General features: G+C 40.9%; 1 protein-coding gene and 1 long non-coding RNA gene across 2 annotated transcripts; both read left to right on the top strand.

The window, feature by feature from the left end:
• The first annotated feature begins 46,342 nt into the window (after positions 1-46,342).
• Positions 46,343-47,825, top strand: LOC124155137. The gene is made up of 2 exons (XR_006864154.1): positions 46,343-46,525; positions 47,439-47,825. It is a non-coding gene; the product is annotated as an uncharacterized LOC124155137 (long non-coding RNA).
• A 7,784-nt stretch (positions 47,826-55,609) lies between these two features.
• Positions 55,610-60,169, top strand: LOC124156596. Its single transcript, XM_046531237.1, has 2 exons — positions 55,610-56,101; positions 58,840-60,169. The coding sequence occupies exons 1-2, from the start codon at positions 56,076-56,078 to the stop codon at positions 59,426-59,428; spliced, it is 615 nt and encodes a 204-aa protein (XP_046387193.1). The 5' UTR covers positions 55,610-56,075; the 3' UTR covers positions 59,429-60,169.
• Positions 60,170-67,037: the final 6,868 nt, after the last annotated feature.

Raw genomic sequence — 67,037 nt, forward strand, 5'->3', positions numbered from 1 at the left:
ATCTCATGCACCGTCTCCTTGTATTTCCCTCAACGGGAAGGTGGTCACCGACGTTCAGCATAAGCTTTGCTATTTTTGATGGTCTGCCTCTGCATCGCTTCCGTTTTACTTTGCTTTGTTCCTTACCCATTGCCATCATTTTTTCTGCCAAAGGCACGATGAACTGCAATAGCCTTACATCCTTTTTGGTTGTGTCCATATACAAAATCCATGAATTTACCACTGCTAACATAAGTACCTTATAAAATACTTTTTTCCACCACTTATTAGATCGCCTATCGAAGTCATACACGCCCACCTTCTGGTCTGAAAGATCTACTCCTCCCATGTATTTATTATAGAAGCAAATTAATTCTGGACAGTCTACCTTTACTTTTCTTCCATCCTTTTGCTTTCGGTTTGCTGTATTCACTGTTGCATCATGGCAATTACTGAGAACAGTTACTTCTTTGCTATCCTGCCACCGGGCTGCCATTGTTCGTTGGTGATTTGCAAGAAATTCGAATTCCCCTCTTTTCAATTTCCCTTGAAATTTCGGCATATTTTTTCTTGTACTAATAGCAGTACCTACTGCTGGATATTGAATACTATTTAGTAGATGCACGCTCGTGAAAAACCTATCAAAAACAAGAGTAACATCTGGATTTCTGATTGTTTTTGTTAGAGATAAGACAACTCTTTCCCCCAGAGTGGAACTCTCCGGTAGGTCTTGTCCCAATTCCTTGCCAGAGTATACATTCAAATCATATGCATATCCAGTCATTGCATCACAGCGCTCCCAAATTTTTATTCCTCGTTTTATAGGCTTGAGGGGAAGATATTGCTTTAGAGCTGACCTGCCCTTGAATTTCGTCATAGATTCGTCAATGCTCTGGTAGGGGCTTTCATCTCTAGCCTTGGAAAATGTATGTTTTAGGCGAGATATTACCTCATCAATATAGTATGTCTTTGAGGAGCTGGCAGGTTGCTCAGGATCTGTGAAGTAGAGCTTTGATATAAGCAGTTGAAACCTGTTTCGTGAAATGGCTCCTTTGATTGCCTCATTTCCCAAGGAAGGATTATGCGACCAATAGTCCGAAATGCTTGGAACTTTATTGTAGCTCATCACGAGCATGCATCCAAGAACTAACAATATCTCCCCTGGATCAGTTTCACAGAGATTGACCAAATTTTTCTTCTTGCGTAATATATCCAAACGTTTGTTAGTACACTGGCTGATAAAAATGATCAAACTTCGAGGAAACACTTTTAGAAAGTATGCCATTTCGTCAGATGACATATGCAAGTTGCATAATGAGGCTGTTCTACGATGTAATGTCACAGTGTGTCTAGGAATAAATAATACCTTCGGTGGAGACCAGCATATTTCACTAGAAACCTTTTTTTTAGATGAAGCCGGATAAGGAACCTCATCGCCACTCACCCCGTGCAGGAGATTGACACCATGAGCTTCTAACGAACTGTCCTCAGCATCCTGACTCACTCCAGAGCAGTCACTATCACTCTCTGTACTACTTTCATGTTCGGGCTGATATTCCCCATCTGATGAGTCGTCCGAAAAATATTCTTCTTCAGATTCATCCAGTATTTGGCAAAGCTCTGCTTCAGAATATTTCCTTTTATTGCTCATTTTTCACGTCTAAAAATAAAAAAATTCTGTTGATTATAAAATTGGATATTGTGAAATTATTACAATATATTCTTCTTTACTTACTCTTGCGGGTTGAGATGAACTGCATACACTGAACTTTTGACATAGGTCAAAAGGGCAACAAAGGAAAAACACTGGATAGCATTCAATGATCTGAAAGAGAGTTAAAATTTGTGTAAAAAAACATTCATGATGATAAAAACAATATAAATCATATAAGGTTTTCATTTACCATGAAATGAACATGGGCTGAAATCACAGGAGAAGAATACGTTTTGTGATGTCCACACGATCCTTTAGCTGGTAAAACCTGGTGCAGAGAAAATACATGAATCAAAACAGAAAATTTATCCATAGGTTAGGTACTACATCAGCAAATATTAGCGAAAGCTTACTTACCAAATGGATAGAGGAGTCGGGAAGGAAGATATAGTTGCACACTGGTACTCGATTAGAAGATACAGATGCACACTGACATGTAGAGTTCCCATAATGACATGTTGTACAGTAAAATATATTCATAAATGCCACTCTAATTTCAGTGGATGCGAAATTGATAATTCTTCACGTAAAATGAATGCTGTCAAATGATTATGATATGTGCATACTATAAAAATGAGAAGTTTAACTTTACAAAATAAAGAATATTCAGTACGAGCGTAAGTTCACTGGAGAGCTAACGGGTGACGACCAAAAGGTATTTCACTAAAGAAAGGTAGATGCTGCTACCTGTTGCCGGAAATTCAACCTAAATAACAATTGGTACCAAAACAACCATTGGGACAAAAACATATGGGTTTTTCCAAAGCTTTTGCCCCATTGGTATCTCAATACTCCTTTGTGGGACATATATGTCCCGTTGGTAGTCAAAGGGTTAATTTTACTTTGCCGCATACTGGTGCGGTCGAAATTAGACTACGGCTCATTCGTGTATGCGTCCGCTCGAGAGACGTATTTGAATGCACTTAATTCAGTGCACAACGCAGGTCTGCGACTATGCACTGGGGCGTTTAGGACCAGCCCGATCCCTAGTATCTATACCGACGCAGGTGAGCCGCCTCTATGCTACCGTAGGACCTGGTTGCTTTGTAGCTACGTTACAAAACTTTTAGCAATTCCGAGTCATCCATGTTATAGTTTACTTTTTAAACCCGTTTTTATAAATGTTTTTAACCGAAGGACTAAAGCAACCAGACCAGTAAGCGTCCGTTTTAACGATTTTATTCGCGGGTGCGATTTCACACTACCCGAAGTGTACCCTGTTTCATTCTCGGAACACCCCCCTTGGATCACTCCCACTCCGGTGGTGAAAATTCTTTTACGATCTCGACCGAAGTCTTCCACAACTCCCTCGGAGTACCAGCGTTTGTTTGCCATGTTCCGATGGAATCACCCCAACCTTACCCCCGTTTACACAGACGGTTCGAAAGATAACTCTGCTTGTGCACGTGCAGTGTTCTCCCCTATCCACGGGAACATCAGAGCGAAGCTACACCCGTTGTGCAGTGTGTACACGGCAGAGCTTTATGCCATAAGGACAGCTCTAGAAGCTCTAGGTGACTACGGCGGCTCGTTTGTCATATGCACTGACTCCCTGAGCTCGCTACAAGCCATCTCTGGCTTCTCACCCGTGCACCCGATCGTGCAAGATATACACTCTCTCCTGCTGACCCTTTCGAGAAAGGGTTTGAATATCCGTTTTCTGTGTGTACCGGGACATGAGGGGATAGCTGGGAATGAGATAGCAGACGCTATGGCCAAGGAAGCTCTGAGTGACGAAGAGTTTGCCTTAACGCTGGTTCCCTACGAGGACTTAAGGGCATCTCTAAGACATGCGGTATTGGAACAATGGAGGAAGTCGTGGAGGATTCTTAACCCCTCAACGCCGTCATGCGTACCCAGTACGCGCCCTTTAAATTTCGTATGCCGCCGTCATGCGTACCCAGTACGCTTCCTGACCTACTGTATATAATATTTTTTCTCCGCCAGATATTGCATGTTAAATTAAAACTAATTACTCTATCATTTGAAGAAATGTTTTTCCTCTCCAAAAAATATTTATAACGGCTTTATGCCTTCAAGATGTTTTTAAAATGCTTCGATAAAATTCCGTTTTAAACCAGCGCGTGGACGACTGCGGTCCAAAAACTCAACGCCTTCCTTCAACTGTTCTATCATGAAAAAATCCGCCTATTCTGCTTGAGAGACGTCAAGAAGGGTCAGCTACTTTAGCTTGAGATATGGTATCTTCTAAGCTGAATGCCTTCTCTCCGTCTTCTCCTTGTTTGTCGTCACTTCGAGCCCCAAGTGTGTTTGGCCCGCCTCGTTAGTCCTTAGCGTCCTAGGCGAAGGGGCCATGTGCTTCGCTCTGCATTTATTTTTTTATATTTTTTTCTGGACAGTAATCAACGAAGATAAGATTCCATCTAAACAGTCAGCATGTACCAGGGCCCCTTCGAGATATTTTCCCGTCTCGAGTCAGCTTCTAAACCACGAGCTTCAGTCCACTAGAGTCATTCATGCTGTGTGGAGTTCTTTCAGGCAGTGTGTTGAAATTCTCATCGGGTGTACTTCCTGTGAGTGTTTTTTTTAATAATTGGGGATCCTACGAAATTGGAATAGTATTGAAAGGCAAAATAGAGACTCGGTTGTCTGTTTGTGTGTTAGGTTATAGTACATTCATTGGTGGGGTAAATTTCAAGGACCTGTTATTGCATTCGTAACTAATGGAAAGAAAACGTCATTTCAAGAGGTGTATGAAGTTATTTAGGAGACTATTGAATGCGGCCGTCCTAAATTCATATGTTGATCATAAGAAAAACACGTATAAAAATTTGACTTATCATTTCGCGTGCCATTGGTCGAGGTAATATTTTTGAAATGTCCAACGTCATACGAACTGTTTGGACATGGCCGTCACTCATTACACAATTTAGTACCAATACTCACAGAAATACATTTCCTAAAGACAATTCCTGCAGCTGGGAAGAAATCAAAGTCTCAAAGGAGGTGTGCAGTTTGTGCCTAATATGGGAAATGAAGAGACTGCGTGTACTGGTGTGAAAAATGTGCAGTGGGATTATGTTTGGATTGCTTCAAATCAAGTCAAACAAAGCAGATTTTCTAAGGTAAAATCATTTGAATATTAAAATATTGGCGTTTGAAACATTATCACGTGATTACCTAAATGAAACGATACGGTAATAATGGAACAAAGTCAGAGAAGTGGGTGGAGTGGTAAATTTTCAAGTAGGCGAAACCGGTAATCCTATCGAAAGTATCCAATCTGTTATGACATTTTCAACCCCAAATAACTAAATTACATCATGTCATTGCATTTTTTTAATGGATGGAATGTTAGAGATCTCGTAGCTTATTCCAAACCAAATTAAAATCTTTCGAAATTGAAAATTTATTCTTTAGTTCATAAAAGGAGATACATAAAACAATAAATATTTTTTCAAATCGCTGGAAAAATTATTATATATTAGCGCATTATATTACGCAAGTTTACTAAAATTTTCAATTAAACTGATGGTATATTATGAAAGATATAAATTATTGAATGATACTATGCCAAAAAGGCGAAGTCATTTAAATCTCATCCGGCCGCTGAGATGGGATTTAATTAAATGACCGCCGCGCTTGAGGGGTTAATAATAAGAAGCTCCGTGACATCAAGGATATAGTAGCAGCGTGGACCTCCTCAGCTCGTAGTAATCGGAGAGAGGAGGTAGTACTCACACGATTGAGGATAGGGCACAGTCCCCTGACCCATGCGTATGTCTTTCCTGAAGAGAAGGAACCTCCCCAATAAGATGATTGTAGGTGCCCGTTAAGTATTAGACACATCATGTTATATTGTGTTAAGTACCGCGAAGCACGGAGACGGAATAATCTAGGGGGAGACCTAGAAGCCCTTATAGGAGACCATCCTACCAACTTAAATAGCGCATTTCGGTTCCTCAGAGAAATAAACAAAATAAAGTCTAATTGTGCACACACTTTGTACGAAGACATCATATGCAGTGGATCACTTTCTACACAAGTTTTGTAATCAAATCACTCGGTAGTGGTGCAAAATGACGTAGCCGTCGACGCACCCTAAATCCAAACACTACTACTACTACTACTTTTTCACTAACTTTTTCAAATCGGTGACAAAGAAGTCAAATAGCCCACCATCTTGCTGCTTGCGCGTGTTAAACACAAATCGTTTAACTACCTTGTTCGTTGTAGAACTCGCGTATTTTTCGAATTCATATAGCACTCTATCGTAATCTGACTTATCTTCTTCTTCCAGATTAAACGTATTAAATAGCTCAACTCCGTCCTCACCAATTACCTTTAAAAAAATGGCAGTCTTTACTTCCTTCGGCTTCGTTTTAAGTCCAGAAACTAACAAATATATCTCTTGTTCTGCTTGAACTTTCGGAAATTAACCTTTATATTACCCGTTAAGACTAACAGATGAGGAGGCCTCCCCGAAACGTTCTTATAAACTCAGCTCTTAATACGTCGTCTGACTACGATGTGACGAGTACTATCGAGCACTGCCGACTGCGCTATTTCGTGTTCTCACTAACTTTTTTCACCAAAGAATACATGAATACAAGGAGAGTAGGGAGCACTCAAAACAATTGATAAACGCTAAGCATAATATCATGACACATTATTTATTTGAAACCATGCTGTTCAGTGGCTAGTACTTCAAGATGGGAGATAAAAGAATGAAGAACTATCGCCTCCATTATTTTACCGAGAACAACAAAGTGAATCAACGGTGACGCAAACATCCTAAACAAATTCATTTCCCGATACGACTAACGGCTGAGCCACACATTTACAACACGAAAACTGCCTGAAATTGATAATGGTTCCATGTATTGAAGCGGCAGTTTGTTTATAAAATTAGATTCAGTTCTTTTGTAATGTATGCCATAAGGAATGGCTTGGAAGTGACGTAATACAGGTCGGGTGAATGCAAATCGAGAATCAAACCTGACTCTTAATGGTTAAGTACATTATTAACACCGTCGTTTTCAGTTTTCAGTTACATATAGATATACTTACGGACGAAGGAAGCCGAGATATACACCGTACGGTACCGTACCGAAGAGGGTGATCTCTTCCTTTGGGAAGTAGCGCCCCCATGGACCCGAGCCCACCGGGGAGACAATCCCGTCGTACGCTCGGATAGTGTCCAGGCAGTGTCCGACTCTGCTGTTCTGAGTAGCCGTAACATCTGGCATCCAGATTCACCCACGTATTTACCGTGTATGGAGACCTGTACGTGAGGGAGAAGGGGATACTGGTGGTTGAGTTCTCCGGCACCCAGGCGGGAGTCGGAAACCCGGTATGGGCCGGAGTTCAATATCCCACTTCGGCCCTGGCTTCACCGCAAAACGGGTGGCTTCGACCTAGCCAGTCAGGTCAATCGGCTAGCCTCACGGCTGGTGGCGGGAATGGGCACCAACCCTGGAATGGCACTAATTGTTCATCAACAGTGAAATTATTAGATGGTTCATAATTGTTATTGCAGTTCTCTTCGAAAATATTCCATACTTCTCTAATAGGTGCTAATGTATCAGTTACTTTGCTGTGTTCTAGTTACTCTGTCATCGCCCAGCTGGAAAATTTTCCTACCGGTTTCGGTAGGCTATAGGCTTTTTGAAACATCCTACCGGGTTCGGTTGGCAACCAAACCCCATCTGTAACCAACCGGGTTCGGTAGGCAACCGAACATCATCTGTAACCAACCGGGTTCGGTAGGCAACCGAACATCATCTGTAACCAACCGGGTTCATTAGGCAACCGAACATCCTCTGTAACCATCCGGGTTCAGTAGGCAACTGAACATCATCTGTAGACAACCAATCACCTTCAGTAGCTAACCAGGTTTTGTAACCTACTATGAATTTTTAACGGAGTGAAATAGTTAATCCTCTGAGACACGAAACGTTATTAACTGTATCAAAACATTAACTACCATTTCATCTAATGTGCAAAATAAATCACTCACTAACGTTCCACAAAAGAAACAATTGTTCCAACCCACGGTTTCGACTAGTATACAGACATTATCAAGGTTGCTCATCGCAACCCTGCGTCGGAAAAATAAGTGTTTTTGGAACATTACTAAGTGCACATTTCACACATTAGATATGCAGTTCCACCAAGTGCAGCCCGAACACGTGACATATATCTATATGAAATGATATCACTACAGCTGACAAACTGTCAACGGTGTATTCTAAACATGTCCTTTAAAATAGCAAACAATATGAATAAAAAACAATAAATTGCTGACATTAATATGCACTAGCATATAAATTGGAAATACATTAAGCATATTTAAGGATCACCGCCATGTTCCTGAAACAAATGACAAATATGATTCTCAAACGATGAAATTAAAAACATAATTTATAATTTATGATAGATTGTATTTCATATAAAATTTGAAATAATCACAAATTGGATGTATCATAAACAGTTTCCTGATCAGCATTTTCTTTCACGTATGTTCTGTTTATATACATTACTTTATCAGGAATGTACGATTTATATTTCTTTAGGCGCAATGAAATTTCAAATAATCAAATCCTCACCATCGGTTTCCGACTCCTCATCCAAAAATCGAATCTTAGCGACTGGTATACTGGATTTCTTTATTGCTGCTCGCAGTTCTAAGAGCGTATCTGGAAAGTACGAGATTTAAATACATATGGGTAATTGCAATTACATCAACATTAATACTGAGAATTTTTACTAGAACATACCGTCCAACAAGAAAATTTGGGACTTGAAACTGGAAATCCTCCTCCATGTCTTCACTTCCTCGCTCCTTGATTCGATCCTTCTCACTTGCACTCCATAACGCAGAGTGTATTTCGTTTTTTGAGAAGTCTTTGGCAAATCTGGGTGAGAAGTTCTGGATGTGCGACACGTGCACAATCACCCGAACACCATCATCCAAATACCTCAAATAGGCGTACATTGCCGCTCTCGAGTGCACCTTTATCATAATACAAACCTTCTTCGAGGAATAAGTAGTACGTAATAAATAAATTATGAGCAAAATTCGGACTGGATGGCTCACAACAACGAAGCCTTCAACTGTAAACACCACGAGGATACCAATGCACGACCAAACCATTAATCCCTATCAACCGCAAGCACAGGAGGAAGTAAGTTTTGCGCGCTAATGCCATTGTGTCGGTATATCGGTCACATCAAACTGATATCGGGTGTTTTTGGATAAATTCCAGCGATTGATGGAAGAGATATTCAATGCTTGAGAGGTTATCCAAAATAATTATTGCTGGTGATTTCAATTGCCACCTACTTGATTCAAATGAAAAAATTGACTTCCTCAGTAACATAGCAGCTTTTAACATTGATGTAACTAATTTTATGCCAACATAAGTCATTCCATTCAAACTTTGAAAATATTCTTACAAATATAAACCGCAATGATGCTAGCACAAGGGTTCTTGATGAGGAAATATCAGATCAGTTGCCTATCGTACATTTTTCAACCAGCAGTCAGCCATCTGAAAGTATGCAAATAAAATCTTCTTCGCCAAGCTTCGATGGAATGCACTGTAGACCAACACAAAGCATATAATACGAAGGGAATTTTTTTTAACTGGGGTAGAAACGGTGAATGCTTGAATGGAAACAGCATCTTTTAGAAACAAAAACATTCATTAGCACTTTTACAAATTTCTTACAATACTAAATTTTCTTCTCTTGCTGAATGATCTAGAAGAATGATCTCAATTGAAAAGTTTTAAGGCAAGGTAGAGTCTCATCCTCACAAAAAGTTTTACTAAAAACTCTGTTACATTTCTCACAAGGTGGATGAAATGGAACAGTTTTCATGCTTTCTTCTTCTTTGGCCCAACCCAGCTCAGTTGAGATGAAGTTACCTGTAAAATAAATAAACTAAATAGTAAAGAGTAATCCATAAATGAGTTGGACATAATTACACTTTCATACAAATAAGCCTACAATATTAATTTCATACAAAAAAACTACCTCTGAAGATACTTCTTCCTCCTACTGAGAGGTGGCGTCGAGAAGTGTAAAAGCTCATTTGGATCTGGCATTGAGGTGGATGAATGGATTAGCAGTGAATAGGAGCAGAAGCCTAGAGGGAACACCCTTTCTGAGGAACAATTACTTGCCAGATTTGACGAGAAGTTAGAACACCTGAGAGAAGAGAAGATGAAGAAAGCCACCTCGGTTGACAAGTATTCAAGATGTTCACTTCGTGAAAAAATCAGAGTATAGGTAAAGTGCCTCCAGGCTTTCAGGAGCCTGACTCGGATGATGAGCGGCAAATATGTTTCTATAAGCCACCCTCTGCTTCTTCAGATGAAATGTAGTCAAACTCCAAGAAGGAAAGACTAAGACCTGATGCTGCTCCTCTGACATTCTGGTCAACAGCCACGTGATCGCAAACAAAAGTAACAAGAGACTCCAGGATGACTCATTCTGCATCCAGATCTCCGCCATCTTTTGAAGATGATTCCTCAAATCCTGGCAACGAGGAAAAGTTTCAATGAGCAGTGTTGAACAGTGTAAGTCTTCTCTTTCTCGTGAGGTAGTGAGTGCAATTGACAATCGCCTATCGCATCTTGATCTAACAAAGCCCAATTAGTTGCCAACGAAATTAGTGATTTGGCTCAAGATAACTCTAATTTTAACCCCAAAAAGTAATATGATACATTTTTCAACCAGCAGTCAGCCATCTGAAAGTATGCTAATAAAATCTTCTTCACCTAGCTTCGATGGAATGCACTGTAGACCAACACAATACAAATAATACGAAGGGAAATTTTTTAAACTGGGGTAGGAACAGTGAATACTTGAATGGAAACAGCATCACTTAGAAACAAAAACATTTATTACCACTTTTACAAATTTATTACAGTACTAAATTTTATTTTCTTGCTGAATGATCCAGAAGAGAGATCTCTATTGAAAATTTTAAGGCATGGTAGTCTCATCATCACAAAAAGTTTTACTAAAAACTCTGTCACATTTCTCACAAGGTGGATGAAATGGAACATTTTTCATCATACTTTCCACCATCATATACCCTATGTGCTTCCTCAAAGCTAGCTGCTGTAATAGTTTTTACAAATAATTTCTCCATGTTCTTAACAAATTTTACAAATCCATCAGTAGTCCACCATAAATGGTTCTGCTGTTGGATGTATAGGCCTTATTTTGACAAAATAATGATGCCATGTCGACATTCTGTCCATTACTATTGCAATAACTTATGCACTTACTGCAGGAATGCCTGCCTATGCAGCGCTTAGCAAGATAGCCGCTGACATACTTTAATGCATTAGTGAATGGCAAGTCCACTTTGTGCATTTCATTTTGAATAAGGAGAGATGTGGCGGGATGAGAGAGGAACGATGTTCATACAACTGAAACCCGAAGGACCAGAGAAATACAATGCACCTTTAAATATTCAAAAAATATATATTCATAACTTTAACAATATCATGACAATAGTGAATAATGATGACGGAAATTTCACTTATCAGTCAGTAAGCCTCCTTGTCTGCAGTTCCGCCGACTCTTGATCACACTTGGGGGTCAGGGGAGGGACTTTGGCAGCCCGCGCGGCTGAGTCACCACGCATTCTCACTATGGGTTACGCACACAACTCATCAGAAATCACCCAGCGCATAACGTTATTTTCAAACCACGATTCCTAAACATATATCATAGACGCCCGAAAGCCAGCAAACCGCAAGAGAAACAAACGCAACCTCCCGATACACCACTCAATATGGATACTAAGGCTGGCAACATTTTCCCCAAAAATGGCCATAGATCTAGGCAAAACTTCCCCACTTTCAACACTAAGCGGTCTCACTAGCTTCATTCCTTTATCTTGGAGCAATGTGTCTAAATCCTTTAAGTCCCTATCAGCCATCACGTGTACATTTTTAGGTAAACCATCAAAAAAATTACTCTTAAGAGTAATTTGTGAATCAGAAAACCTCCCAAGGAAACCCTGAGATGGTGACGGACACGAATTAAATATTTAGAGGTATTACACTTTTTATATTCTGAATAAGTCTCAAATTGATCAAAGGCATTTGATGGCTTTTTGATTTGAATTTCAAAAGTGTCTATAATGACATATGTTCCCCGGAACCGTGACCAGAATGCCACTGGCAAATTTTCAAAAACAGTTTTGTCGGGGTAGCCACCTAATTAGTTGCTTCAGCGCCGACGACAAACATTTAATATGCTGGTTGAATAATTTTGCAGCTTATGACTCTGATATGCCGAATTGGTGACCCAGAGTTTTAAAAGACAAATTACCTTTCACCTTTCTAAGGATAAGGGACACATCTCTCTTTTCAAGGCGCTTTCCACTAAAACTCAGCCTTTTTTCCAAAAGACTCAAAATAAACAAAAAACTACTTGGTATGCGCAAGTAGTGCATATTGTCATGCAAGTCATGATATCTAGTGGCCATCGAGGAATTGTTTTTTACATTATACAGCTCAGTATCTACATCCTGATCAGAAGATTCAGGTTCGTAGTCAGAATCACTTTTGGAGGCAGACTGCGGCACTGAGCTCATTGAGCAGTCCGATGAGTACACCTCATCCACAAATAATTTCTTTTCAGTGAATTTCACTTGTGAGATTCACGCATCCACCATCTCTGATGCTGTCTTTTCACTCATCATGTCCTCATGGATGCCTTTACTTCTATAATGAGATTCTTTTGGCTTAGGTCCTCTAAGCTTCATAGTCCACTGCAAAGGGTCACATTCTTCACCAATATTATCATCGACAGGAATTTCAGCTGTGAATAAAAAATATCAATATCGCAGTACCCAAGTTTCACGGAACTCCTAATTACAATTACATGAAACTACGCAACGTTTAATTGACACCCAGGAATGGGAACATGCAAAGCATATTAAGCCTCTCACCGGTGAAGCAGATTGGCTGTTGTGGAAAAGGAAAATTTGTGATTTACTGGATTACTACTAAGGTGGTCTAGAAGTCTTTGCAATGTTGTTGCATTGGAAAGTTGTGATTTCATTTCTGCCCTTCTTCTATTTCATTACAAGTCAGTTCACTATACCTTCTGATCACTTGCTCAAGTGGTTTATTGGGAGATCTGATTAGTCGTTTTCGCTCCAAATAGCCAAACCAATTTAATGGAGTTGGAATACCTATCCGATACGGATATTTTAAAAATTGAGAGCAAAGGGAAGAAGAGTCACGTCAAGCGCCTCAAGCGCCCTTCGTGACTCAACTGCTCCTTTTAGTTTTAATCCTCTTTTATATTTTAATCATGGCTTTTATCGTGCAGTGGAACTGCAACGGTTTTTATAAGCATAAGGAGAAACTTGAAATTTTAATAAGAGATTTTAACCCTTCCTGTATATGTTTGCAGGAAACGCGTTTTAAAGATACAGACAAGGGATATTTAAAACATTTTAACGCTTTTAGACTGGACGATACTAGTGGCCAACGAGCCCATGGTGGAGTTTCGGTTTTTGTCCGGAAGGCTCTTTACACCTCCCGAATAAATCTTAACACACCGTTCCAAGCGGTAGCGGTGACGGTGCACGCTCCCGAGGCGATAACGGTGTGCAACGTTTACCTGCCGGAGGGTGCACCCGTCACCCGTTTTAATCTAGAATCCCTTGTTCACCAGCTACCTCAGCCTTTTATTTTACTCGGAGATTTTAATGCTCACGATCGTCTATGGGGAAGCACCCCCGGACAGTGCAACCGCAGGGGACGTATTTTATCAAGTTTTATTAGTGATTTTAACCTATTTTTACTCAATAACGGCGAGAAAACCCGTTTTAACTCTTTTAGCGGCGATTTCTCCTCCATCGACTTGTGTATTTTATCGATTAGTTTGGTCAACAAAATTTCATTTCGCGTTCACGACGACCTTAGTGGAAGCGACCATTTCCCTATTTTACTCTCCAAGGACCGAAATTTTAACCCTGATTTTATCAGACCGGGCAGCTGCGTTATCCAGAAAGCCGGCTGGTATAGTTTTAAAGAAAATTTTAAGTATATATGTGATAAAAACCGCGATAGCGTCTCCAATGTCAAATGTTTAACGGCAGCTATCATCAACGCGGCGGACATAACTGTTCCACGGTCTCGGGACATTACGTCGAGGCCTGCCGTTCCATGGTGGAACGATGAATGCGCCAAGGATATCCGTCTTCGTAAGAAAGCGTTGAGAATTTTCAACAAGTATCCCACGGCTAATAACCTGTCCGCTTTCCGACGCCTAAGAGCGAAAGCCCGCCAAGTTGTGAAAGAGGCAAAGAAGATCTCTTGGATGAAATACGTCTCTAGTATTAATATTAGGACACCACTAGATCAGGTATGGCGTAAAGTGAAGCAAATTTCGGGTAGCCGTCAGCAATGTGGGGTCTCCTACTTGAAAGTCAACGGAACCACCATAACTTCACTCCCTGTCATCGGCGACATCTTCGGCCAGCTACTCACCAAAACAAGCAGCGACGAAAGCTACGACCCATCTTTTCGCTCTTTCAAGCGGCGCCTAGAAGCCATCCCTATTTGTTTTAAGGAGACGTGCATGACGGCAGATTACAACGTTCCGTTTTCTATGTGGGAGTTGCGTTCTGCCATCCATGAATCACATGATACCTCTCCAGGACCAGACGAAATCCACAATGGCTTTCTTCGTAACCTCCCGGAATCCGCGTCGCTGGAAGTCCTGCGAACCTATAATCAACTATGGGTGGCAGGCACTTTTCCTTCATCCTGGCGGGAGAGTGTCATCATCCCGATACCCAAGCATGGGAAAGATAGGACTGACCCAAATTCTTACCGTCCGATCTCACTCACTCACCAGCTGCTTATGCAAGCTCATGGAGAGAATGGTTAATCGGAGGCTCATTTGGTGGTTGGAACGCCGAAACCTTCTCTGCAATATTCAAAGTGGATTTAGAAGGGGACGCTCCACCTTGGACCACTTGGTGAGGATCGAAAATTATGTCCAAGAAGCCTTCATCCTCCGCCAACACGTGGTTGGGGTTTTCTTCGACATAGAGAAGGCCTACGATCGGGTTTGGCTCAGAAAAATCTTACGCACTTTGCATGATTGTGGTTTTAGGGGTAACTTACCAACTTTTATTCAAAATTTTTTAACAAACTGTATTTTTAAAGTAAGGACGGGGCAGTTCCTAACGCGTCCCTACCCTCTTGACAACGGAGTCCCCCAGGGGTCCGTCTTGAGCGTGACGCTTTTCGCTATTGCGATCAACGACGTAGCTAAATACATCCAGACGCCGATAATGGCCACTCTATTCGTTGATGACCTGGCGATATTCTGCAGGTCATCTAGAGTGGCCAACATATCGAGATTGATCCAACTCGCGTTAAACAAATTAGACCAATGGACCCATAGTAGCGGTTTTAAATTTTCAACTGAGAAAACCAAATGCGTTCACTTCCACCGTGTCAGAGGCGTCCACCTTCCTCCTACACTTCGTCTTAGCGGAAGAAATCTCCCATTTGTGGAGTCAATCCGTTTTCTGGGGCTAACATTGGATCAAAGACTCAACTGGCGAGATCACATCAATAATCTGAAGGCAATTTGTTCTAAGTCTATAAATATTTTAAAGTTTTTGAATCACATATCGTGGGGAGCAGACCGTACCACCCTACTCCTACTATATCGCACATTGGTGCGGTCTAGAATAGACTACGGCTCCTTTGTTTATGCATCTGCCCGCTCATCGTATCTACGAGCGTTAAATTCTTTGCACAACGCCGCGCTACGACTCTGCACTGGGGCCTTTCGAACCAGCCCAGTTCCAAGCATCCACTCTGACGCAGGAGAACCTCCCTTGTACTACCGTAGGACTTGGCTGCTTTGCAGTTACGTATCCAAAATTTTATCTATGACGAGTCACCCATGCTACGACAAACTTTTTAAACCTCGGCTTTTAAATGTTTTTAATCGAAGGTCTAGGGCAACGAGACCTGTAAGTATTCGTTTTAATGATTTTATTCTCGGATGTGATTTTAAACTACCAGACGTATACCCTGTTGCGTACTCAACTTACGCACCTTGGTTGACTCCCACTCCTACAGTTAATATGTCTTTACTATCTCGGCCAAAATCCTCCACTACTCCCTTGGAATACCAACGTGAGTATTTTAAGTTTCGGTGGAACCACTCCAATTTAATCCCCATTTACACGGACGGATCGAAATGTAACTCTGCCTGTGCATGTGCAGCGTTCTCTCCTCTACATGGAGCCATTAAGGCGAAGCTGCATCCGCTGTGCAGCATTTATACGGCGGAACTCTTCGCAATTAAAATGGCTGTGGAAGCCTTGAGTGACGAAAATGGCTCGTTTGTCATATGCACCGACTCCCTTAGCTCCTTACAATCCATTTCTGGCTTCTTACCCATGCATCCAGTTGTTCAACACATTCATGCCACGCTGCTGACTCTCATGAACAAGGGAATAAGTGTTTGCTTTATTTGGGTTCCGGGACATGCGGGGATACGTGGAAACGAAAAAGCAGATTTGTTGGCCAAGGAAGCTCTTACTAATGAAGAGATTAAATCAACGCTAGTTCCGTACGAAGACCTAAGAGGGTCACTAAAAAATGTTGTACTTGAACAGTGGAGGGAGTCGTGGAGGACTTTGAATAACAATAAACTGCGAAGCATCAAACATACAACGTCAGCTTGGCCTTCCTCTACCAGGATCAATCGAAGGGAGGAAGTAGTTATCACTCGTTTGAGGATAGGGCACTGCCCTCTGACTCATGCCTTTCTTTTTACCGAAGAGAAGCAAGCTCCTCAATGTGACGAGTGTAGGTGCCCTTTAAGCATCCGACATATCTTGACAGAGTGCGACAAATACCGTGATGCGCGGACACGGTTCAATCTGGATGGGGACCTAGAATCTATTCTAGGAGACCACCCCACCAATCTAAGTAGTACAATTTTGTTTCTCAAGGAAATAGGTCTTCTCAACAAAATTTAAAAGCTTTCCCTCTATTTCATGTTAAAAATTGCGTAGTAAATATCCATTTATAATGAGTGTTGAATCAAACGATTGAGTAGTGGTGCAAAATGACCTTGCCGTCGACGCACCCTTTATCTCAATTCTACTACTATTAGTCGTTTTAGTTTTTGCATGTGGTTTTCAAATCTGGAAGCTCCGTGGCATCAAGGACATGGTAGCAGCGTGGCCCTCCTCAGCTCGTAGTAATCGGAGAGAGGAAGTAGTACTAACACGATTGAGGATAGGGCACAGCCCCCTGACCCATGCGTATCTCTTTACTGAAGAGAAGGAACCTCCCAATGTGAGGATTGTAAGTGTCCATTAAGTATTAGACACATCATGCTAGATTGTGTTAAGTACCGCGAAGCGCGAAGACGAAATAATCTAGGGGGAGACCTAAAAACCCTTTCAGGAAGCCACCCTACCAACTTAATCTGTACATTTCGGTTTCTCAGAGAAATAAACATTTTTAATAAAGTCTAATTATGTACACTTTCAACGAAGACATCAGATGCAGTAGATTACTTTATACATAACTTTTGTAATTAAATAGCACAGTAGTGGTGCAAAATGACCTTGCCGTCGGCGCACCCTAAATCCAAATACTACTACTAGCACTACAGGAATCCAATGCTCCAAATCTGGAAGCACTACAGGAATCCAATGCTCCAAATCTGTGAAAATCATCAGCTAAATGCAAAACATTATGCACATTGTGGGAAATAAGACCTTCTCCATAAATAATTCCGAAGAATGGAAATGCACTAAAAGACTTCGCGCATACTTCACACGGGATGGCACTGACTCTTTTGTCCAACAATATGCGCATAGCTGCATGGAGTGACATGAAATTTAACAAAATATCACCATCAATACCAATCTTGGACAGGACCACTGGTCCGGTGTATAAAAGGAACTGACGGAATTCGGTGGCTTTCCATCTGGGAACTTCTTCCATTCCCCGGGGTCGACGTGCAAATTCAAAAGGAATGGAAGAACGTAATGTTAGCAATTTTCTGAAAGTTTTTGACTCTGCCTCGAGGGAAATCTTCTAGGTACTCTACCACTCAGCCAAATATTTATCAATTTGTGCATCACTCCTAAGCAAATATGATTCATATATTCCAAACAAAATGAATTAACTAGATCTAAATTAGTCATTTCTGTCAGAATTGACACGCCTCTGTGATAAACCTCATCAATCTGCCCAATGAAACTGGCATGAGTTCTTTTGACTCCACTCTTGCCAGGAAAATAAACACGGTTGTTCAGAAATTCCCTTCTATTGTGCAACGAGTACCTGAAGAGTATCCTGTGTGTCCCTTAACACATAAAACAAAGGATTTAGCTGGTGAATCACAACATATCCCTAGCAGTTTAACAGGAATAATGCTGCTATCTGCCAGAGTCAAACCAGTTTCCAGGAGATCAATTGCTTCATCAACAAAATCTCCCAGGAAATCGTTTGCATTTCCGGGTTTCTCATGACCACGGTATAGGGGAAGGTAGGGTAAGATGACGAACTTAAGCTTCAGATTTTTTCCCTTAATTTATTAAGAGGTTTAAAATCCTAAAATTCGAAAGGACAATTCTTTCAACCTTTATGTTTAATAAAAAAATTTGGTACCACGTATTCCTCTCTTGAATTATGAAAAATATTTCACCAAAGTTAAAGTGTAATTTTCGTCATCTTACCCCACGCGTGGGGTAAGATGACGAATGGGGGTGGGTAAGATGACGAACAGATAAAAGTAGTACGTTAAGATGGAAAAGTTTTATTTTAAGGATTCAGAAAAACATTTAGCTTGCTAACCCTTAATATGAATTTTATAAAGTCAAAGTTTAAGCACAAAAAAATCAAGAACCGGTCGATTCTAATGAAACAAAACATTGAAAATTTGGCAATACAAAAATTTAGAAGAACATAGTAACCAGGAAATACAATTTACACACAAAAATCACATTTCCAGGGCGTGTCTTTCGCTTCGCTATTACTCCAGCCAGAACATGCAGCATGTGCCCAAGATTTGCACCTGAAGCACTGGTACCACAATTCTTCCTTTCCATACTCTCTACAAATAATGCACTTTTCATCAAATATTGATTCGTTCTCTATGTCGTCCTCCATGGAAGGAACCTCTTCCGGTGACTCGTCTGATGACTCGTTATCCAGTTGATGCTTTTTAATTTTCTTTACTTTTTTTGTCCTCTTTACGGTTTTATTTTTCTTTACTTCCTCAGATTTAGAACCCTTGGCTTTCTTTGACGCCAATGCTTCAGCTTTTCTTTTCAATCTTTCCTGCCTTTTTATTTCCAGCAATTCTTTTTCTTTCTGCTTTTCTTCAAGAGCTTGTTTCACAGGACTTCCAGAAATGTGGTAAGAAGGCAGTTTATTCCTGGGTCGCCTGATTGTTTTCTTGATGGCCATTGGAAGTGGAGGTATGGCTGAGCAAGTGGGGAGCTGTGGAGGCAATGTCGAAGAGGTAGATGGCTGTTGAGGAACAGTTGAGGAATTAGGATGCTGTGGAGGTAGGGTTGCCGACATGGCGGGGTCTGTAGTACGGGCTGAAGAAATGGGCTGGATACCTATGGTAGGAGCATCTTTTTGGTTATTTTCAACGATATCAGTGGTGTGTGAAGCTTGAAAATCTTCATCAGTAAAAATGTTGCTGTCTAGGGGCTCAATGCCAGTAGCTCTGAACCCATTCACAGCAGTCTGGATAGTACTCACTCTAAGGTAAGCTTTACCGAATATTCTGCCTACCTCTCGTATTGTTATGACGGCTCCTGGGTTAGAAACCAAATAATCTTCGCAGCCTTGACTATAGGCAGTCTTCAGCGGGCCATAGAAAGCCACATCAAGCGGCTGCAACCTGTGACTTGTATGAGCTGGAAATCCGAGAAGGCATATTCCATTATTCCTACAAAAGTTAATGGATTCCAGGGTGACATGTGAGGCGTGATTGTCCATGATAATTAGGACTGGATTTTGTTTACTTGGGTGAGCATGACTAGTAAAGTGTTCTAAGAACTCTAGAAAGTTTTGAGCAGTCATCCATCCTGATTCATGAGCCACTCCTTTGGTACCTGGGGGTGTTCCATTTAAAAAATCAGAATTCATCCTTACCCTGGGAAAGACTAGAAAAGGTGGAATGTAAGTACCAGTGGCACTCATACCGCATAAGGCCGTGACTGTTACTCCTCTTTCAGCAGAGGAAACTTTAATCACACGGGGGGATCCAATGGGTGAGATCACTTTAGGAGTTTTCGTTGGCACTGTGGAAAATCCCGTCTCATCGATGTTGTAGATATTCTGGGCTTTGAACAGATAGTTCAATCTGAGTTCTTTAAGTGTTTCAAAAAACTTTCCTACATTTACTCGATTGAAAGCCATGAGTCGAGCTACCGATGTTGCCTCTGGCTTTCGCAGCGATAGCTTGCAAATTTTTAGATAATTCGCAATGAATTCTTTTCCAGCGGCTTTCTTTTCTGTATTGAACCGATGGCTCAATCCTAAATTTTCTGCATACGAAAAACACAATTTCCCAAACTGGTTTTTCGTTATCCCAAAAGCTCTTTTGTTCAAATCAATTATATATCGTCTAAGCTCTTCTATTTGTTGATCTGTGAATGTTTGCTTGAATCTGCCTAAGTTATGAGGATATTCCTAAAACAAATAAAAGAGTTATCCATAAATTTTTAAAATAATAATTCTCTGGCAATTATATTTTTTTACTAACAAACTTACAACTTTCCCACTGGGGCCACATCTCTGCTTAACATATCTTCGTAGAGTTGCTTCCGGCACGTTATATTTCTTTGCTGCAGCATTTACACTAGTGGTTTTTTCTTTTACTTCTGCAACAGCTGCATCCATTGCCTCCTTATCCCACTTTCCTCTGTCACTTTTCCTCGTGTAATTTCGTGGCATGATGTTTGTCAAGCCTAAAACATTCATAGATATATACTATGTATGCATTAATATAATGTAATAAAAATAATTCTATATGATAACAACTGAAACATTCGCCAGACGTGCTGACCGCATATTTGGATCCGCCTTTAGATTGATGGTTTAGCAGTAGTTATTTTGATTTCCAAAGGAATTTAAAAGTAACTAAAACTAAACCACCAATCAAACTTAAAACAAACTATTGAAATAGACAAACCTACCAGCTAAAATTCAGTCCGAAACCAATTTTTTAAATACGTCAAAAGCTATTCATAAAAGGTACTCAAAAAGATGTCGGGTAAGATGACGAACCAGCAAACTTCTCGTCATCTTACCCCACGTCGCCATTTTGGTTTATAAGTTATCTATCATTACCCTAGCTCATCTTAAAAATCTACTGAAGACATGGTTCTTTGCATGACAGGTTATATTCTGAGAAAAATATAGGTAAGAGTAAAAACAACTAACCGTATTCGAGTAATTCCTTGCGCCAAAAACTTCAAAACTTAAAATCACGAGGTAAGAAAACACATCTCACTCGCTACTGCTCGCAAAAACATTTGGCCCGCCTTTCTTTGCGGTGAATTTCGTAACCAATTGCCTGAGTCTCGGGAAGAGCTAGGGCTCATGCTGCTATCTATGAATGCACAAGAGAAAAATCGAGTTCGTCATCTTACCCGCTTCGTCATCTTACCCGACTTTCCCCTATACCAACTGGAAATATACGGGAATTCTCAGTAGGAATTAAATGGGCTAAAATTGGCCAAAACCGACTGTTGGAGCTTTTAGCCACTGGAAAACCATCAATACCAATTAAGAGCTTGATTTCTGTGGGATTCGACTCCAAAAATTTCACAGCGTTCATTATTCCTGTCTTCAATCCAAAATGGAAGTAATATCCTAAGGCAACCGATCTTAATTTTGCTGACACGCCAATTTTTAGCAGCGATCTAGCATCTAATGGCAGAGAAGACAAACTATCAACTTTCCTCAGCTCGAATAAAAGCTCATTCAGAGTTTTGTAGGTTATATTATGTTTTATCGCCTAACCCCTGGTAGCCCGTTTTACTTTCGACACACCAATTCCGTCATTCCCATTTTCTCTTCGAAAACAGAACCCTCGTCATCACTGGCGTTAGATGTATCAGCGTCTCCAGCATCGGCATCACCTCTCCCCACGAAATCAGGGAGCGGAGTGATGTACGGAGACATTAAATTATTAGAATCATATGTTGATAAGCCAGGAAAAGGGGGCACATTAATATTATTTGTTACTCCTGAACCACATGTTTTTGTGTCAATAGAATCATTCGCCTCGCACTCATTAAATTCTTTATGAACAATCTTTGCCTTGCAAGACATTTGTACTTCACTTTTAATCAATTTATTCTGCGGACGCTTACCCAAAAGATAAAATTATTTCCTTCTGGGCGCCATTTCATATGTAAGCTTGCGAAAGCCGCAATACTGTAATAAGAATACAGTTCACGGAATTCAGTATTCATGGCACGCCACATAAACATGTTATTATGAAATAATAGACTTACCGTTAGTGAAGTGCCGGTTAACTGTTTCTGAATACGTAATCACCGCTTGCTGCTTCACAAATTCCAACTTCGCTTGTGTGAGGTCGAGGGGTTATTAGGAGAGGTAGCATGGATTTTCAAAGCACACACCGAAACACTTTCACTTAGATGCAACTAGAACTTTAATATCGGCTAGATACAGCAACTCGTGTGGTTCTTCCCTAGCAAAACCTGCACCGTCTCTCTACACTCCCGTCACCCACACACATCCTGCGCGACTGGCTGCGCGTTACTATCCCAACTGGCTCGTCCGTCCGAGTTCCTCGGCGTCCCGCCGAGGAGCAGCACCTTCCAGACCGTCTCGTACAGCTGTATGATGACAGTCGGCCTTTCCTGATTTCAGGGCCGTCCTCGGCCCGATCTTGCGGTTGGCTGACGTCTTCTTCTACAGCATCGGATTCCTCTTGAATCTGCTCGTTGGCTCCCTGGTCTCCGAGGCTGCATGGGGGTGGGTTGTCATATCTGCATCTACTAGGTGTTCTTTAGCTGAATTGAGGATTAGCATGGGAGTTAGTACGTAATGGTTCTCGATGTGTCGCTTTATAGCGACGAAAGAAGCCATTAATAACGGCAAGTTGGAAGTATCCCCTACTTTCAGTTGGTCAATAATTTTTCTTTGCCCATCGGAAATGCACTGACGTTTTAATGCATCGACATGTCGTTTAATTATTTGTGGAGAACTGTTTCCAATTTGTGCACGTTCATTGTTTGTGAGATTATTTAATTTCAATAATTGCTTCACATGAATTAAAGGTCCAACACTCGAATTCCTACTCTTTTTGAGTTTATTTGCCACTAGTTTTAGCTGTGTATAAATTTCAGTCCAAGCAGGAAGCCCCAATTCCCTTGATATCTCGTTTTTGTGATATATTGTTTCTTCTTTGGTTTTGGCGGCCATTTGAACCAACGATAAAATGGGGTACAAAGATCTGGCATCAAGCTCTGCTCTTTTTGCATCTGCCCATACAATTAAAGCATCCCAATCAGGTTCAAAATCTACCAATTGGAATTGATTGTCAATGACCGTTACTACCTTATATTTTGTGTTATGTTTCTTTGACTTCCAGAGCTGAGTTACGATTAAAGAGCCAATTAACTCAGCATTGATGTCATACTCTAAAGAAACGGTTTTCTTGAATTTGTGAGCACCCTCATGGATTGCTTGATACACTTTAGATAAGTATTGTTTATCTTGTGTAACCAAGTTTCCATCAACTTGCATTGCAGGTCCTTCAATTTGTTCAGTATTTGAACACGATGATGTCTCGTTTGTTCCTTCCATGTTCTTGTTTTCTTGTTGGTGTGAGAGAAGTTGAAATGAATGCCTGTTTTCACTAATCTTTCTTGTCTTGTCTCTCGCGGCATACGGCGTCGACGCAGGCAGAACCCACTTAGCGGTAGCCTCTCGGTGCATCTCACTACGCTCCCTGGCCACGCCGGCCTCGCTCTCCTGCTCTCGACATGTTCCCGCCAATTCGGTCGCGTCCCTTCCTTCCACAGAATGGATCCCGTTGAAGCTACCCACGCGACACTCGCCGTCCCACGACGCATTCGTCGGACTGGTCATTGCTACAACTAGAACCGCACTCTCTCACCTTACTCGGTCCGCACAGGGGTTTTTGATGTTCTATCTATTGATGGCTGGATGTGCACGAACAACTCCACCGCAGCTCGCTGGTCAATCCCACTTCTGAACTGTAAGGTCGAGGGGTTATTAGGAGAGGTAGCATGGGTAAATGTCCAGAAAACAACCCCCACCGATTCCACGGAAAATTTTTTCGTCATTCTATGTTAAAAACCCTCCTAATTAACGTGGTGCTAGTCATTTCTTTCGCAAATGAATATTTTCCCATTTATTGACATTTTTAATTATCCACCCAAAACTACCTCCTTACCCTTTAATCACCAACTTTCGCGAGATTGGAGCAGCTCGAGGGATATTTTTTTCCAGTTGAACCCGAAACTACCCCCTTACCCGTTAATCACCAACTTACGCGACTAAAATCGAAGAATATTACATTGTCTTACCTTAAGCAGTTAGTTCTCCGGCTTCAGTGGGCGACGCGTCTTCCACATGGGATGGTTGGGGGGGGGGGGGGGGGTATAAAGTCGCAGCCTGCAGGAAAAACTGATGAAGTAGCTGATTCTTCGGTGTGGCACAGATGAATAAGTATCGCGACAGATACTGTTGCAAATATTCGGAACGATTCCCGGGACGCCTCACCCACTCCTTCACGTCACGCCACAGCCTCTCAATGTTTTGCGTGTGGACGGCAGGGCTATCGGGGTTCACAAAATTTTCGCTGTGGTTCACAGTATGGTGAACGTACCCGAGATCTCTGATATTACAATATCCCTTCCAACAGTCACTATAAACCGTCGACCCACGTCGAATGAACTTTTCAATGAGTGGCTCCAAGCTTGCTCGATCACGTTTCTCAGGTAAAGGGACGATGAATTTCTTTTTTGAATGCCTTTCGATCCCACCGAATAGCCAAATTTGTTTAACACCGCGCCCTCGCTGATATTTTCTTCTGGCGATGAGGGTCTCGTCAATCTCCACTATCACTCCTTCGCCACCAATAGGAGACTGATTTCTTACCCAGTGTTCAGTAACTTCGCTGCAAAAGGACCGCCAATCCACGCTAGTGGTTCTTGAGAAGCCCAAACACTCTGTGATTGTGTCGTGATCCCAGTGTTTGGACAGCCAGTGGTTGACGAAGATCAGAAGTTTCCAGGGTGGAAAATGCAGGCCCGAAAGGAAAGTTCCTTTCAAAGCGGAAACCTGATAATTACACCGTTTCCTTTTCTTAGTTTTCGGAACCACGTGGGTTGCTGGACAACGCCAGAGAAGTCTATCTTCGGAAAAGTGACAGAGAGCACCACAAATACCGCACTTCACAGAAGGTGCAATGACACCGTGGCGTCGTAAAAATGTTATGGCGGCGTCTTCCTTTTTATGAAAAGTCGATATATTGTCGAAGTAATTTCCTTCACAACTATCGCAACGTCCTTCCATGACGGCAAAAGTAGGAGGAATGACGACGGAAGACGTAGAAATTACGGCGGAAGACGTGAGCGCATACGCAGCGGCGAAGTAACTGCTTAAGGTAAGACAATGTAATATTCTTCGATTTTAGTCGCGTAAGTTGGTGATTAACGGGTAAGGGGGTAGTTTCGGGTTCAACTGGAAAAAAATATCCCTCGAGCTGCTCCAATCTCGCGAAAGTTCAAAGCACACACGGAAACACTTTCACTTAGATGCAACTAGAACTTTAATATCGGCTAGATACAGCAACTCGTGTGGTTCTTCCCTAGCAAAACCTGCACCGTCTCTCTACACTCCCGTCACTCACACACATCCTGCGCGACTGGCTGCGCGTTACTATCCCAACTGGCTCGTCCGTCCGAGTTCCTCGGCGTCCCGCCGAGGAGCAGCACCTTCCAGACCGTCTCGTACAGCCGTATGAGGACACTTGTAAATGTAATCTATAAATCAGCGGATTCCACTTGATTCCTCTTCGACAATATTCGCACGACTCTCTAAACAAACGTTTCACGTGTTCAATGAACTTCCGTTTACAGGCGACCAGGCCGTCACCGCTGGTCTCGCACTTCCATTTTGAGAATGCCACTAGTTAGAGCTATAATCACCATTCGGCGAAAATATTATATAAATATTTTCTGGATTTTTTTACATTGATATTATTGCTGAATATCCATAAAATATCCAGAGAATATCACAACTTGGACGTAACGACACTTAGATATTTTCAACCTTTTTTGGATATCCATGAAATGTTTTCTGCTACTTGGGTGATGATTGTAAGTGCCCGTTAAACATCAGACATATCCTGATAGATTGTGTTAAGTACCGCGACTCGCGAAGACGGATTAATCTAGGGGGAGACCTAGAAGCCCTTTTAGGAGACCACCCTACATGCTTAAACTATACATTTCAGTTCCTCAAAGAAATAAATATTTTTAATATAATCTAATTATGCTCAGTCTTTGCACGAAGACATCATATGCAGTGACACTCTTTCTACATAATTTTGGAATTAAATGACACAGTAGTGGTGCGAAATGACCTAGCCCGCGACGCACCCTAAATGTAAATACTACTACTATCAAAGCTGCTTCAAATTCAGTGCTATACCAATTTTAGGGACAGGCGAAGGAGGAATCTTAGATATTTATTTTGGAAATTAATCCAAGAGGAAGGGAGCAGGGTATAAAATTATAATATATTTAGGTGTTTTATGTAAAAATTTATATTAATAAAAAAAGGCATTCATATTAAATGGCAAACATTGTTTACATTGCATTTCAAGAATGATATGTGTGACTGAACACAACTGAGATTTTATCCCCTCCACATCAAAACACATGACATGAAAACAAATTTAATCATGCCAGGAACAGAAACTATTAATCATGATGGAAATAATGGATGGTAAATCGGTAAAAGCAAGGTTTAAACTCTCCACATGAAAACAAATTTAAGTACACCGAGCACAGAAACTATATTAATCAAAATGAACTGCAACACATAGCATGAAAAGAATACCCATATACACTAATGGTTTCCACATGAAAAATTATTCCACGGCATTGGATAGGCGAAGCAAGCATAATGTGGAAACTTAAAAATGAAAGTTTTTATGGGTTTCTTCATTGGTAAACCTCTTCCCCCATTGGCTCTGCCTGCCCTTACGTACAGGGAAATGCCAGTGGCGGATCATTTTTGCCTTGCCGTGATGGTGCAAGTGTTAAAAATCTACCGCACATTTCTTCACCTTCACAATATCAGGTGTGCTCACTCTTTCCATGATCTCTGCAAGAAAAAATTTTATTGGTACATTGAAGCGATTATGGTTTGCCAACTGATAATTCAGAAATTCATTAACAAACCTTGGAGGCACTTTTCCAGCACGGGCAATGATGATTTCAGGGCTAATTTATCCCACACATAATGAGCAGCACCATAATTTGTCATTATCGTCCCCGTCACAGTGTTGGCGATATCAACAGGCCTTTTTTCCCTCCAGCTAGGGCTAACGTGAATTTGATCTGAAATTAAGTTCAAACTTCTTTATGAATGGAAATGCAGGGAATCAGATGCTCACTCTGAACTGACAGAAAAGGAAACTTACAAATTCAGTCTTTGTTAGTAACTTTGAACGTTCTTAGTAATTATTCTACTGTTCCCGAATGATATTAAAAAGGATAGAAAAAAATTCCACACTAATCACATCGTCGGGTATTTCTTATTTTACACATAATCGGGTCCAACGGAGTAGTCTATCAATATTTAGTCTATCCAGTGAACAACGCGTTTTCGGCTATTGCATTTAAACTAAAGGGAAATATTGATCTTTATGTATTAATTATTACCACAAATACTGCACGAAATACCTACGCCATATTAAGGGACCTCAAGCGATGATGGAATTTGTTAAATGGCCAAGAATACTACCAACATGATTAAACATTAGCGCAACCACTGATATAATAACCGAATATACAACAAGTTAGCTATTAAGTGGAGTCTCACAAAATTCATACATATAATCTGAGAACCAAAAATTCTAATAATAGTATTATTAACTAATGAAACAAATTTAGTGAGATGGTAAATACTACGTACTTACCCAGAAGAAATCGGCGTTAGTGGTCGCAATTGATCCAAATTAATCAGTAGCTGCCTCTTCCACTCCAGTTCCTAGGGTCCCTTCTCAGCTCACAACTGCATTCACCACGAGTTAACGAAAGAGTGGCGAATTTGCTATTAGTTCCCTAATTTAGTTCAAAGAATGTGCTGAGAACGATCTTCGCATGTTCTAAGCACGTTCTATGCACATTCATTCTGAATGAAGTCAACTCTGCACATACTTTGAAGAACCCCGCACGGGGGGAAGAGGGTGATATCTTCCTTTGGGGAGCCGCGATCCCACCGACCCGAGCCCACCGAGGAGACAACCTCGTTAATAAACCCCGTCGCTCGCTCGGATAGTGTCCAGACAGCATGTGACTCTGCTGCTCTGAGTAGCCGTAACATCTGGCGTCCAGAATCACCCACGTGTTTGCCGTGCGTGGAGACCCGTACATGGGGGAGAAAGGGATCCTGGTGGGTGAGTTCTCCGGCACCCAGCTGGGCGTCGGAAACCCGGTATGGGCCGGAGTTAAATATCCCACTTCGGCCCTGGATTCCCCGAAAAACGGGCGGCCGAGAAGAGCCCAGCTCGGTCAATCGGCTCCTGGCGGCTGGGGAGCTTGGCGGCTCCTTCCGAGCGTACGCCAGGACGGGTTAGTGCTGGAGATATGGGGGTCTCCGTAGGGCGGCCGAAGGCGTGTGGGCTCGGAGGGCCACCGCGCTATTGTTATTAACTATGACACTAGCCGGTCCAATTCTTTCAATGGGGCACGGTTAAAGTTTGTGCTCTCAATGACAAGCACATGAAACAATTCATTTAAACACAATCATTATGGTCACACTTGCACTGTAACTCCAGCCGGTCCAAGTCTTTCAATGAGGAACGGTTAAAGTTTGTGCAACCAGTACTAAATACCGTTAGTGAAAAGTTTTTTGGGACTAAAAAATGAATTTTATGACTTAAATTATTTGAAAACACAGTTCATGTAAAGTATGAAGTAAAAGTAATCGTAATAAACGAGGAAAATAAATTATTTGATTCAAAATAAATCCTCGTAAAGTATTTGTGCATCACAGTAACATATGCATATAAACGCAGTAGTTATACACACCTTACTTATGACATAGGTTGGTCAAAGTGAAAGAAACGATTTAAAGTAAATCTAAGCGAGGAATATGTCCTGCACATGGTAATAAAAATATAAACACAGCAGTTAAGTATTCACACGTACACTCTCTGTCCTTAAAACAAAACCACTTTTGTGTTTTACCTTCTGCATCTACCTTGCTCAAGTTCTTCAGCGACCATCTTATACCCCAATTGTACAATCTTATCGACGCATGCTGAAATATCACAGAAAAAAGTGGATAAAGGGTTGTTCAGAGGGGATTGATCGATTGCATGATCTACCATGTTCGGGAACACATCCACCCTTTCCACTAACTACTTCATCGAATCTAGTTCAATTCGCTGCATTATCTTGGAGGAAGTAATGCGACCACTCACATGGTAACCACTGTTTCCACGACTTTACAAATAAGTACCATACTTTTAGTCGGTGATGTTAGTCCACCATAATTTTTGGCAATAATCACCCTATGGGATGTATCAACACTGTCATTATGTATTGTCTGCAGACATTCTTCACACCGGACTGCCCTGGACAGTTTTCTGCTGACAAAACCAGCTATGTAACCCACAACATCATCAACGCATCCTGGTATTACTTTTGATTTTGAAAGGAGGGAATAATTATGTTCCTCTGTGACAAACGTGGAGTCATCACCTTGGGCATCAGAGGACTCCAAATCCTAGCCAGGGAAGTCTGCTTTAGGAATGTGAGGGTTCTTGGAGGGAATGGCACTAGATACACACAGTATTTTTGTACCATCCTAAGGCACACAATTGCCTGTGGCAAACAGACCTAATTCATTTTTTAACAAAAGCCTTTCATATGCAGCCTGAAATTGTCTAAGCGTAGGGTTATTGTTGAGCCCACCTTTGGTTCTGGTAGACCTAAAAAAGTTTCCACATGATCCTGGCTTATTTTGTATATTAGAATTATAGAAACTTTAATTTTCCAGTAACCACAAGATCTCATAGACCAGCCTTTTCACACTTTCCAGAGCTGCAAGAAACCCCTGGAAACAGGTCTCTACTGCTCTCCACTAGTTTTACTCCACTTGTTGTTTTTAATGACAATATGTAATTTCTAAATTCATCCATGAATGACATATGCTCAGCTACCTATGCTATTTAAAGAGGGTAATTAGGGATTAGAGATGTGGGTAGGGCTTCGGGCACATTTAGGATATCGGTGTTTGGGTTTTTCTGGTGTTTTGTAGTCCCATAGGTTTTGTAGCGGAGGGTTTTTGTAGCAGCGAAAGAAGCTTCGAATTTTTTAAAGTGAGATTTCAGAAGGGTTAATATTGGACAGAGTTTGAGGTCTTTTCTGATGTTTATATTGCTAATGAACCACGGGGCGTTTATTATTTTGCGAATAATTTTATTTTCTGCAACTTGAATTTTCTTCAGGTGTGATGGCGCCGCATGAAGCCAAGCCGGTGAAGCATACGTTAAGATGAGCTTCATCGTGGAGTTGTACAAACGCAGTTTCGCTTTGATTCCAAGGGGTGAGTTTTTCTTTAGTAGAGGGTGAAGAGCTGTGCTGATTCCTGCGGCTCTCTGAATTTCGGATGAGATGTCAGTTGACCAAGTGATTTTGTTATTCAGTAGTACACCAAGATATTTTATTGTCGTTCGTTGAATTGTCTTATGAACTTAATAGTTCCTTCACAACCATTGAAAGTGGCTAGATGAAGGTCACCGCCCAAGTATTTTAAGGCGTCAGCAACACTACGGCTGAATGTGTGCAGCCAACCTCACCTTCATCTTCTCTCTATGCCAGTGCGCATGCTGCTTTCGGAGCTTGTTACCCACATGGGGACCCTGGCTAGATTGCAGTGCCTCCAACTCTTCAATAAATTGCCACTTAATTGCTCTACCTTGACCATCCACTAACACCCTTTCACTAGCTAGCATATTTCTAACCAGCTTTAACATATGTCAAGGATCGAGCGACGTATATATTTTTCTTTCTCCAAGAACAAAATAATGCATCATGTTCTTTGGGGAGAGGTCTGCCCCCAAGGGCCAAAGCCATGGCAGTGTTGGATGTGGTGCCATCGAAAGTGATGGAGCACACCTCAACTCCTGTCTCCTCTACAAACTCAATTGCATGCTTAACCCTTTGCACTCGGAATTTTTCAGCCCATATACCAGTAGCCTACTCGGAATTATATTTTTAAATGTCCCTGAATTTCAGAAAGAGAACCTTATGGAATAAAGTTTTATATTTATCTAAAATAAAGTGTTTATTTGACAAATTAGGCTTTCAGATTGAGTAATAAGCATCATATATTCATTAATCTCTAAATTTTTCCAAACAGTGATACCTTCTAAAACATTCCCTCACATGAAGCCCTGTGTGGTTTTCACATGTTTCACAAAAGTAAATTGTCTCTCTTCTTCCTCCACTAACGTTTCTTTTCGAACATACTACACAGTCCATGTGTTTTTTTTCATAATGTGGCATGATGATATGAAGTTTTCCATTCAACCTTTGTAGAGGGTCTGATGGTTTTGGTCGGCCCCTGGGAGTTGTACCACCCATCCTGAAATCTCCAATACTAATTAAAATAATAACAAGGTGTTAAGAAGGTTAAATTAAGATAGAAAATTTATCTACACGCCTGTAATCCCATTCTGCTACAGGAAAAGGAAATAAATAATAATTTACCTCTGCTTAGGCCCATTGGCATAGCCTTGGTCCTGTTTCTAACGGCTGAACTCATTGCCACACCTCGTGGACAGTTGAGCTCCAACGATCGATCCGACAGATAGTCGGGCAACGTCTTCACCTTCTGCTGCTCCAGAATTCCACTTCATATTTGCCCATTATTATCAGTCTCTCTCTACAAATCTGTAAATTTTTGGATTTTACGCAACGGCGAAAATGGCTCACTATTGTTTTAATTTTATCAATTGTAAAGGTTATTACCGTAAAAATCTTGCCTTGAGCTGTCCGGTGTGTCCACGTATCATAAGTCAATTAAAATCCCTTGTTCGATCGCAATTGGTTGTCTACCTGATAAAATATGTACTCCTACAGTCCTTTAGTCCTAATCGCGAACAGTTTTAATTAGGAGAAACACACAACACACAATACACTACATTTAAAGTTCCAACAACAATCAGCAACACGAACTGTTTAAAAAACATAAAAAAATCTTAGTAAACTACCGTAACTTCCTACTACTATATACCACTTTTGACATATTTTAATGCTTAACCCTTTTAGTGCTATCCTTATTCCTCTGGTACTGGTGAGAAATGCGGAGGGTTTTTTAATAAAATGTAGCATCTATGAAAAAAAAACAATTCAAAGCTATTTTATTACATATCCATATGCGGTTTTTTTTACGTAGATGAGGTTGAACTGGTCTATATTTACAAAATGTTTTTACGTGCACTGAAATATAAATCTTTTTATTTCAATGTGATAAAGTTAAACAATATTTTTAACAATATTTTGTTTTTACTTTCAAACACAAAAATAATATATTTTTTAAAACTTTTTCTAATGAAGCTGCTTTTTGAAAAATCTAAAGACAATTATAAATAAGTCTTGAAAAAATCATCAATAAATAAGAAAAACCTAGCGAATTGCATAACTTTTTGCCATCCTCTGCGTAGTCCCATCTCAGTGTATTGCAGAATAGCATCAGGGAATCTCGCCTTATTGTATTTGTTTCCATCTAGCATCTATGCTGCACCATACAAATGCTATGCACTCCTTTATTACAGTTTATACACACTGTGCGGGACCTTTTTCTCTTTCTTGCATCTTTTCCACTACAAACAACACAATTTTTTTCTTTCCTCCCGGAAAGTTGCTGCAGTCCAGCCTTAGGTCCACTTGTACTAGGAGATGAGTCATTCCCTGTCTTCCCAAGCCATTCCACCTCAAGGGACTCTATAATGCTTGCAGTATACTGAAGCCTTGTCATTGTTTTTGTGGGATGGTTTTCTTTGTATATTATGTAGGAATTGAGCACCATACGAGCAATCACCGAAAAAACAACTTTCTTCCAATACTTTACGGTACGCCTTTCATCTAAATATGAATATACCATCATATCAGATGCATCAATCCCACCCATGTAACTATTATATAAATTTATTATTTCTGGCCTCACTATATCTTTCACTTTACCATGCCTCTTCTTACTTGTATTTGCGCTTTTTGCTGTAGCTTTCGTGGAAATCAGCAGAACAGGATTTTTTTGGGATTTTTTTTTCCCTTTGCCCTAATAAAAGAACCGCGTCACTTCTAACATATTTCTTTTCCCCAACGCGAAACTTTTCCTTCAATTCCATTGGAATATTCTTCCGATTTCTTCGCAATGTCCCTGTCAAATATGTTTGATTTTTATATAATTCACGAGCCAGGTCAACACTCGAAAAGAAGTTGTCCACAACAACATGGTAGCCTTTCATAAGATAATTACCTAGAGTCAACAGCTTTTTCACAACCACAAAACTCAGTCCATGTTCCTGTAATTCTTTCTTATCTTTTTTATTCTTCGCACCACGATAGCAATAGAATGCCAGACAATAGTTCGCTACCGAATCGCAGAGCATCCAGAATTTTATGCCCCACTTGTGATGATGTTTACTTGGTAAATATTGCAGTAACTGTGAATGGCTTTTGGTACCAACTAAAGTTTCATCAATGCAAAGATGTTCATGTGGTGTATAATAATGGCGAAATAAGCGATTAGCATGGTCAACAATGGGCTGAAATTTAGCACAAGGGTCATAATTTTCATTTCCAGGTGAAACAAGTTTGGAATTGTCAGTGAGATGAAAAAATCTAAGAAGCAATTGAAAACGATCTCTAGACATCATTTTTCCGAACCATGGTATGGCACGAGAATTGCTCACCCAATAAGAAAAGATGGTTGGTCTTTTTGTTATACCCATTTCTAGTAAAATTGCAATAAATGCTTTCATTTCAGTTACTGTCACATTCCGCCACTGCCTCACTCTTGATCTTGGCGACAATTTATCATGGGCAGCAAGGAACTGCTCAGCATACCTGTTAGTTTCCGTTGTGAACAGATTCCATAGTACGGACGTGAAAAACAAATTGAAGTATTCTCTGGGGTGAGCTGCTGGTGATGGCGCATGCTTGGGACCTGGCATTTCAGCATACTCGAAGGCGTTAGTATTCCAGGTGTCACGGCCTTCATTTACCACGTTGAATTCTGGTGGTGGAATAACATCGGTCACATCACTGGTCACATCATCTTCATCACTTTCCTCTATTATCCTTGGCCTTTTTTTCTGCGTCACAATATCAGAGTCGCCAGAGTCAGAATTGTCTTCATCATTCAGATGTTCGCTCAAGTCTTCTTCCTCTGTATAATCATCATCGTCACTAAGTGATAACAAGTAATTTACAAGTTCTTCGTCTAATTTTTTGTTTGAAGTTGCCATTTCAGGTAACCGAAACAAAAGTAAAACGTATGAGTATGCTTGAAATAGCTATCGAGACAACCGCACACTCACAAGGTAAAAACCACACTGAGCCTCCTTGGTCATAAGAGAGAAGTGCTTTCCTCGCGAAATATGGACAATGTATTCACTATCTCAAGGCAGAAAAAAATAAAGCCCTAACACATAGAGAACTGCTGACAGTGCAACTCCATTCCACAAAGTCTAAATGATTAGCTTGGAAGGATGAAAGGAGATACCAAAATGATTACAAAGTAATCCTTTCATATGAAACGTAACACAATATACTGAGTTAGCAGTTCTGAATCAAAACAACCTCACCAAAACACATCCATTTCATAGCAGAACTATCAGGTTATAAGCCCTCTGGTATATGTTCGCAAAGAAAAGAAAACTGAGCAGCAAAATCAAGCCTTAGATTGGGCGGTGCTTCCTGACTCAGAAAGAACCAACTGAAATTATGGTATCATTTATGCATTGTCAAATGTAATTAAAAGTGACGATAAAAATAATTGAAACTTGTTGCGTAAAGCAGAGAATGTACACTTTCATAAGAACAAAAAACATACAACATTTAATTTAAATGTAATAAGTTATAGCAAATTAAATAATGGACTACGTAGAAGCCGATATATCGGCCCGCCGCACTTTTCGCCCGAGCAGCAAAAGCCGATATATCGGCCCGCCGCACTAAAAGGGTTAACGTGATTGCATAATTTCTTAAATTCACAGAACTTTTTTTACAGGTGGTAGGTTATGTGAGAAATTAAGTTACTGTGAGAGTTGGCCTTAATGCTGTTAAATTGTTGGTGAAACATTACACTAAAATGTGGTACATTGTTGTGCGGCATGTGCACAACTATAGACCACTATGAATTTTATACACTGGTTCAATGATGCCGTTATTTTAAACCATGTATTTTACTCATTTTTCTACACAAGAGGATACAGAAGTATTTTAATAAAAATATAAATCACAATACAAAGGGAACACCTTCTCAAAAGTCTCTGATCACAGCTGACAAAAAGTTTAATGAACAATCTACTCCTTCATATGGTACCCCACTTTTCTTTTAGCTCTGGGACATTGTACAAATCCCTTTTTGAAGATACTTTCATTGGCACACTAATTTTACATATAATATCTGATTTCTTGTATATTAAAATGTCTTTTACAGTTGGCCACTTCCAAAAATTCCCACTTCTCTCCATACAGCTTATTCTGATGCCTGATTTGTGCACATTCAGTACAACACCAGGCCAGTGTTCCCCCTCATACTGAACTATTACATTATCACCCACTTGAGGCACATATACTACTGTCGCATCAACAGACTTCATTAATCCATCATCACTTTCTTCTGATGTGCTCAAGTCAAAGGTATCATCATCATCTGATACAAATGATGCTGTATCCTCAGCACTACTAGTACTCACCGTCTTCTTGGAAATCTGAGAAGTAAAACGTAATATGAATCTCATTGCCTTAATGCAAGTAATAAAAGTAAAGAAGAATAATTTAGGTATGGTACTGGTATGTGATGTACACTTACCGGTATTGTACATCTCTTTTGCTTCTTTGAAATTCCTGAAGGTCCAGGTATATCTTCGTGGCCACTGTTGGCTGAATTATCAGCATCATTTGTAGCACATACACTCTTCCCTGGCTCAACATTGATGTTTTTCTCCTCCTCCTAGTACCAGCACCGGTACCGGTACAATCAGAGTTCGTAAGAGTTTCTTGTGCCCTCACTAATGCAAGATGATCTATGAAGGACGCACTCACTAATGGTAGTGAGAAATCGAGTTCATTATTCGGTAACCTATTTAATACTTCATTCCTGTTGAGAGGATACATTCCTGATTTTCTGAATCCAGCTTTCAGATTAGAAGGTCCATTGGCAGCCAACCTATCCACCAACTTCTTTAACAGCGAAGGGAAAATGTCTTTTGGGATTGTTGGGTATTTTCTTCCGCAAGATGATCGTTTGTATTCCTCTAGTATCTGTCGCCAGTAGATTTTCATAGGGCGAAAATACGATAAGTCCAGAGGCTGGGTCAGATGTGTTGTGTTTGGAGGCAAGGCAATGAATGCAGTATAATTCTCTTCACAAATCTTAATAACCTTTGGGCTAATGTGACTGCTTAAGTTGTCCCCTATAATTACCTTCCTTCCTTCTTTCTTCTTCAGCTCAGGTAAGAGTGAATTCATGAACCAGTCTTCAAAACTGATTCTGTCGAACCAACCACTTTTCGTGCGGTTATACCTGGCTCCTAGAGGGCCACCTTCCGTCCAAGTGTCCCACATTTTCTCAGCCTTATAATTGATATATGGTGCTAGGATTTCACCAGCTGCATTGCCACACATCATGATAGATACCGACGCTTTGCTTGAATTCATTATGATTTCGGGATACTTACAACCCCGTTTAGTTAAGACCCTTTTCTTTCCTGGGTCATCAACCAGGTTTGTTTCGTCATAATTATAAATATTTTCAGGAGCAATACCTTCCAGTTCCTTCTCAAGATTATCGAAATATAAATTTATGATATCTCTGGTCACAGCAGCTCTACTCCTCTTAATATTACTTGCAAATCTTTGTGATAATTGGTCATGGTGTTTCTGAACAAATGATTCAGACCAACGTTTTCCAGGAAAATTGTTGGTGAACCTCACTTCTTTACGGCCACATGAATCCAGATACATTTTTACAATGCAGCGAAGGTCAATCGTGGAAATAGGAAATCCGAACTCGCTCAGTTTGATAGCATGCTGTACAAATGATTCCTCCTCTTCTGAAGTAAACACACAGCTTCGTCCAGGTTGTGCCACATTGTTTTCCCGTACAGCTTTCATTTTAAGAATTATAGAACTACGTGGAATTCCATAGACAACTGCAGCCTTGCGAGAGGATAGTCTTTTTGCTTTGATAGCCTCCAAACACTGTTGCATCACAGCTTCAGAATAAGGTCTGTATGGGCGACCCCCAATCTTCCTCCTTGAATTCGTACAATCACTCATTGCTCTCTATAAGTTACCTATAAAACCAAAAAATGCCTTATTTCTCTTAATTGGTGCTCATGTTATTAATTATGTGACAAGAAATCTATTTTTAAAAGTCAAGACCCCGGAACACAACTATGGTCCATCCTGGAAATTGGACCATAGATGGGCTCATGGTTACACGTTTTTATGTTATTGCACATTTCTCACACACGACGTCATCAGATAAGGACCAAACTACAGATAATAGATCCCAAATATATTAAAAGATAAATGAAGAAAACTGAAATGAGATAACTGTTACCTTGCTCTCAGTACGAAAGAAAGTGGGACAACAAAGTTGAAAACACGGCTCTTCACGTTTACGTAATGGCTCCTGTGTTGCTTTACCATGCGCGTCCTTGCAGTTTCTTACGCTGCCGCTAGAGGGCAGACAACTTCAGTATTTTGAGAGCCATGGCAGCGCTCGGCTGTAACTAAACGGTAGACTGTGAAGTCATCATAAGCAATTGGACCATAGTTGTGCTTCAGGACCATAGTTAGGGGAAGTTACGGTACCCTATTGCAAATTGCTATATAAACACCCCCCTCAATTTGAAAAGGCCTGTAATACATTTAGTTTCTCCCTTAACATGCCGGGCCGTGTGGTGCCAAGAGGCTTAGTGAACATATCAGCGTTTTGATCGCTTGATGGCACATATATTATATTAAAAATCTTTTTCTGAATAAGATCTCACAGAAAATAATGCTTAACGCCAATATGTTTCCTTCTACGGTACTTAAGTTAAAACAATAAGTGAACACATGACTGGTTGTCCTTAAACAAGATTACTGCCTTTTTTCTATCTATGCACAAGTCTTCCAAAACTCCAATTGTTCATTGTGGCTCAAATGCTCCCTCACACAAAGCTTCAAGTTCCGCTGTGGATAGTTGTGCATTTGACTGTTTTCTTGTACTCCATTATATGTACAATGCAACCAAAGACTTACACCAAAAAACCAAATGTGAACTTCCTGTCTTCTGAATCTCCATCCCAATCTGCATCAACAAAACACACTGCCGATTCACGTAAATCCTTCTTTGGAAAAAATAACACGAAATCAAGTGTGCGTTTATTTAATATATCGAAGCTCTCTTTTAAGTCCTTTCCAGAGTCCCTCAGTGGGTCTTTTTTTATACCTGCTAAATAAATTTACACTCAGAAATGAAGAATATAATAAATAAATAAATAATAGAATTTAAGAAAAACACACAGAATCGAAGAATTTAAAGCATGGAAAACAACAAATACCGGCGAGAAAACTTTTCCATTCAAACGTAACATTTCGGAACACACCTACGCCTCGAGAGTCTCCTGATTCCCACATCACACTTTTTTACAAAATCAACACTCATACCAGTGACTGATCTAACAATTTTCTTTTTGCAGGTGCTTTCCTCGGCTCTTCGCGGCAAAGTTGTTCAGGGTAGTCGAAAATTGTCGGGACAGCGGTGAGTTTAAGCCAATGACAACCGAATTTTTCTGTCATAAGAATCCGCCGTAAAATATTTAGAGCATATTTTGGTGTTCTCAGAGGGCACGAAATTCTATCTTCGAACACTTGTCAACCACAATTTCCTCCTTTCTTCATTTCTTGGGAAGCTAAGGAGACAATTTTAAAGTTCCACGCACGGGGGGAAGAGGGCGATCTCTTCCTTTGGGGAGCAGCGCCCCCACGGACCCGAGCCCACCGGGGAGACAACCTTGTTAAAAAAAACCTGATACGACTAAGGTAGCGTCCGGACAGTCTTGTGGGCCTGAATGTCTGTGAGAGCCGATAACATCTTGCTTGAGCCCACCCGCGTGTTTGCCGTGCGTGGCGACCCGTGTCGCAGGGAACGGGGATCCTGGTGGCTGAGGGGACCTCCTCTGTGGGAGGGGAAAACCCCCAACACTCCTCTTTGACTCCTGACTCTCCTGGACGGGTGGCCGGGAAGTAGCCCAGTCCCGGTCATTCTGCTCGTGGCGGCTGGGGAGCTTGGCGGCTCCTTTCGAGCGTACGCCAGGACGGGTTAGTGCTGGTGGTCTTCTTAAGGTGTGCGGGTTAGGAGAGCCCCCGCTTGAGGTTCTAACCCGTAAGAGACTCCCTTATCAAAGGTTTGTATGTCTCTTTGGTAGCCCTGTTGACCACACCGGATCTCGGTGTGGCTCCGTGGTGAGTGGGAAGTACAGGGGAGGAATTTTGTATGTGTGTATGGGTAATAATTTCTTTCATCCGCCTAAAAGATCCCGTGCGGAAACGAACGGAGGAGAAATGAAAAGTAGTAAATTCGTGATAATGAAGTGCCAGAAGGAAATGGGGAAACACTGAAGAAAGTTTGTCTATTCTTAATTCGGAGAGTTCTCTCCGCAGCAGTGCCAGGAGATAAAAATTAAGCAAAGAAGTTACGAGATGGGTCCTTTTTGATCGAAATCGCAAATAAGGCGCAAAGCGTAAAGTTTCTAAGTATGAAACTGAGATATCCCGGTGACAGTGGAGGTTCACCAAACCCTGAACACTTGTCGGGGAGTTATAACTTAAAAGTCACTACGGTTTACTCTAAGTGGAAGTCGACGAAATAAAGCATGAGATGGCATCCCAGGGAGTGTGTGACGTTCGTCGACTGACCACGACACGAAATGGAGAAATAATATACACCACCTCCGTAGTGTGACCGGCTTCTCGACAAAGTGTTCATCGGTTATGAATCAGTCCCCGTACAACCATTCATACCAGACCCGATGCGCTGTTACCAGTGCCAACGCTTCGGCCTCATCGCAACCACAGTGGCCGGAAATCGGAAAAAGCCGGAGAAAATTACAAAATGGCTTTTTTGAGTTATAAACTTTAAACTTCGCAAATATGCTAAAAAATAATTGAACTTTATGGATATGTACTTCATTTGATATAGATCCCACCCGTTACTGAGATACAGAGGCTCTAAAGTGTGCAAATTTCTATAAAAACGACCGCCTTCAATTTTCTCTGAAAATCTTCAGAAGTAAGTAGATGGTGAAGTTATAGGTGGATTCTTGCGGAATATAAAACTACACCATCTCTTGCCATGGTGTATTTCTTTAATTTTACGTAATCTTAAAGAATATCATCGGCAAATTCTTACCATGCAGTTACAAAATGGCGGATACCGTTTTTCGAATAATTTTTACATTTAGAGTTTCAAATGGGTTTTCGGCAAAGTCACGCAAAGTAAGTTATATAAGAGCATTCTTTAAAGATTGCTTGGGGTGTTTATGCAGTTATCTTTGAAATATGTTTGCGACGCCGGAAAATTACATTGATTTTTCGAACGGAGATAGAATTTCTCCAAGCAAAAAAAATATAGGAAGAACAGACTTCGGCGCTGAGCATTCATCACGCCGCTCACGTTTTAATATACCCTTTATATTTTAATCATGGCATTTATCTTGAAATGAAATTGTTTTTATCGGCACAAGGAGGAGCTAGCCATTTTACTGCGTGATTTTAATCCGTCCTGCATTAATCTGCGAGAAACGCATTTTAAAACAACTGACAAGGGTGTTTTAACGTTTTTAGATTGGACGATACGAGTGGCCAACGAGCCAATGGTGGAGTGGCAGTTTTTGCTCGGAAGGCATTTTACATCTCCCGAATAAATCTTAACACACCGTTTCAAGCGGTGGCGGTGACGGTGCGCGCCCCTGAGGCGATTGCGTTATGCAACGTATATCAGCCGGAGGGAGCACCGGTCACGCGTTTGAATTTAGAATCCCTTGTCCGGCAACTGCCTCGACCTTTCATTTTATTATGTAATTTTAACGCTCATGAGTGTTGTAGGGTAGCACAGCGGGATAATGCAACCGTAGAGGTATCTCTTTTTATTGCTGATTTTTATTTTCTGTTCACTCAGTTCGTAGATGACCTGGCAATTTCCTGCAGATCATCCAGGGTGGCTAATACATCGTGATTGGTCCAGCTCACGTTGAGCAAATTAGACCAATGGACCAATAGGAGCGGCTTTCGATTTTCAATTGAGAAAACCAAATGCGTACACTTCCACCGTATTCTCCCATTTCTGGAGTCGATCCGTTTTCTGAGGCTAACATTGGATCAAAAACTGACCTGGCGAGATCAAATTAATAAACTGAAGACAAGTTGTTTGAAGTCTATGAATATTTCAAAGTTTTTAAGTCACGTATCGTGGGGAGCAGACCGCTCCACCTTGCTCCTACTGTACCGCACATTGGTGCGGTCTAAAGGTGCGTTGTCACTGGTGCGGCCAGAGCGATAGTCGTTGAACGATTATCGGTGGACGATCATCGCCGAGCGATGATCGTTGCAGTGGTCATTGTCACTGATGCGATTAATAAACATTAGTTCAGTTGAGGTTTGACTGTTGCTAAGTGAAGTACTGAATGATGAGTTTAAGAATACGGCTACTGAGTTATTTGTTAGTTGAAGATTTAGAAGATGAAGATATTTTAGAAATGTTAAGTGTACCACGACTTAACACACATAATATATTCATAAAGAGAACAGAAGAAGGTTACTTCAAAATATTAATAAACAATCATTTGCAAGCTGATGAGAGAATGTTTTCTGAGTTCTTTAGACTTTCCCAAGTTCAGTTTCAGTTTGTGTCTAGTTTAATCAATGAGGACCTTAAGAAGTTGTCTTCAAACTACATTCCATATCCAATCACAGGAGATGAGAAGTTAGCTCTTACGTTAAGGTAGGATATATTTTTTATTCTTATTTAATTTTTGTAAAGCAATGATTTTTTAGAATGATTATAAAAACCCATATATTGTAATAGGAAAAGGTTCAAGTAGAGCTTTTGTTTAAGGAGTGAGAGTATAAAGGTTTTATGCTTCGGTTAGGTTTAAATACATCTTTGCATATAAAAACCCAGCCGCATCATGTTGGATTATTTAATTGCAAAGATTACCTAATAGACCTGAAATTCAAGAATATTTCATAATGTATGGGACCAGCAAAGGAGGGAAGGTTGAACAAGGGAAAGTAAATTCATTAACTGAGATTGCTCATTTTGAAAATAACACAATTTTATTAACACAAGAATAAACAAGCAGACGCATAAGTTCTGTTCTGGTGTTCAAAATGACAAGTAAAAGTAATTTGAAGAAAAATAAACCTGATGTGAGATATAAACTCCGATAAAATAATTATCAAATACACTTAGTCTCTTTAAATCAAATTAAGTCTCAATAAACTAACTCATGAAGTTAGTGAACATTGGAGATTTTCCACTGGGCATATTGTATGGATCCATAATTGTTGTACTCTGATCATACTGCTGGGTAGATAAAGTTTGCCCACCACACTGCTGAGTTTGGCCATATTGGGACGTTGATGACATTAAACTGGCATCAGAAGACGAAGGCGAAGAGATCATAAACATTTGGTTATTTGCAGATGTTCCCTGACGTGACGCCCACATATCGGATTCTATATTTGAAATTAAAGTTAATGTTTCCAACTTAGCTCGCTGTTGCAAGCTAGGGGGCATCTTTTGAACAGTTTTTGCAATGCTTTTAAAAAATAAAGTTATATCGTCTGTTTCTTCATCCTTCTCAAGCAGATTCTTGATCATTGTATCTCTCTCTTTGGAGCGTTTTTCGATTGCAAAACAAACTTTATCGCGGAAAGTAGTTTTCTTTGGCAGAGTAGTTTCGTTCTTAGACAAGACTTCTTTGGTGGACACTTGTTTCGGAGGCACAGACTGAGGCGAGGATCGAGCTGCTGCATCTGTTTGCGTTTCTTGCTCAATTTCAGATACATCGAAAGGAACTGAGTCATCATTTTCGTCATAAGCACTCCCTTCGTTGTCCTCGGTGATGTTGCAGAAGCTTCTGAAAACAAATAAAAAATACTAGGTAACCTGTTGCTCGTAATAAAAGATTTAATAATGAAAACATAAACTGCTAGGCCTTTACAGTTTACAGTTGGCCCAAAGTATCTGTGCGCGTGGAAGGTACACTACTAACCAGAATAAAACATATTCTCAATACAAATATTGATATACCATCAACGTTAACCCTTAGTATATTATTTAACTTACTTTCGTTTAACATCCGCAGAATGGAGGAAAGCAAGTTGTTCTTGTAACTGCCACTTCTTCCCTTTTTTACATGGTGGGGCCTCAGAACCAGTTTTGTTGTTTTCTCGCATCTTCCTGTCATGTGTATCTTTTATATTTCTCCAACGTTTCTTGCAGTCAGCAACTGAAAAAGACAAATATTTTTATGCAAGTTTCCTTTTAGATGCATAATTTAGATAGTATGTCATAGTTACAAAATAGTTGTAATTACAAAATTACTAAGAAATTCAACGTTACTTCTTGTTTTTTCCAGATTCTTGGCTACTGGAGAGTCATATCACTCTTTAAGATTTCAGTACAGGATTTCAGTTAGTGAAATAAGCCGTATTATAAAACAAACTCTGGCTGTTTTGAAGGAGAAGCTAGTGCCATTGTTTTTACCAAACATTTCTAAAGAAGGACTGGAAGAGAAGTCTAACGAATATTATGTAAAATGGAATTTCCCAAACTGCATCGGAACCATCGACGGAAAACACGTACGAATCAGGTGTCCTATGAAGTCTTCCTCTTTGTACTACAATTACAAAGGGTTCTTTTCTATAGTATTGCTTGCAGTTGTTGATGCTAACTACAAGTTTATGTTTATTGATGTCGGCTCCTACGGGAAAGAGGGAGATAGCGGGATTTTTGAAAAATCTACCTTGGGGAAAGCGTTTTTCAATGGCACTCTACTTCCACCTCCACGAAGGCTTCCAAACAGTCAACTTTTGCTGCCACATGTGTTGATAGGAGATGACGCATTCAAGCTACATCCTAATATGATGAAACCTTACCAAAAAGAAGATGCTCTTGCAAACAATATTAAAGGCACGTTCAATTACCGGTTGTGCCGTGCTCGCAGAACCTCTGAAAACGCCTTTGGCATTTTGAGCCAGGTATTTCGAGTTTTTTATACTCCAATCAATCTACTCCCAGAAACTGTTGACAATGTCATAGTTGTCAGTTGTTGTTTGCACAACATGATGAGGGAAGGCTATCTCTCTCGTAGTGGAAGAGCGAACTACGAACTTGACCCAACCGAGGCCCTACCGACAGAAAATTTGATCCCCCTAAGAGCTACTGGTGGTTATGCAAACGTTAAGGGTTTCACCGTGAGGAGCACTTTTGCCTCATACTTTGTGGAAGAGGGGAAAGTAAGTTGGCAAGAATCAAGTGTACACAAAACAGACAGATCCTAAACCAACATGTCTTGAGAGTTTACGCTATTGGTTTATTAACGAAACAAACATTTAAATGTTCATTTTTATGTCTTAATAAAAAGGTTTTGCTGTATTTTTGTTTCTTTACTATCACAGTTATTTCTTGTAAATTGAGTGATCACTTGGCATACCGCTTAAGGCGAGCCACTAAGGCCTACCTCCGAATTGTTAAATTCCTCTTTAGGTACTCTTGTCTAAGAAACTACTTAACCTATAGGTAAAAAAGGTATAAAAGGTATAGGTATAAAATATCATCCAAAAATTGGTAAAAAAATCGCCCCTATTTGCTTCCCGATAGGAATAATTAAGTTTGGAGACCTCCAGATATAGAAAACGAGTATCATCAACTACAGTTATTTTTTATTGCTTTTTTAAATTTTGTAAGGCAAAAAATATGATATTTTCTGAAAGAAAGTATTCTAAAGTATAAAAAAGAGCATAATCAAACTGTGGGGGTTATTAGTTTGTTATATTAGTTAATTATGTGAAATACACTTACCTGATCTTCCAACTTCTTCAGATATAACCACCCAAACATTGTCTTTAGCCCTTTGGTCCTTATACTGGGGATTTCTCAGGTCATAAATCAAAGGGTGAGGAGAAATCGCCTCTACTAGTTTCTCGTCTTCCTCAGGTGTAAAATTTAATTTTAGAGCTGTTTTGGATGACATTGCACAAACACACTTACGCACTCAATCAAACTCGCATGTGCACCCCTCGAAAATCGGCCAACGACTGCGATTATGACTGCTCCAGCAGCAGACCCGTACGACTGCAGTCAGCGACTCTGGCGACAGTCGCGTCAGTGACAACGGCGCCATTGAAGACAATGCACAGCAGGCGCTCTACGATTATCGTCCAACGACTGTAGTTCAACGATTATCGTTCCAGCCGCACCAGTGACAACGCACCTTAAACTAGACTACGGCTCTTTCGTTTATGCGTCCGCTCGCTCATCGTATCTATGAGCGTTAAATTCTTCGCGTAACGCGACGCTACGATTCTGCACTGAGGCCTATCGAGCAAGCCCAGTTCCCAGCATCTATACTGATGCAGGGGAACCTCCCTTGTGCTATCGTAGGACTTAGCTGCTTTGCAGTTATGCATCCAAAATTTTATCCATGACGAGTCACCCATGTTACGGCGCACTATTTAAACCTCATTTTATAAATATTTTCAATCGAAGGACTAGGGAAGCCAGACCCTTAAAGGTACGTTTTCCAAGGAGCGACTGTAGCGATGATCGCCGGGCGATGATCGCTGACCGATGATCGCTGGTTAGCGGCCGCCTTGGTGTTTTCTTAAAAGCGACTGCGATTTTCTTCTGAAGCGAGAACCCAGTAGTCTCCAAACTCTTTACCTGTGCAAGTGCGTGAGAGCATGAGTAATAAAGAGAGGCGTATTCTAGCGTTTTTACTGAGTGAGGAAGAAGACGACGACGACATTGCAGAGAAAATCATTATTTCCAAGAGAAAGTCTGAGCATCAGATATATAAAACAATGAGTGAAGAGGGATACTCACATATGCTGATCGAAAACCATTTGCGAGGAGACAGTGAGAAGTTTTGCGAATTTTTCCGTCTGAACCCCTCCCAGTTTAATTTTATTTTAAGCTTAATAGAGGATGACATAAGGAAGATAAATTGCAACAGACATCCCTATCCAATCAGACCTGATGAAAAGCTTGCACTTACTTTGAGGTAAGTCGGAAATTAATTCATGTTACATTTTGGAGTTGTTGACAAGAAATCTCTTTATTCTAAAATGATTTGGATACATAAAGTGGTTATTAAAATCAGTGCAACTACCTTAAAAACTGTAAGAATTCACACCCGCTCCTTCATAAATGTCATGCCTACCATAATCACTTGGTGAAGCTGGTAGAGAATTCCCACTAAGTGGAGTTAATCCACTAGTTGCTGGTGAGGGAGTGGAAAAGGTAGTGGACAAGGAAGGACTGGGAAGCTGACGCTCCACTTGCCTTCTCATTTCGGTCTCAAAATTAGAAACAAGCGTTAAAGTTTGTCATTTTATTTGGGTAATGAAATCTGGACTAAGTTTCTTAACTGTTTTAGCAATACTTTTAAAAAATAAGTCCACTTCATCCTCTTCTTCCGCTAATAAACTTTCTATGATAGTTTTGCGTTCATGGTCCCTTTCTTTTAGGTGCATTAAAAAGTTATCCTTAGCACTTTTTTTCACTTTATTGGCTCCACCAACATTCACTCTGTCTGCCGAGTTCACCGAGGAACTAGATTCCCCACTTACGCATATTCCTTCGATCTGCTCACATTCAGGTTGGGGTTCACTTACTTCCCTCTCGGATGTGATTTCTACATCAGCCGTATCCTTTTCATTGGATATGGTCTTTCTGGGGGCCTCCGTTGATTGTAAGAAAGATAACTTTTCTTTTAGCTGCCACTTTTTTCTTTTCATATCGGGAGCAGCCGCTGAGCCTGTCGGTGGCCTTGCTCTTTTTCTCCTGTCATAAGTGTCTTTAATGTTTTTCCATCGTTTTTTACAATCTGTCACTGAAAGAAGGAAAACATTTTATCAAGTATTGAATAAAGATTGTTGAAAAACAAAAGTATAATTATACTCTACTTTTCGCAGGTTTTTGGCGACTGGAGAGTCTTATCATTCTCTACGGTTTCAATTCCGAATATCTGCCGGTGAAATAAGCAAGATTGTTGCTTCTACATTGAGCGTCCTGAGAGAAAAGCTAATAACATTGTATTTGCCACCGTTATCGCCTGAAGAAGTATTAAGTAAAACAGATCAGTTCTACCAAAGATGGAATTTTCCAAATTGTGCGGGTGCTATAGATGGAAAGCACATTCGGATTGTCTGTCCTAGTAAGACTGGTTCCCTTTTCTTCAATTATAAGGGCTATTTTTCCATCGTTCTGCTGGCTTTGGTTGACGCCAACTATAAGTTCATGTACATTGATGTTGGCTCCTACGGAAAGGAAGGTGATAGCGGAATTTTTGATAGGTCAGACATTGGGAAAAAATTGCTACTGGGTCCCTGCTTCCTTTGCCGCGTAAACTACCTAGTTCTGATAAGGTACTTCCATGTGTGTTAGTTGGTGATAAAGCCTTCAGATTACATACAAATATGATGAGACCCTACCCAAGAACTGATGCAGCAGCTAACGAGCGAAAAGCTATTTTCAATTACAGGCTTAGCCGTGCTCGTCGAGTTTCCGAAAACGCTTTTGGATTGTTGTCCCAAACCTTCAGGATTTTTTACACTCCCATTCATTTACTACCTTCACGAGTTGATGACGCCATCATCGTTTCTTGCTGCTTACACAACCTGCTAAGAGATGACTTCATTTCATCACATGGAAAAACCAACTGTGATTTTGAACCGGCAAAAGATTTGCCTTGTCAAAATCTAATTAGTTTGGCTGGCACTGGAGGTTTTGCAAATCAAGAAGGTTTTTCTGTGAGAGATTCTTTTGCAGACTACTTTATTGGAGAGGGCAGTGTAGGATGGCAAAACCATCATGTGAACAGAACGGACAAAAATTAATGCCCTCCAATTTTTTAATGTTATTTTTAAATGATTTAAGTAGTATTATTGATAAATTTAAAGCATACATAAAGCACTCGGAGAAATTACTTCGATCCATTTAAAATATGTCAGCCAAGGCATTAGATACAGGTAAAATGAAATCACTTGAGGTCGCAAGGGAAATTTTGTAATTTGTGGATGTATTGCTCGTAAAAATTCAAAATGCTTATTGTCTATTATTCATATGGAGAGAAAAAATATTATGAATGTATTATTATGAATAAAGAATTACCAAATCATCAAATTTTCTCATTTATAATATGCCATCGAAATGCAAGTAAAGTGTTGCCCACGGAGCTATCGGATTCCTACTGAAAGCGGTGCTGAAATTATGCAAAATTACCCTTTGGAAACTTTGCCTTGATATGAAACAAAGCCCTTACCACTGAAGTTATTATCCACCAGTCCCAAGTTAGCAATTAATTAAATATTGTATTATATTAGTGAAGCCAATTGCCGATTAGGAATTACGTAGTAGGTATTTAATGACAGCTTATATCCACACTCGTGCTAGAAGAAACCCGGCGCAGTTACACATCTACAGTCGAAGAAAATTTTCCCTTTTTGCCGTGCAGCTAAGAATCCAAGGTCATAGACTAAAAGAGTCCGTAACTTATTAGGAGTATATCTATGGGAATTCTTAGAATCTCATCCAGGAGACGGGATTAAGCTAATAGTTATCAAATATGTTTACTGAGTTGCAGCAAAGGAACTTCATTAGCCTCATTCATAACTACACTTGGTGGTCATTATCAACTGGAATCAATCGTAATTATAGCATCCAAAAAAATGTTAAATGGCATAATATAACAATTAAAAAATTCTGCAATCTGGTGAAAGAATAGTCATTATCTAACAAATCGAAAAGATGATCTGAAAATGGTTAACGAACTAGATCTGTTCAAGAAATAGCAGATACAAACTCAAGGAAATTTTAGATTGTGATGAACTCACCTGGTCTTCTTACATATTCTGCGATCTCTTTCCAAATATTGTCTTTCACGCGTATGTCCCGGTATAGTGGATGGTGCAAATCATACAGTGCTGGATGGTCTCTCACCTTTTCAGTCAACTTTTCGTCTTCTTCCGATGAAAAATTCAATTTTGTGGTGCTGCACGCCATGATATCACTTCATTCACCGGCAAATAATCGCTGGCGACTGCGATTCCTACCCCTCTCTGGGCAGGATACCATAATCGCCCAGCGATCAAAGTAAGCGACTCCCGCAATAGTCGCGTGTTGGAAAATGGTTACATTGTAGAGCAACGTATGCAGGCTGTCGCGATCATCGCTCAGCGATCATCGCCCGGCGATCATCGCTCAGCGATCATCGCCCGGCGATCATCGCTCAGCGATCATCGCCCGGCGATCATCGCTATAGTCGCTCCTTGGAAAACGTACCTTAAGTGTTCGTTTTAACGAGTTTATTCTCGGTTGTAATTTTAAATTACCCGACGCAAACCCTGTTGCATAATCTACCCACGCACCTTGATTGACTTTCACTCCTATTGTTAACACGGTTTTACGATCTCGACCAAAATCCTCCTTTGCTCCCTCGGAACACCAGCGTCAGTTTTTTTATGTTTCGGTGGAACCACCCCAACTTCATCCCCATTTACACTGACGGATCAAAGTGCAACTCAGCCTGTGCATGTGCAGCGTTCTCTCCTCTCCATGAAGGCGAAATTACATCCTCTGTGTAGTGTCTACACAGCGGAACTTTTCGTAATTAAGATTGCTTTGGAAGTGACGATGATGGCTCCTTCGTCATATGCACCGACTCCATTAGTTCTCTACAGTCTATTTCTGGCTTCTCACCCATGCACCCCATTGTTCAAGACTCCATGATGCTAACCCTCATGAGAAAGGGAATAAATGTTTGTTTTCTCTGGGTTCCAGGGGGTAGCTGGGAACGAAAAAGACGATTCTTGGCCAAGGAAGTGACATTAATGCTATTTTTTTACCAGGACGTCACTAAGAAAAGCAGTACTTGAACAGTGGAGGGAGTCGTGTAAGATTCTGAAAAGATAATAAACTCCGAAGCATCAAGGCGACAACGACAGCTTGGCCCTCCTACTCCAGGAAAAATCGAAGGGAGGAAGTAGTAATTACACGACAAAAGGATAGGGCACTGGGCACTGCCCTTTGACTCCTGCCTTTCTCTTCACCGAAGAGAAGCGAGCCCCTCAGTGTGATGAGTGCATATATTTTTTTAAGTATCCGACACACCATAACAGAGTGTGACAAATACGGTTCATTATAGGGGGGGGGACCTTGAATCCCTCCTAGGAGACCACCCTAGTAAAAAATATAATTCTTTTATCGAGGAAATAGGTTTGTTTAGTAAAATTTCAAAGTTCCTATCTATTTTATGCTGATAAATTGTACAATAACTATGCTTTAACACGTTCACGCCAGCGTGACCCACCGGTGGTGGCACTTTCCATAGATCTGTAGAAGATATTTCACCGCAGCCATTCTGTTGTACTTTATCCTGAATTGTCCTCCGCCAGATAGATCTTTTAAGGTTTCATTTACATTTCCTTTTTTATGAATTTTCACATTATTAACTCGATACTATGATTCGAAAAATTTACTTTCTCTCAGTATTGTTGTATTTATTCGTCTTTTTTTTGGGTAAGTAATAAAAAAGAGTAAAATTACATAAATTACATTTAATTTATGCCCCATTTTTAATATAATAAAAATAAAAACATTTGCCGTATTTATGTCGTTTACCCGGTGTATATTGGCGAAATATCAGACGCCCACGCCAGGGAACCATGCTTTCATCAATCACTACTTCTTTTCCAGGTTTCACATTCTCATTTATTTTATAAAGAATTGAGCTAATTCTATGTGAACGATCTTCACTTGATTGTTATCGCAAAAGTGCCAATACCTTAGAATGGCTAGGAAGCGATCCCTAGGCATAATACTTATTAGTGTTCATGTACATTGGATCATTCGACCTGTAAAGACGAATTTCTGGAATATGAACAACACCCATAATTAGTATAATACATATAAATTTATTCATTTCTCCGAGGGTAACCCATATTTGCTAATGTTTTCGGTAAGTGCCTACTTCATTTTAGCATGCAAGTTTGTAAATTCATTAGCGTATTTGTTAGTTTCTCTTACAAAATACTGTAGCATATCATCTTTAAGAAACAACTTATACAGATCAAGAGGACTTGCACAGTTATTTTCCGACAATGACAGCTTGGCAGTGTAATTCTAGTGCGGACGTACGCGTAGTTACTGGACCCCACTCAATGATAGGAACTTCTTGAGTTTCATCACTAGATGAATCTGATATCTCTGAACTGAAATTACTCAATTCTGATTCAGAAGTATAGAGTATTCTTTTACGGGTCCCCTGCCTACGCAAACAACTTGGTTGGTTCAGATCGTCTTCTGATTCGTCATGAATGAGCTTGCTAATGCAAGCCGGATCCAACCCCCTCTTGATAATCACAGTCAGAAGTGAAACCAAAGATTCAGACAATTTATACTAAAAATTATAATCTCCACTCCGGTCCTTCCCCCTTCATGTGTTATTATAACGGAATATCTCTGTAATCCTCATAAGCCTGTTCAATATAAAACAATGGTGGTATATTTCCGTAAACTGAAAAGTTTCAGCTCAGGCATGCAATGTCGTGAATTCCTATACAATTACTATCTTACATTTAGGGTTGAATTATCCTATAACTAAGATGTCCTTCCAGTTAGTTCTTGTCTGGTCCTATATTCTTCTTGCGTTCTTATGATTGAATATCTTAGTAATCCTGACAAAACCTGTTCATTATAAAATAATGGTGGTATATTTCAGTTAACTAATATTTCAATTTAGTTATACAATATCGCAAATTCCATTACAAGTACTATCTTACCTTTTGGACTAAATTATCCTACAAGTATAATGAGTTATAACCTGATGCTGACACAGTCTGCAAAAAGACTCCCTGTGTGGAATATGTTGACTGATCTAATGAAAAGAGAACCAGCGGAGAGGACTGAACAGAAAAAAGTAATTGATACTGGAATTTGACACTTTCTATTTACTTTGTTATCGCAATGCAATAATAAGTCTCTGAACAGTGATTCGCCGTTTTATCTTCACGTCAATATAACAGTACCTCAGGACGATCAATTTGTATTCCTTCCGATTTGATGGGTGGACTGAAATTGGCATTGGGCGATGTAGTCTTGTGGATACAAAGTATACGTCTGAAAGCTAAGAAGCGTAAAAGTTATCATTGTTAGATAGTCTCAGCAGGGATTTAAGTTTTAGGTCCACTTCATTCCTCTCCAAATACCATTGACTGAAAAAAACATGACAATGCTCGACGTGCCCACGGGTGGGTGGGTCACGCCGCCTGGCACCGAAATTTCGATGAAAGAGCTTTGTGTATTCACAGCTTATACTTAATAAATAACGTGTATAAAATATATAAATAAATATAAATACTAAATAACTATACGTAAACAGTAAATTAGAAAATAGTGCATTAAAAATATAATGGAAATTAAAACTTCTCCTTATTAACCCGCCGCCCGATACGCTCTATTACTGGTCGCAGCGCAGCCCCCAGGGCCTGCATTAGCCAAGCCTAGCGGAGTTTTCTTATATACTTGTCGTTCAAGCTTCCAGCCAATGGGTTGTCTTCTCAGCGAATCCGGAACGAGTTGGTTTCATACACTATACTGTGCTGATGAATTGAAAATTTCTGTCAAGGCATTGCGGGGGTTAGGAAGGCAAAGTAATATGGGATGGGTTGAGGGCACATTTAGGGGTTCCATGGGTTGATTTTTGAGGAATAGCATAGTTCCAAAGGTTTTCTAAAAGCCTATTATTTGTTTTTTTAAAGGAATACTGGAAATTCGTCAGAGCAGTTTTCAGAATTTGTGAAATCGGAGTAAATTTGACGTCATTGCGCATTTGTTTGTTGCTTATGAACCAAGGGGCTCCCAAGAATTTTGCTAACAATTTCATTCTCGCAGGTTTGGATCTTTTTTAAATTAGTTGCGCTGGCATGAAGCCACGCAGGCGAGGCGTAAGATAGCAATGGTTTAATGGAGGAGTTATGAAGTAATAGTTTAGTTTTCAGAGCTAACGGAGAATTTGACTTAAGCAGTGGAAATAGCGATGCGTGGATCCCTACAGACTTTTCTGTTTGCGATTTGAAATGGCTATCCCACGTTAACCTTTTTTCCAATAGAACGCCTAGATATTTGGCAATCTGGCATTTTGGAATTTTTGTGTTGCCGCAAAACAGCTGATGACCTTCTCTGGCTTGCGGGCGTCTTGAGAACACGACGTGCGTGCATTTTCCGGCATTTTCGCTGAGTTTCCAATCTGAGGCCCCGTCATCATATGCATCAAGATGTTCTTGCATGATATCGGCGGTTCGGTGCGGGTTGGAACCCTGGGGCCTGCATTAAAGGAGGTGCGCCGGGTTGAACGTGTTAAGATACTACTTGAATCAAATGACTGAACAGTGGTGCCTAATGACTTAGCCGTCGGCGCACCCTGACGCTAAATTCTAATCTACCTTTTTCTTTTGGCTATCTTTATTTTGATTGGTGCATCTGGCTTGCAGGTGTTAAAGGCTTCATTTTTCAAGCAGGTCAGTTGCTCTGATGCTCCCGTGTCGATTATCCATTTGTTCCTAAAATCTGAGTCATGTAATTCAGAGTACTCGGCATTCACTGTCGGGTCTTCAAATTTGCAGGTTATGAAACTGCAGCTTGCTTTTGTTTCGAAGATTTCATTTGCTCCTTTTCCTTGATCACTGGAGCCAGCCAGATTAACTCCACTGCTAAAATGTCGAAATTCGGAAGAGAAGCAAGCCCTGTGGTCGGTATGAAAATTAGTGTTGGGCAAATGATACAAGTCGAGTAATCCAGAAAGTTATTTATAAATATGTTATCACTAAATAATAATAACAATGAAAGCATTTTTAATAATTCTTTCATCGTTATCAAGCGGTCAGCGAAAGCCAGTTTTAGATTTTATGATATTGCCTGCTGATCCAAGAGGTTCGAGTGCAAGATAAAAATTGACGATCGAAAACAGTTTCGCGCATTGCGAGCGACGAAAATCAAACTCGTTAAGAATTTATGATCAAACTCATGTAAACTCTGTGATCGAACTCAATCGAACATAATGATAAATTTCATGCGGCGAATGAGAATTGATGGTACACAATGGAAAGGTTAGTCATAATACGTTGACAACAGCATTAATGTCTCTGCGGCATTTATGCTTGAATACGAATGCGCACACATGCAATAATAACTATGAGAAAAATTATAGTAAGGTTCGGTCCCTAATCTATCTGTATAATTTGATGATTTAAATTCAATATAATTGATCTAACATTATAGTATTTGGGCGAGGAAGGACCTTCGTGGGAAGGCGAGGAAGAACCTTCTTGGGAAGGCGAGGAAGAACAACACTCGGATATGTGCTGATAGCACAGTGTAAACAAAAGTCTTGTTTCCTTTGTATTGTTCTTTTTAGACTGCTGATAGGATGGTGATGAGGAATAGAGAGGTCAGAAACAACAACCATGTAAAACTTTGAGTAACTATGAACAAAATAATAAATGTCCTCCGATTTTACTTATATGCTGATTTATGTTTTTTAGTCGGCGGAGACAATCTTATATTAAAATCACTTCAACCTCTCCTCGGCAATTTCAGTTTTAAGTTTGTGGGCGCAAGTGTCTCCCTAGTTCCTAAGTCGCTCGAAAAATCAAATAAAATCTTTTCTGACTTCAAAAGCATTCGAGCCTTTGCAGGCGGAGTAATTACCTTTATTTTATGTGAATTTGCGCACGATGTGTCGCCATTGCAACGGACGGATAATGCTTTTCCATCCCAATATCTCCATCGAGTGAGATATCAAATTAGTGCGACGATCGGTGCGTTAAAAATGCCGTGGTAAGGGACCGCAATCGGAATTACGCCTGCCAAATGCTGGCGTTATTTTCGATGCTATAAAGAGACCCCAAATTCCGCTATCTTGAGATATAGAATCTAGGGGCGTAATATTGCGCCGCAACTACCATCTACGTCATGATAGCGGAGCCGCTATCTTTTACAGAATAGCCCTGCTTGATTCATCCTCCGCGAAATTCATTTTATATACAAATATGCCCCCTAGTAACCATTAATCGAAAGCCCGCTATTCACAGTCGCGTTGAAGCGCTTCAAAGCGAAGGAAGGAAGGGTGACGCTTAAAATCGCTTGAAGCGTGAAACGGACTGCAGTCTCATACTTCTTTTTCGAAAATGTCTTCGTTGTGCTATGTATATGCCTTTGAATATGGTGAAATAACAACCTAATAGGGTTTTCCATCATCCGTTGTTAAGTGTTGCTGGATGTTTGTTTATTGTTGATGGGAATATAGGGAAATTAACATGTGTCCCTATTTCTAAATTTTATTTTATCATACTTACCCATGTAGATCTACATGATGACCCGCATGAGAGTGAGGATTCCTGTGGAGGGAGATATTCTGTTTACCAGTCTTCTATCCTGTTCTTTTATTTACCTGAGCTCAGGTGATCAAGTTTGAGTGGCCTCCTTTTAATCCTGTGGTCTTCGAAGAAAACTCTTCGTCTTCTACAGTCATTTTAATTAAGACGTGCCTTACCATGGGCCGAAAGCATCTAGATTATCGGTAAGTGTTGGCGGAAGTATTAAGTTTGATCCAAATTTTGGTTATAAGGCGATCTAAAATAAATTGGTTTACTGTAGAATGACCAGGTTCAACTTCATTCTATTAAAACGAGAAATTAATTTACGGCTTCTTGCATTTTCGCATTTTATCGTTTTCTGGCGAATTTATGAAGACGATTAAGAGGATACATCATTTGACCACGTGACAGCTTCATTTCTTAGGTTCTGTGCAGAGGATAGCGAGATATGTGTTTTTCTTTAAAGCATAGTCACAACAGCGGATGTTTAGGCTGCGCCCTAGAAATCGAAATCTAGGTAATCGTTCGACTATATCCGCCGAATCGTCGACATTACCGGGACGTTTAGTGCTTTTGTAAATTTTTATAGAAATCATAATGTTTGAAGAACCATTGGTTCAAAGTCTTTTTTAATTCTATAATACATTAATTTTCTCTTTTATGATATAAGAGTAGGCTGTATTCTCTTCTTCGTTCTGAAACACGTCTAGGACCATTCCATTGTCACGGGTGGGGCAGCCAGACTTGTTTTAATGGATTCAAAAGACAATATTTTTAGTATTCTAAAATATTTGTTCAGAAAAAGATTGTATTTCGGCATTCAATAATAGTTAATATATATCTAGTAACAATTGCAACGTAAGTAACGCTTTATAAATATTTTTAACAGGCGGCCTAGGGCAACTAGACCCCTAAGTATTACTTTTAATAATTTTATCCTGGACAGTGAGTTTATACTCCCAGAAGTGTACCCCATTGGGAATTCGGAAAATGCACCTTGGCAGGTACCTTTTCCACAAGTCAGCTTTGTCCTCCACAAAAATCAAAAATCTTCTGACAACTGCCGCGGAATACCAGCATAGCTTCAAGGAAGTAATGCACCGCCACCCCGGCTTCATCCCTGTTTACACGAATGGATCGAAGTCGGAGCGTGCGTGCGGGTGTGCAGTGATCTCGTCTCACCATGGAACCCTCAAGGCCAAGCTCAGTCCGCTGTGTAGCGGCTATACGGCAGAACTGTTCGCCATAAAGATGGCTCTGGATGGTATTAAGTGTAGCAACGCGTCCTTTATGGTCTGCAGCGACTCCATGAGCGCCCTGCAGTCCATTTCCAGTTTTTCTCCCAGTCACCCAATCGTCCAGGAAATTCAAAATAGACTACTTTCCCTTGCTCGGAAAAAAGTGAAAATCCGTTTTCTGTGGGTTCCTGGACATGTGGGTATTGCTGGAAATGAGAAGGCCGACTCGGCCGCGAGGGCAGCCAGCGAGGACGACGTTGCTGATTCTGTGCTGGTACCATATTAAGATTTGAAGGCGACCACCAAAAAGATAGCCTTAGAAAAGTGGAAAGAGACTTGGCGCTCTCTTACCGGAAATAAACTGCGCGCAATCAAGTCGGTAATTTCAGCGTGGCCCACGTCTGTCAGGAGGAATCGCAGGGAGGAGGTCGCAATCGTACGATTGAGAATTGGGCACTGCGCTCTGACCCACTCGTACCTCTTCACCGAAGAGAGAATTCCACCCCTATGTGATGTTTGCGACTCTCCCATTATTGTGAGACATCTCCTGACTGAATGTGAGAAATACCGTTCTGTGCGCCATCGGCTGAACATCGGAGGAGACCTAGGGCACATCCTAGGAGACGACCCTGATAGTGTCAGCCGAGTGATAAAGTTTTTAATAGAGACCGGGATAATTAACAGTGTTTAAATTCCAACCTTTTTATAATTTGACAACCCCTTTTATTTCAAAACTTCTATGAATGTTTAAATGTTTTTTTTTTTTGCATCTTTAAAAATTTTTGTTTTTATAGATTGTCTGTGGTGCAAATGACCTTAGTTGTCGAGGCACCCTAAACACAAATACTACTACTACAATTGCAAAGTACTTCCTAGTTTAGTCAATGAAATATTACCCTCTAAAAACCTGTCATTGGTGCGGCATGAAAAAGACATGCAGTAAACGCACCAATACCTCACCCTTAAAGGTTTTTCCTTGCATTTCTATCCTCACAGGAACAATTTCAGTGCATGTTTAATTTATTTTATTATTAGTAATTGGTTTGACACTTCTTCTTAAATACTGCGTTTTTTTGAACGTGTGAATTTAAAAAATATATTATTTTATTACTTTGTACAAAATGGGCTTGAAATGCTCCTATTCCTGACCCTCAAAATTCTGTATGCTCTTAAACCTAACCCCTGGTGCTCTTGTAGCTGACCCTCTGGTTATTTTCCTGGATAGCTATTACTAAAAATACGTAATTCACTTTACACTTAGGTTACAGTTATGAAAAATAATTAACACGTCAAATGTAAGGATATTTATTTTGACTCTGTAAGCTTCAAAGTTATATATAAGTGATTATATTTAAAGGGTCAATCCATTTGAAGTGATCCAAGATAGGTTGCTTGACCATTTTTGACTTGAACGTTTCCTGCAGTGGTTTTTGCCCATCGCATTCCATCAGGGTCTCTTCTCTGTCGCTGTTACCTCAATCAGTCCCTCGGAGAACATCGGAGTTGTATTCGGTGATACTTACGGTTCTGTTGTATTTACATCCGAAGCAAAATGGACAACGAGAATGGCTTACCCGGGTTTTATCAAAAAGTACTTCTCCACTTTTTTCAGTTACTCTCTGCGAATTTTAAAATCAATCGGCAATGCATTTTCATTTCTCTGCTTGCTTTACTCTTGTATTCGCTTACATTTCAATCCGCAGGGCCAATATACAAGTGGACGAGGAATTGTGCGGCAAAATCAAATCGGCCCTGCATGTCTCCCCCAACTTCAGTTTGTGCGTCCTGGAGACGTTGCGCGCCCTGGAGACGCTGGACAAGAGCTGCGAATCACGGCACCACGGCTGGCCAACCAAGACTCTGGTGAGCATTCTGAAATCGGCCAACTGCGGGTCCTACGCGTACGGGGACGTCGAGGCCCAAATGCGAGCAGCCCTGCGGAGGGAGAGGAAAGCGTGCACAGTCACGAGGACGTGCGTGGGTTGGAGGCTGTCCGTGAGGGGTAAGCGGTTGGTGATGATTCGCGGGAGGGGCGCCGTGTGGAAGAAGGAGTGGAGCGAACGCGATCGGGAGAGAAGGAAGAGGGTGGTGGCGCGCAAGGTGGACTGCGGGCTGTGCGGCAACTGCGGCAGGATTTTGTCGGGGCACGGGGGGGGACCGGAGCGGCAGTGCAGTCCTCGACCTCCCGGTGGACAAACCGGCGACGAAAACGAGGCGAAGAGGAAGAACTCGAAGGGAGACATCAAGACTACGAGAATGCGACTTTTGGGTTCCTGGCGGGGAACCAAATAGTAATCTTGAATGGGAAATGATGCAAGGGAGATTGCACTGTGTGACTGTTGACTTTTTATTAGGGATATTTTAGACTTTATAGTTTTGTTAGCGGGGAATTTTGCAATCGATTTAAATTTCAAGGAAAACCACCAAGGGGTTCTCTATTATTGTCTGTAATACGCAATAGCGATAACGATTATTATAATTTTAAGCAGCAAGAGAAGTTCTCTAATTTATTTATCGGTTCCGGGCTTGAAGTTGAAGGTAATGCCAACAAGGAACAATGTCACAAATAGATGATGAATGTCTATAATATGAGACGAATTTACAAGTTGTAAATCTTGGTCTGTGACGTGAACATAAGATCTCGTTTCGGCCTGTCACGGAGTTAATAAGCATAATGCGCGCGCATATTATTCAGTATAGAGAATCGTCGGGGTTCATGGAATTCAATTTCCCTTTTCAACCCTTACTCTCCCACCATGCCGCTATCCCGTTACGCGTTGGTTTAGACACCGATGGAAATTACTGCAATGTAAGTCGCACGATTTACGGCACATATCTCTTGAATTAGAAATTGATCAATTATGATTTTCTGTGAGAATCATTTTGGTTTTTTCTCGCACACAGCATTTCAATCCTGTTATTTCTTTGTGATTACAAGCATCCATGCGGTCAGATGTATAATTTCATATTTGTTGTAATAATTTACATCCATTATGATCTCTACGCCACAATAAAAGACTTATTTATGGTTAATTGCTTGTTAATTTTTTGATTTAATCATGAGTCTGTGTTTATGTGGGATCAGTGTTTTGGCCTTTCGATGTTATGGCACTTATTTTAATAATCGTGTACACCATTATGGCATCTTAGTTTTATATTTGACTTACGTAATGATCGGCAAGATTGTCAATATGCATAATATTTCTAAAAATATGAATGGAAATTATCCTTTACCTTACACCTTTTTTATTCGAGTAGTTCAGGAATGATTTTACAATGACGAGAATCTAATTCCGCCCGTTTCAAGTTTTTTTTCTATTGTGCAGTGTTGGTTACATTTACCAGATACCTCTAATTTTCATCTCTTGTACTCGTTATGAGCTCTTTAAGTTGAGCTTGAACCCCACCATTTCATCTTTTGAGGCCTGTTGAAACCCTTTCCCACAATCTTTCCTGGTTTCAAAATTGTTCCCTGTTACAAACTCCAAGATTCCTAGGTCTTCTTTATAAGTACCGAACATGACGTGAAATACGAGCTGTTGCGTTTGGTTGGGCGTTAGATGTGTTTTAAGTTTGAAAGTAGCATTCTCTTTAATAGCAGTAGTATGCCAAGTGAAGGCTTTAAGCCCAAATGCTACCGTAAAATGTGTATAACCATCCACAAGACTCATTAGGTACTGAACTCCATTCTATGCAGGTGGTGAAATAGCACCAAAGAGATCTGAGTGAACCCTTTCTTAAGGGTCTGGTAGTCTTAACCCTTGTTGAGTTGTGAGACTCGCTAACTTGCTTACCTCCTATACACACTTCACACATATTGTAGGTTGGCTTGGCCTCACCAATCCCATCAACACACTCAGTTAATGTCATGATAGATGTGTGAGATGGATGCCCCAGCCTTCTGTGCAAGAGCTCTCCTGTTACTGCGATATTACAGAATTTATTTCTGGGCAGTTCAGAAGTCAACCTTATTTTATATAGACTTCCACATCGATAGCCTATCAATACTATATTCTGAGTCTTTTTGTGCACAATTCTAAATTTCCCTTCATCAATTGTCATTCTGCAACCCTTATCTTCTAGCCTTGAAATCGACACCAAATTACATTTTAATTTCTTTACCATCAAAACATTCAAAAATTCTACATTAACCTGCAGGTTAATGTTTTCCATTAATATTGACTTTTCCACCTATTTTTGCCGCTAAAATAAAATCTTGCGTTTTAGCAATTTAAATTTTTACAGTATTGATTTTTCTAATATTTTCTGATGGAGTATTAACGGGAATTAAACGGTCTGAAGCTCCTGAGTCAAGTACCCAGTCCCCTTTTAAAGCAGTATTGTCTCCGTGAAGAGTTCTCGAGATCGCCACCGGGTCAGGAACTCCATATCTGCCAACGTTTCGATGACCGGGTCGGACATCGAAACGTCGGCAGATATAGAGTTCCTGACCCGGTGGCGATCCCGAGAACTCTTCACCAAGTCCATTCGCCGGGAAAGCACGAAATCTTTCTTCAGTATTGTCTCCTTTTGCCTTATCGTTCTTATAGCATGCATCTATTTCAATATTATACTATAAGCAACATGTTTTTTTATCATTATTACTACTGTTATTACATCTGTCACCCCCGCACGGGGGGAAGAGGGTGATCTCTTCCTTTGGGGAGCCGCGCCCCCACGGACCCGAGCCCACCGAGGAGACAACCTCGTTAATAAACCCCGTCGCTCGCTCGGATAGTGTCCAGACAGCATGTGACACTGCGGTTCTGAGTAGCCGTAACATCTGGCGTCCAGAATCACCCACGTGTTTGCCGTGCGTGGAGACCCGTACATGGGGGAGAAAGGGATCCTGGTGGGTGAGTTCTCCGGCACCCAGCTGGGCGTCGGAAACCCGGTATGGGCCGGAGTTCAATACCCCACTTCGGCCCTGGATTCCCTGCAAAACGGGCGGCCGGGAAGGGCCCAGCCCGGTCAATCGGCTCCTGACGGCTGGGGAGCTTGGCGGCTCCTTTCTAGCGTACGCCAGGACGGGTTAGTGCTGGCGATATGAAGGTCTCCGTAGGGCGAACGAAGGTGCCTGGGTTCGGAGGGCCCCCGCGCCGGAGGTTCTAACCCGAAAGGGATCCCTGTCAAAGGTTCCTATATCCCTTGGGTAGCCCTGACGCCCATTCCGGCTTGCGGGTGGCGTCCCAAATGTGTGGCTCCGTGGTGGGTGGGGAGCCCAGGGGATGAATTTAATGTACTTGGATGGCTGAAGAAACTCTACCTCCAACCAAAAGATCCCGTCCAGACGACGGGAGAGTTAAAGTTCACGGTGCTAGTCAGCGCTACCTAGTAATGAGGTGCCAGAAGGAAGGGGAGAACCTGAAAAAGGTGTCCCCCTTCCTCATTCGTAAAGTTTTATCGGGTTTGGTTCCCGGGGAGCTGAAATCAGCTAAAAAGCTTCGCGATGGTACACTGCTCATTGAAACTGATAATAAAGCCCAGAGTGAAAAATTACTAAATGTTATTAAGCTGCATGATATTCCCGTCAGGGTCGAGGTGCACTCCACCCTAAACACCTGTCGGGGAGTTGTAAGCCACTTTGATCTGCTGTACGTTGAGATCGACGAGATCAAACGTGAGATGGCCTCCCAAGGAGTCTCTGATGCTCGTCGACTCACTACAAGGCGCAACGGAGAGAGAATAGACTCGACATCTGTCGTACTCACGTTCACGCGCGACAAACTCCCTGACAGAGTGTTTATCGGATACGAATCGGTCCCAGTGCGACCATTCATACCGGCACCCCTGAGATGTTTCCAGTGCCAGCAGTTCGGTCATATGGCCACGAGGTGCCAAGGCAAAGCCACCTGCCCACGATGCGGCCTGGACAAGCATGAGGGTGAGTGCAATGGTGACCAGCGTTGCGTCAACTGCGAGGGTGCTCATCCCGTGTACTCCCGCAAATGCCCGAAGCTGATAGAAGAGCGGAAAATAATGGAGATCAAGACAGTAGAAAAGATCCCGTACTTTGAGGCGAGGAAAAAGTACAGAGCTCAAGTAGCTCCTACTTTTTCCAGATCTTTCGCCCAAATAGCTTCCGCTCCTATCGCCAAAATCACCATCTCGACTCAGACGGAAGAAAATATGAACAAGAAGGCTGAAGAACAAAAATAGGCCGCGCCAGCTAAGGCCACAGATCCGGCAAACAAGGATAAAGTCGTGGGAACGAAATCTTCAAATAAGAAACTTAACAAAAACAACGCCGGGGCTACACAAACCAAACGCGGGAACTCTCAGTCCCCCGGCCCCTCTGATAAGGCTCCAAAGAGCCAAACCAATTTAATGGAGCTGGAATACCTATCCGATACGGATATTTTAAAAATTGAGAGCAGAGGGAAGAAGAGTCACGTCAAGCGCCTCAAGCGCCCTTCGTGACTCGACTGCTCTTTTTAGTTTTAATCCTCTTTTATATTTTTAATCATGGCTTTTATCGTGCAGTAGAACTGCAACGGTTTTCATAAGCATAAGGAGGAACTTGAAATTTTTATCAGAGATTTTAACCCTTCCTGTATCTGTTTGCAGGAAACGCGTTTTAAAGATACAGACAAGGGATATTTAAAACATTTTAACGCTTTTAGACAGGACGATACTAGTGGCCAACGAGCCCATGGTGTAGTTTCGGTTTTTGTTCGAGAGGCACTTTACACATCCCCAATAAATCTTAACACACCGTTCCAAGCGGTAGCGGTGACGGTGCACGCTCCCGAGGCGATAACGGTGTGCAATAGGGGCGGTCATCAAACAAATTTTTTCGAAAGTCAAAGTTCGACATATTACAAAATGTAGCCCGACGTACCAAATGAACAGAGAAAAAATTTTGTTCATATAGGTTGACATCCTACGGTTGCACCAGGGCCGTTTATGTTAAGATTAGGCAACCCGCAACACATCCTCTCTTTTTACGCTATTTCGGCGATAAATGTCGTGATTTTAATGGTTTTTTCAGCCGATTCTGCACCAGTCATGTCTAAAATAGTCGAGGTAAGCAACATGGATCGAATAATCACGTTTTTTATACAATCACTGGTATTAAAATGCAAAGAAACGTAAGAAACTTTGAAATTTTCTTAATTAATGGTATATATTTTAATTTGGTGTACTCGTATGGGCATGGTCGCACTAATATGACCCTACCGTTTATATACAACAACATTTTTCCCCTCTCTCATCCTAGAGTAAGGATCTCCTCATCTCACTATGGCCCGCCTATGAACTGATATAAATACACTGGTCAGGGATGTGAAAAGCCCTGATGCCTTCATCTGGCGAATAGGTCTTTCTTGCCTGCAATATCCTTTGGAAGGCTACTCTTCGCGCTTCGACCCTTTCATCATTCACCAATGAGGTTGTCTTCTGGATGAGCGAAGAACGCTTTGCTATGGATGAATTTCTCAAGAACTCTACTTTTTACGGAATTGTCTTATTCTCTTAAGCATTTCCCAGATGTGTTTTGCTTCTGTAATCTTCCAATTTTTCTTTATTGTGAACCCCATAGGAATATAGAGTTTCATCATAGTCTCGGTTATTGAATTCAAAGCCACTGTTGGTCGTCTTGTTTCTATGTAAACGCGGATCACTCTGTTGGCCGCCATTCCCCATCTGCTGTTATTCATTTCCCCATTATCGCGATCAGCCAGCTCTTGTGGGATGTATCCCCTGGAAATACCACGAGCCATGTCCAGCGAATAATTTTGGTATTTGCTGATGAAAGATGAATTTAGTTCATGATCAGGTAGACCAAGATTAATCGTCTGAAATTTCATTAGAGGTAGCTGCGCACAGGTCTTTAGTTGGCGACCAACTGACCCAATGTAGATACTTGGTCCCGTCGTTGGCCGATCAAATTTCTCCAATTTAAGTCGAAGAGGAAGTTCATCTGAATGCAGAAGGCACTTAAATCTATAAGGCACGCCCGAGACGCACATCGATAAAACATATAGCGCCTCCCTTCCAGCCGGTCGCGGTGTTCGAATGTGATCCATCACAACCGATGCACCGTATGGAAGACGTGTCAATTATAGCAGCTTCAACTAATTCGAGGATAGAGTTTCCGAGCCATTCTGTTTCTCCTGTTTCAGTTTATGCATGTCCCAAATGAACCCCGCCGGGTTCTGCAAGGATGACTACATGCTCTTCGGTTATGTCGTGATGCGCACTTCATTGTTGCTGCACAATTCCCTGATTTTCGTCTTCTCTTTTCTTCCCTCGAAGAACAATGCTATCCTCGGTTGATCTCTAAGCTTTTCCATATCCTCTGAAGTCGCAAGCTCTCTGTATTTCTTCCTTTGTCGCGCAATTTTCTTCCGGTCGACAATCATCGATGCATGTTCAGGTGTGACCTGGCCGACGTCTTCAAACGCTCCAGTCACGAGGGTTGCTGCAAACCACTGGCTACGTTGTGCCTTTTCACCGATTGGCAGGTCACAGGCAGCTTCAGGATGTTGCGCGCCGAGCTATTATAGGATGGGCGGGAGGATGGTTGCCATTCGTCGCCGAGCACAGGCGGCGAGTCATTTTGAACTTTAGAGCACTAAGACTTGAATTTAGAACCAATTTTCTGGGCAAATGATGTCCTACTTTCAAATGATTCCTCCGTTTTTATCATTTTTTTCTTTGGCAGCCTTCTTCCAATGTTTTTTGTGGTTTTCCAATCAATGGTCCCAATCACTAGTTCTCCGGTTGATCTTTGGTCTAAAAGGAATGATATTTCTTCATTTTTAATTTACGTCTTCGGCTTACAAATACACTAGGCCAATTTTGGAAGACACATCGAGGAAAATAAAACAATATTTTAACATCTTCCTTAAATTAATAAAGTCTCGATGGGCAACAGAGGAATTTTTCTTCTTTGTGCTCTTCATAATTTTTTTACATTTCGTGTTGTATCTCTAAACTGCCATGAGGATGCCGCGGTTCGACATTAAAGGTCCAGACGCATCGTTCTACACTTGGTTCACTCTGTCGGCGACAACATGGGCAATCTCCTGGACCGATTGATCAAAGTCTCATCTTTCTTGCATCTTTTCCATCTTCACCCATTAGTAATACTTCATAATATCTTCATATGTGGGAAGATATCTCCCAAACATCTATCGAGGAGCGCCAAAGAGATGACTCTCAACTGAAGAGCGTGTCAATACATTCATTGTTTATTTTAGTTGCTTCTCCATTAAAAAAATCACTTCGGCACGAAATCCTTGCCTCACAAAACCTTGCGAAAGGCCATCCACATGTACAAGACAATTCATCAATAGCGTACAGGGAATATGTATATAGTAAAGGAGAATAGAGGGGAAATGGAGAAAAAGGAGAGGATACTGGCAAATGTTACTTTGTTTTAATTTATATTTACATAGCCTTCAGCAGCTCACTTCCTTCCAATCTGTTTAATTACCATTTATCTCCACCAATTTTGGATACAAAAAAGATTGCATATTAACTGGTACGTCATGAGACTTGAAGGGTGGGTAGTAATGGGAGAAGCTGGAGTTGGAGCGCCCTCCACGTGGCGAGTTCTGGGTCTCCCTGAGAGCCAGAGTGGCACCTGTTCTCATGGTGGGTGAAGAACTGCAAAATTTGGAACACGGAGTCATTTTCGTAGACGATGTAGCCTGAGCAGTGCGTTGACATTAGTCCATAGGCGGGCCGGGCCGTAGGGAGACGAGGAGATCGTTACTCTAGGATGGGAGAGGGGAAAAATGTTGTTGTATATAAACGGTAGGGTCATATTAGTGCGACCATGCCCATACGAGTACATCAAATTAAAATATATACCATTAATTAAGAAAATTTCAAAGTTTTTTACGTCTCTTTGCATTTTAATACCGGTGATTGTATAATAAAAGTTATTATTCGA

The sequence above is a fragment of the Ischnura elegans genome, chromosome 3, assembly GCF_921293095.1.
Source record: "Ischnura elegans chromosome 3, ioIscEleg1.1, whole genome shotgun sequence".
Lineage (NCBI taxonomy): Eukaryota > Metazoa > Arthropoda > Insecta > Odonata > Coenagrionidae > Ischnura > Ischnura elegans.

Bases quoted from the DNA above. Each gene is read 5' to 3' on its own strand.
- LOC124156596 (XM_046531237.1), top strand. From the start codon at position 56,076: ATGGGCCGAAAGCATCTAGATTATCG. The intron at 56,102-58,839 runs GTAAGTGTTGGC...TTCAATCCGCAG, and splicing joins CGAAAGCATCTAGATTATCG to GGCCAATATACAAGTGGACG.